We start from the raw sequence: 72,089 nt of genomic DNA on the forward strand, positions 1-72,089 counted from the left end.
TTACAAAAATTGTATTACATGATAATGACTTAATATTTACATAAAAATAGTTTGAAGATTAATTACAGCACTTATCAAAATTTATCTATCACCACTTCGTACCATCACCGGAAGTTAATACGAAATTTTTGTAATACCGTTTATCCAGATACGGTGAACGCTAAGGTCAGGTTATCTTCTTCTTAACTAATTAAGAAAAGGATAATATGATTTTAGCGTTTACCGTATCTGAATTCACGTTATTACAAAAACACCCTAATATCTTCAAGAATAACGTTAACATCCGTACATCAATTTTATTTAATAAAAAGTCATATTTTCACAAATTATTCACACAAACATTATTAAAATAAGACCTCATTATTGAGAGGACAAAATTGAACATGCTACAGATACGAGAAAGTATGTCCCATGTTTACCTTAAGATCGAGATGTCTCGTGCGGTAATAAAGGAACCATATCGAGCGCGACACTCGATTGAACGAGCGTTGTGCACTATTCGCGAATTTATCTCTTCTCTTTCTCTCGTTCTCTCGTGTCCCGAATGCGCGCTCTCGTGGTTTCGCGCGCGACCACCACCGGCGTCGCACCCCAGGGTGAGCACACACGGCTATACGGGTTTATGTACCAGAAGTGATGGGTACATTTGTTCGTTATTTCGTCGTGTTTTTGTTTTTACCGGGACTTTATTTACGACCGGATAGCGGAGCCACAAATATGCGACGAGATCGGCTGACGCGTTTTGTTCGCCGGCGCACGTATGTACGTTTGCACCTACGTTCGTTCGTCCGTCGGTCTGTCCATTCGCTTGCCGGACCCGTTCGTTTATTCGTTTATTCGTTCGTTCAGTAGCATCATTTCGCCGCGCTTTTATATCCACTATAATTTGCGGGGATAGCGGCGACGTTGTCATCCGCCGCGCTTTTACCATGTGTCGCGTCACGCGAACCGCGAGTAATGATAATGAACTTCGAACCACCGGCTGATGGTTGATTTACACTCGTCATTCTTTTTCTTTTTTTTTTTTTTGTTTAATGCTGCTGGATCTCTTTTTGTATCGACATTTTTGGCACAGGGGAAAACGAAAGAGTTGCGACGTCACGTTAAAGTTAGCGCTCCCGTTTGTAATCAATTTTCAATTTGGTCATATTACTCGAGATGATTATTAAATCGGGGTAACAGCGGACGCTTATTAGCAACTTTTAATACCGGTTCGTGAAACCGTGGCTGCACTTCCATTAGTATTATGAGCGACTATCAACAAATATTGATTTCTTTTAGAGAGATAATATTTATTTTTAATTTATTAAAATATTGTAGTGTGTGTGCTTTAAAATGACTTATTCTAAGTAGGAAATACGAATTACATGATGCGATGGAAGAATGCGATTTTCCTGAATAAAATTCATTATCAGATTTGTCGTGAACTTGAAAAACCGAGCCAGCCTTTCTCGTAGCGTGTCTGCCACTCTCACGCACGAGTGCGCACGAAAGAACGCCAATTTTTTGCTCTCGAAACTTTCAGGAACGTAGTCGCCGCGTGGCGTAGCGCGGCGAGGCCGGGGTGGTTTCGCATAATAAATCTAGGAGATATTTGTTAGGGTGGGTAGGAAGCATTTGTCTATGTTAAGGGGGTAGAAAGGGCGCCGACAACACGGACGCCTCCATCTATCAGCGGCTCCAGCAAACACATCAATCCACGACTCACGCCACGATGGACAATTTTAAGGGTGAGATAAAAATAAATGTCGATCGGTCGAACCGATCGCCTTTCCCAAATGCCGTTCATTTTTCACGCGATACCAGAGATCCATGAAAATGTAGGTGAAAATATTGTTGCATATATTTCTATAGTTGATACCAACTAAAAGTAACATAAAATCTATGTTACAATTTCGCATTTAACAATAATGTAATATAATTATAACATAAATGTGCGAAATTATAATATAAATATATTATGTTACTTTTAGATGGTGTCGACTGGAGTGTTCCAAAGAGGTAAAAGATGGATATTCCGAAGAGAGAAAAGAATAAAATGTAAAATAAATTTTTGTAATAAAGTCATAAGTACAGTTATTTAATTCTATGCATATAATTACATTCTATATATAAATATTAGTGTAATTATCAATTTCTTATATAATTTTTTTATATTATTTGTATTTTATATTATTAATTTCTTATTCTAGAAGAGCGAAATTGTGCGAGAAAATGATTAAAAAATGTTCTTTTCGTTTAATTGATAATAATTATGTCGAAACCATAAATGAGAATGAAATTCTTGGAATAGATATTATGGAAATAGTAATAATGCCATTTGGTGCGTATCAAGAGTTAGAGTATAGTTGTAGATTGTAGGCTGCTGGTCGTTTTGACCGCGAAACCGTGGACAATAGGCAATTTCGCATTTCAGGGGATGGTATAGGTAGTCACTATGATCAGCATGTAATTAGGCGGCGGTACGTGGGTAGACACGTGCGGACAATTCATCAGGGGGCTTTTCCCCTCAGCGCTGTTCGACCTATACTATGCCATTTACGGGTGTTACATGCACGCGGCATTTTGCCTAAGTTACCTAATATTAATGCCACGATTTCACAATTGGTAAAGCATTAGTTACACCCTACTGCGTCCATAAGCGGTTCGAAAAGTGCAATAGCATTAAATGACAAACAGGAAAAAAAACCGCGCAAACTAAAAATATTAAGTTTATTATTGCTATCAATATATATATCTATATAGTTATATGAAATAATTGTAGATATATAATTTATAATAAATATAATGTAGAAAATTAAAAAGATAATAAGAAGAAATTATTTCTCGGCTATTTCTAAAATACGATCATATTACTACAGATTTATTCCAACTGTTTTGTTGATTTTATTTTGTTATTTCATTATGTGTTATTAATTTACTTTATATACTTAACAAATGCAATCAGCTCAAATTTTTTAGTTTAATTCCAACTAATAATTTTAAAATGCTGGCATAATAATTTTAAAAGATACATTAATCATGCAGGAACTGCTTATTAGATATGTACTAACAAGACACTCAACATAATTAAAATTTGTCTCAACATCTATGAACTTTCCAAGATGTTACGTGGTAACATTGTAATTGTCTTTATGCTTTTTTAGTGCTCCACGCTGCAATTTCTTAAACTAGGCTATCTCATGCGTAATATCCGGTAAGTAGGTGCACGCATGTTTCTAACTATGTATGTGTGCGTGTAGGTAATCGGTCTCTTGTCTGCCTGCAGTGACGACGGGTTGCTATAGAGACGCGTAGATATCTAGCGCAGAAGCACAATGGCGATAAAAAAGGTAACAAATGAAGAAGGGAAAGAACGTTGGCGCAATGTACTCGAATTTGAAAATAATACATTGTATACATAATAAATAAAATTATGAAGATAGAATTGTCATAAACTATTATTTCTATTATTATTGTAAAAAATTCATATAAAATATCTGTCGCCACGAAATATATAAACGAAGTAAACACAAGTATTATTAGTGTTGGCCTTTAGATGACGAGTATATCTAATCGGCAGGGCAAAAGAGCGCTCATACGTAACCCGAGCAACCTCATGCCTCCGTAAGTAACCTCGACTGTCCCTTCGAAATGGCTCACTCACGCAAAAATACGAGACCCGCTGTCACTTATCGATGGCCTCGTTACGATAGCGTCGTTGGTAACAAGTCATTAGACAAAGTCGGCGCAGCTCGCTTGCTCTTTCAAGCCTCTCTCGTTACTTTCTCCTCTTTCTCATCACCGTCGTCACCCGCTAACTCGTCGTCGTCCCTTTCGTGTTCACGTCGTTGCCTCTTATGCGTGCTAACCCTTTCGCACCGAAGATATTAAAATGCCACGAGTACTCGCGGAATGCCATGAGCTAACTTGCCCTCGAGAGATTAGCTTATGACCTACCGGACATCGCTCATTCTCTTCTCGAAGAAGTTAGAAATATGCCACGGAAGCGAATAATGCGACCATGACGAAAATAAACTGAATGATTTGCAGTTACCTATAGTTTATAGTTTAATAAATAAAAAATATAATTTATAAATATATAAAAAATATATATACAATATATAAAGTATATACAAGAACGTTTAAATGACTGATATCGTATATATAGAAAACTGTATAATTTATTTTTGCAAATATTAATGTCTCTTATATATTTCTATAGTATCGATGTAAGAGTATATGAAAAATTTAAAAATATTTCAAATTTAAACTTGAAAAAATTATGTACTCACTTTTTGCATAAATTCATAGAAGCAGCTGAATTATAATAATGATGTTTATTTATTATTGACGTGTATTTCGCGAAATAATGGTAGACATGAAATTATATATCGCGTTAAATAATACTATCTTAGTGTTGCGCCAATCTAAAGTTGCTACCGTCTAAGAAGATTTTGAAGCTGCGTGCTTCCCACACGGCTTTTCCTGTGGACTACTCGTTTCTCTTTCCTCCGACGGGCGTACTGCCTTGCGGAAAACCAAAATAACTCAATTAAAGAATTTCCATGAATTTAGGGAATACGATCGGATACATATTTATGATCCGATCGTCTCCGCGGAGGAAATTTGAATCGAGCGGAGAGCGCTCGCTTTCCAGCTTTAGTCCGTGAAATAACTGCCGACTTTTATTAGCCGCAGCGATAACAACGGCAATGACAATGACGACGATAAAACTTGGCGAATCTCTCTCTTTGTAAGATTTTTTTATGTAATCGAATTACTCGATAAACCGAGGCTTGAAAAGAATATTGCGCCACGGAATGAATTCGCAATGGGTATACGAGGTTTCCGTGCGATTGCTTTTCGAAAGTTTTAGCGGATCAAAGAACTGCATTTGAAATTGGATACGAAAGTATCAATTCGATTATTTAGCGCGCTTTCGAAACAGTAGTTTAACAGTATCATGTGGTAATAATAACATTGCAGCAAAAGCAACTTGTAAAAATATCAGCATTGCCTTATATATATAGAAAAGATGAAAAATAGGACTATCTTCTTTAGAGTCTTCTTTAAAATATTTATACTTTAGTTCATCTTCTGCTATTTTTCGACGTTATAATAACGAAAACTCGCATGTTACTCGACGGTCAAAAAGTAAGTATGAACATACGATTAATTACTCTGGTCTGCATGCTATGGCAAAGAAATATGAAGAACGCCTTAGAAACGACGGCGCTGAAATTGCGAGAGAGATGACGCTGTGCTCACCGTTCTCCACTTCCCTTAAAGGGTTCCAGTCCCATCCCTCCTCGCGCACTTTCCGGTCTTACCCTTGCTTTCTCCGCCTCCTTTACTCGCTTGCACCGGGTTAGAGGTGGAACGGATATGAAGTACCTCAACGGAACGCGAACAGAGAGAAGGAGAAAGAAAGAGAAAAGAAGGAGCCAAGAATGAAGAGATAAAAAAGAAAGACATTGCGTCGCGCGGGACGAAAACTCCGAGGAAAGGGGAAACGAATAAAGGAACGGGAATGAGGACACGAGAAGAGAAGATTCTCCGTGCGGGGTGGTGACGGTTGGATTTCATTTCGTCTTGTCGCTTTGATGTCCCTGATGCGTGCCGCTGGCCCGCTTCTGCCTTTTTAACAAACTCATCTCCTCGGCGACCCTTAATCTCCGCCCTTCGGCCTGTTCCGGTACCCATCTTTATTTCTCTGCCCCTCTACTGTGCTCGTCTATTTAACCACGCGCAGACGGAAGCGTGTGTGCGTGTGAATGTAAATATATACGGTGAAGAGACCTCTTCGAATTGTCACCGAATATCTGAAAATGGCGACCGTTTTTACACGCTATTCTTATGGCCGTGGGCCACGATAAAAGCGATTTGAGACGTGCTTTATACATCTAACTGTATTCATCCCATCGCAAGTAATACAAGATTTATAAATAGCTTAACCTAATTTTTGGCTACTTCATGCGGAAGATATTTGCAATAGAACTTGAAGAAATAGTCATTAAGAAAATGTATAACAGCGCAACATTCAAGTAAAATACTAAATTTTATAATAAAAAATTCTTACAGAAAAATACTATTGAACTCACGAAAAAAATGATTGGATAAAATTGGAAAACCATTCCAATCTAATATCGTACACTATTCGTTGCAATAGTCTTTCACTAATAGTATTTTTTCACAAGGGATCTACAGGATTGTGTAATATCGTAGAGAATAATGCGCGAGATTAATATGTGTGTGTGTGTGTGTGTGTGTGTGTGTGTGTGTGTGTGTGTGTGTGTGAACAAATATTCAGCAAACCACGAAATAAATTCTTGAAATTTTGGATACTCTCGTTCATTCAAAGAAACCTATTTCTAATTTTTTTCAGCCAAATTTCGTCTGATCGATTCAGTGTCACTCGTTCAAAAGACCGTCATTACGAGACTTTATTATTTCGTAATGGTCAACATCCCTCTGACTGGAGAGTCGTTTGTACAAAGGGGTTGCGTCCCGAGTTCATGAAAATTAAGTGTCCCTTGCTGGATACCTCCCTCCCCAGTGTCATGACACCGATCTTCGTCGCGGCTCGTCGACGACTATTACGCGACGAGAGGGATGAAAGTAAAGTTACGTTTCGATACGGTATGATTATGCCGTGGAACAACATCGTCCATGGATATAAATCATATCGTGGGAGGAGAGGAAGTGTTGTAAAAAGGGGTAAGGCGGAGGGTGCGGCGAACACGTGGGTAGGAAAGTGTGGTGCTATACCAAGGGTTGAAGAAAGAACGGGCAGGGGGGGGGGTCCCGTTTTCTGTGGGAGCAGCCGCGTGTTGCTCGTACTATCAGCGCGTTATTAGCATTGAGGTGAGACCGTTTTCTAGGACCATCGATACGAATGTAGGGGTGATCGGCCAAGGGATTGGGCATAGGCGAGTCGAGGGTGATCGTGAAGGCGAAAGGGGATTGTAGTTTAGCATGGCTGATACGTGGCCGCTTCTGCACGCAACGGGGGGGCCTTGTTAGGGCGAGGAATGATGGCACGCACCCGCGTTCCCCAGGGTCTTTTTCTCGTCCTCCGACAATGGTTATAGCCTCACGGTCGTTACCACGTTACAACCATCTTCTGATTCGATGTTTCGTAACGCTTGCGCCGGAAACGAGCATCCTACATTCTCGTGAAGTGATTATTTTTACACATCTGAAGACATTATTTTTTAACAGACTAGAGAAATTACCCCTTCATAGACGAAATGCGTTTTAATAAAAATTAATGTTCCATTAAACTGGTAAAATGTATGCTGATTTTTTTATGTTCTCATATAATTTTAATCATCTTCTAAATTATTGTCACATAAAAAAAATGATAAAAATGATGATTGGCTAACTTGGCGCTTCTATAAGTCTTTTCAGCTTCTTCCATGTACTCGCGCTCGTAATCGCGGGATAACGTCTGTTTTACAGCGTTAAATTCGAGTCCGCGCGTGGAATAGCAATCGGCACTAAATCGGGGAATGAGGTATAGGCGTCTGCATGCTCCCTAAATCAAAAAATCCAATCCCCTCGAAAACACAGGTCCGACAATACTGGCGAGCAGGCGGGTATTCCGGTATTTCGCGGAGATCCCATGGACCGGCATCAATCCGGGTTATACGTGCTCGTAACGTGTCTACCTACCTACCGTCCGACGGCGTACATCTATATACACTTGATAACCCAAATAACGAGTTTCCAGAGAAGAACAAACAGAAAGCTACCTTACTCTAGGGTACACAAAATGCAGTAGCTATGTGAAGATCTGTAAATGAGATTCGTCAATTTTACCTCGCGATATATATACAAGGAAAGAGCAATTTTGCTGAAGAATCTGAAAATTTAACTGGATACGGATCTGAAAATTATTTTGCTGAACCATCAGAATAATTAGGTAGGGCGACAAAATTGGTTGCTTGGAATATCAAAATATTTTACAATATTGCTCATCATGCTTAAGATTTCTACAAATCTTATTTTGATGGTCTAACAAAATTATTTTCAGATCTGTATCTAGCTAAATTTTTAGAACACAATCAATATTAAAATGCCTATAACGGTCGAAGCTGGATCTTTAATGCTTAAATAATTCAATTTTGAATTACTAAATATACTATATATGTACTTGCATATATACCATATTTGTAGTCTTTCGAACTGCGCGCCGAATTCTTTTTCAGACTATATAAATGCAATTAAATTACTGTAGTAAACTCGCGAAATTTTTGGATTCTTCAGCGCAAAATTGCTCTTTTCGTATAACGGTACTTAACGTACTGTACAATATTGTATTTAAACATATGAATATTGCTAGAAATATTGTTGGCATCATTATAAATTATTATATGTATATATTAAAATTGTACATTACTATTATATAATAAAAAATGTCTATATAGATAATAAAACTTAATTAAGTATCAAATGTAAAAGAGACCGTTATCAACTTATTTCTTTTCTTAAGATAAAGAGGAAATAGAAAATTAATGTTACGGAAAATTGACCAAAAAGAAGTATCGAGGAAGCTTATCAATACTTCCTCGTTCAACAGTTTTATGCGTTTAGACATTGGTCGTCTCGTTGTTACATCTATCCTCGGCCGGATCTTCCAATCTAACGTTACTTTCACATACGCGAATACATTTGTGTTAGATGTAAACTTCTACGTATTCACGCAGATGCGAGATCCGTCGGGATGTGATATCGGCATCTAGCCCGTCCATCTCGCATAGATCTCCGGATCTATGTTTCTCTCCCTCTCTCTCCCTCCCCTCTCTCTCTCTCAGTCGCTCTGCTGGAAGTACGGAGAGATCTATCGGAGGGGATCGTTGCCGGAGAGGATTGTGCGCGAGGAAACGCGACGACGGCAGTGGATTCGGTTGGTACGTAGGCAGGCACAGTAGCGTTCGTGGACGGCCGGGCTCTCTGCCTGTTAGGCCGTTTGGCTGCCTTGCTGCCTGACTGGCGGGATGGCTGGCTATCGAGCGACGCCGATGCAATTCCAATTCCTGGCTGTCAGCGGCAGAGCTGCGGGAGACGCGTCCATTCGTGATCAGCCTCCCGTGAAATCCCGTGCCTCCCCCCTCGACTCACCCCGAAACGAAACCCGGTCTCTCGCTCTCTGCCTCTCCCTCCCTCTCTCTCTCCGTTTCTCTCTCGCCGCCGTTTGCCCTACCTCGTCTCTCTTTTCAACCCCATGTCTTCCTCTTACTCTGATCCCCGTCAACCTCCTCCAACCTCCCGCCCGCCATCCACGTTTCCCGTCGAACATCGAGTTCCCTTTCGCTTCTCCTCCTCTCCCCCTTTCCAGCGTTTCTACCGTGTTAATGCGTCAAATGCGTAGCCCTCTCGCGACTTTGATTTAGCCGATCTTTCAAAGGTACGGATATATATCGACGATGAACTTTGCTCTCTCAAATTAGGCCGCAGGGTTGTTGAATTTGCGATGAGTTTAATAAATTTATGTATAAGTTATACTTTCCGCAGTTTTTAAGAAAGATTAAGTAAATTCTTTGACTTGAATTAACTCTAAATACTATATTTACTGTATATATATATATATATATATATCTCATAGAGTATGGAAGTACACACATAGTGTAAATTTGTATTTTGTATATATAAGTGTGTATATATGCGTGTGTGTGTGTGTATCACTTTGTCATACCATGCTTCTACGTGACAAAAGTTCGAGCGACGGCGACAGAGCAGAAAATTTATCAGCGTAAGTTGGAATTTATCGTCGTGCAACGATGCTCTATATAAACCGACCGAGAGATCGATGGATCGACAGATAGGATGCACCAGGAGAAAAGATATAAATTTTCACTCTCTACATGTGCAGAACGCATGTATACATATGTATGTATTATAGACACATCTTTTTCTCGCATTGTACCTGCATTCGCATTCGCATTGTACATCAATATGTGATTGTATACCTCGTCGTTGGATTCTTCTCGCCAGAGTGTAAGGGCTTGATCTACGAGGAAAAGTAAGACAAGGAATACAGCATCGAGAGAAGAGTCGAGATAGCGGGAGGGACGGGAGGCGAGATAGTGCTGGAAGATGGTGTGGAAGGCGGGGAAAGAGAGAAGCCCCTAACACACAACACAATCCGGCGGCTTCGTCTGCTTCGATGGATTTTAAAAGATCCCTGAGATTATTACTTTTTCGTTTTCTTTCATTTTCATTCTTCTATTATTATTTCAGAGGAGCGGATGGGCGCGCGCTCGCGCGCGCGGGAGTGTACGTTTACCACGTGTGCACGCGTTGTACGTGTCTACGTCTATGCGTGTGTATACCTCTGTGTGTTCGCTCGTTCCAGGTTGAGCTAGGCCGGGCTTGGGTTGGGTTGGATGCGTGGAAACCATGGACGACTTTGGGTAGGCTCGTTGGTTTCCCGCCGCGACTATCGGCGCGTATTGAAGCTCATCGTCACGGAAGTAACGTCGGGACAACGGCAGCGGCCTGAACGGGAGTGACGACAGAGATGAAGAGAACTGGGCGATAAAAAGAGAGCGGGATAGAGTGATAACGGCGAGCAAAAGAGAGAGGCCGAATTGATTGAAGAGGGATGGCTCTAAAGTGAGAGAGACCGCACCGTATGTTCCCACTCTCTGCCATCAATGCTCCCCGCGTTCGCGTGTCTTTACTTCTGTTTTATGTCGACGATCCACAGCTTTTTCCGCCTCCGCGTTGACGAAGGGTCCGCAGGTGAAGGGTATGTGATAATATGTACAAGTCGATCTCAATGGGTAATAGACCAGACAGCTTCGCGCGCGGTAACTCCAAGAGTTAAAAACGGAGTTTGTTACGGAGTTTATCGCGTGACGCATTAATTGGCATGTAATTGCATTTGAAAATGATAACTGCGAATATACATGAGTTTGTAAACGCGACTACGTGACTTTCATTTACGATTCAAGTCTATATGTCGTGAGAAGTATTGATTGCGTATCCGTTGAAAGCGTTTCATCCTTTTTATTAAGAAAATATATTATAGCTATAATAAACGGAAGAGAGAAAGAGAGAGAGAGGCATCTTCTCCGTTATAATGCGAAAGGACACCGCTCAATGAACCCTATCCAATCTCACGCGCGCCGCGATCTCCGTGCCACAATATGGGCCGCAAGACCACAAAAGCAAAAGCCGAATGCTATTATTAACTCCGACCGATTTCTTACAATGGTGGATTTAGTAAGGGTTGTCCCATTACGTACAGTTCATCTCACTTGAGGTGCAGGTAAGTACAGGTGTGGGTATCGGGAAGTTAAATCCGGTGGTGAGGTAAGAAGGGGACGGTTCATTCTGTAACAATCGAGACGCCTTTGTTACAAGCACGTAAATAGTAAGTAGGTGGATCAATATTATCAGCACGCGGCGCGTCTTTTATTATCGCTTGTAGCATCATGGTATTTACCACGCGGAGGCACAGTTAAATTTGCTATGCTATATTTAACGGTGTATTTCAATGTAAAGCGTCATAATCACTGGTTCCGCTACTAATAGTTATATGAATGAGTCGGTTACCGGAAGCACGCGTTAGTGCTTTAAAAAAAAGTAACACGTGCCGAAGTTTTTTTATATAAAAACATCGTTGCATCAACTTACGCTCATTTAATTCTCCCTGTTAGTTTTATTCGTTTAGAATCTTTACAAGTAACAAGTTTAAAATAAGATAATTTTTTACACAAAAAACACTGAAAAAGTCTGATAATAATAGTCGAACCTAGACGATAATCATTAAAAGTTTTCGTGAAATAATTTCAATCAAATGTTTGGTTAATATAATCAAAATCAACTAAATGCTAATTTTAATTTTCTGAATCTCATTTTTCTAATTAGTACCAAACGATTGTTTACTATTATTAACGGTTATTTATTATTATTTTTGGATATACTTATTAAATATTGTATATTATATGCTAAATAAAATACATTTGATAGTTATTACTAGACTTATTTTTCAGTGAAAAGAAGAGAATCGCACGTATGTTAAATATTCAAATACCAATTTTGACTTAAATACGTATTGTTATAACTTTTATATTCGTAATAAAATAAATAATAATAACTCTATCATTTGTATATCATTTGATATCTAATGATGATCGCGAAATCAGAAGACGTAAGGAAGCTAATCGCCCACATCAATTGAAACTAAATTCACAATGGCATTTTTCAATCGAAGCAGCGTATCGTAACAATTCCTCAATATGACCGAAATAAATTCTGAAAAGCTGTGGTTTACGTCGACCAATCTTTCTAAACTAGGAGACTTCTTTTCGTTTCGTATAGCTTCCTGAATGTGGTATTGTCATCGGTGACACTTACACGTCTAAAATCTCAGGAGAAACAAATTGCCGTGAACGATTCTCGATGTACGAGGGTAGTTCGAAAAGTTCTCGGCCAGATACAGAAATAACACCACAAATATCAAACTGCTATAATTTTAGACAAGTTTGATCCTTCACAGTGCTACTGTTTTTAATTTTAGATAGATGTTTATTAGTTTCTTTGTTTTAATCGTGTAACTAGGTTCAGATTCCCATTCGAGTGTCACTCAGATATCACTCCATCCTTGTTGTTTACCGAACATTAAACAAGAATAATATGACACCCGGGGAGCATCCGGGTGGGAATCCGAACACGCCCTAAAGCAACCAACGTTTGGTTCCATCATGGCAATATATTTGCTTAAATTTCTTCAATTACAGAAATGTGAGCGGGTGCATTGTCATGAAAAAGTCAAAAGTTGGCTGTTTTACATGATCGAAATAAAGAAACTAATGAACACATCTGTCCGAAATTTTAACAGTAATCCTGTAAAGGATCAAACTTGTCTAATATTATAGCAGTTTGATATTTATAGCGTTATTTCTGTGTGAGGCCGAGAATTTTTCGAACTACCCTCGTAGAGTCGTGGACAGAACAGTTGCAACACTTTTTTTTCAATGAATTTCGGACTCAATCTTGCTCTTAGAGATGTTGAACATAAATGGTTAGATCCATAAGTAAGCACCAATCGCTCGGTGAACAAGCATTCTACTATAAAACTCATGGTATATCGATTCCGCGTTTTTGTCCTGTGGCGTACCAATGCAAAATCAATGGATATTCTATAAAATTCAATCGAATTTTGATGGCAGTGTGAAAATATTCTATCTAGGAAGTTCTCTAGAAAAATATTCTATCTAGGAAGGAACTAAGCTTAAACTCTTCGATATCGCTGAAAATATCACATGATTGTAAAATTAACATATTATAACAATTTTTTTCAATCAAAATATCAGACATTAAAATATACAACGGTAACAAGTAAACGTATGTAATGTTAATAAAAATTTATAGCAAAGCAAAGTAAAAGAAATCCTACGTACGCTGCACTAGAAATGGTGCCGAAGGGTTAAAAGCAACATATATCTAAAATTCCAGAATTGCTATGAGCAAAATAAAATCATAAAAAAATGTGTTAAGATAAAAAAATTGTTGAACTTCGCATTAAATACTTTATTCACATTTCTTTTATTTCTAAACATTAAAAACATATTATTTACATTTCGTTCAACAGTTCAACTATCTGTCAATTATCAACACATTCAACACGTCTAATACATGTTTCATTTGCCGACAGTCCTATGACAATAACACGATCGCACGCAGGTGTCAGGTCCATATACGCAGGCTATATCCTAAATATTCGTCATGGGTTGTCATTGACCCTCGAGTCTGATACTAGCACCATATCGCTAGCCGAGATACGAACGGTCCTCCGGATGCCTCGATGGCATTCGAAGGTATCCGCTGAAGGGTGTAACGTATCCAAGAAGCAAAATGGCGAATATCGTGCCCGATCGCCACCATTCCTCGCCGCCATCGAGTCCTCTTCTGTGTTCACGCGTACATACATATACGCTCTTTAAGGGAGGGAGGTCAAGCAGGACCACCACCGCGCCGACCGGCTCTCGGGTACGTACGTCCCGCGGAACCTACGATACATCATTTTCGGCTGGGATGATCTTACGGTAGATTTACCATTTGTACAGTTTATGGGCGTTGGTCTGGGCCATAAACTTGGTTGGCAATGACGGCGACCCACGCCACCGCCGCCGACTAAGTTAGGTAAGCCCGGACGGTGGTTCGTGGCGGCGATAGTTTGGAGGCAAAATCTCGGGGAGGCGGTGCGGAAATGTACGAGAAACCTACACGATATGTATGTTCCGCGCTTAGTGGCAGCGAAAGTGCCGTCGACATATTGGCCATCTCTCTGATTCGCTGAAAGAGACATCAATAACAGTTCCTGCTTACTAGAATAGAATTGTTAATAAAAAAAGAAATAAAGACAATAAATGCGATATCCATTAATAAATATCGTTGGGTAATTAAACATTATATAGATAAAGAATTTACGTTAGATTTTAGCGTTATGTTAAGATCTGCATAAATGGAAAAAGTATCAGGGACAGGAATATAAATAAATGAAGTATTATGTCTTATATCTTATTAGTGTATCCATTGTGCATTATGTTTAATTTATATTCCTATCTAATCTTTTTATTTCTCTAATATTTAATATTTATTTCATATTTCTAATATTTCTTCCATTGTTCGCAGGGCTTACGCGTTACAGTCTATGTATGTATAATATTTAATCTAGGAATAGTCACCTCATTTTTTTACGTAAACAGTCACCAGGATATGTTTACATAATTAAAATTATTATTATTAATAATATGTTGTGTATTATTGATTATATACCGATTTATTGGCATCTGAGAGCTTTATGGATATAGATTTACTCACAATTTTCTGAAAAAAAGTAAGTAGAAACCAAACAAATATTAATAAGGATATTAAATGGTTTATTATGATAATATTTTTAAAAAATAATGATTTTTAATTAATATAAACGCTTTTTTATTGTAAGTTTTCGATAGAATATTGTATGTTCATCAAAGATTTATAAAAAATAGTTATTAAAAAAAGTAGGAAGAAAATATATCCAAAAAGAAAGAAAACAATATTTATTTTACAATTCACATTTTTTCGCTGTTGGGATATAAAAACACTCCAGGTGACTATTCCTGGGTTAAGAGTGCAACGTACGCTATTAATTCGTTGAAAACTAGGCTTTTAGATTCCAGTAACATCTTGTTCCAGGATCGTGTTAAAGAGAGAGCACATAAAAACCGGCCACTCGTGCAAACTCGAATTACTACGCATCGCGTGCGAATCGGGATCGCGCCATCGTTGAGCTCGTTACGGGACGCGCAAAATCCTTTTTGCGCCCCGTCGTCCGTTGCGTTTGACCCGTTTCGAGAGATTCCACAATAGGATGAGTGGCGAACACACGGGGTATGCGGGATCGAGATATCGTATGTGTCTACGGTGGCCCCGCCGCCACACACAAGCGGCTCTACGGCAAAGCACCGACACGCAGCGCTGTGGAATCGGCGAATCCCACTCGATCAGAAGCCGAATGGAAATTAAATGCTCAGTCGACCGTTATGCTGATTGATTTGTATTCTGCGATCTGCTGGCATGGTGAGGAAGTGTGCTAAACTGCGGGATTTATGTTCTCTCCTAATTGCGTCGCTCTTCCCCCTCGTCTGCCCATATCTCGTCTACGCTACCCATTCTCCACTCGCTGAGCTAACATCCTTACTAGATTAATCCGACATTTGATGTGAAGCGACATGTTTTTATGATGTAGAGTATCTTGCTTAACAAAGATGTTCAATTAAAGTAATTAAAGTAATGCACGCGCCTTTGAAAGTAACATGTTGAATAAAATTTCTCCGCAATGCCATTTTATGTTAATTAAAATTTTCGTTGCATTCAAGAATATAGACAGATTTTTATCAGTTATTACGCAATATAGACTAATTAAAAATAACTTATTACAAGTTAGACTCTTTTTATTTAAAATATAAAAAATAAATATTTAAAAAAATATGAAAAATTTATAAAACAGAATATTCAATATTTTTTTTAAATATAAATAAAAATGAGTTTTAGCTTTAATTGTCTTTTGATTCATCTGTCAGGAAACACGGTATAAGTGTTTCGGCGCCAAGTATCAAACACATCGGTTCGTTTCCATCTTATGGTTCTCATTCTTCTTTAGCTATTAATCAGAGAAAAGTGCATATATGAGAATATATAGTACGTAAATGTATGTGAATATCCGCAGTGTATTGAGCTGGGATTGTGGATTCGCAAAGCTCAAATGACTGCGAATCCCTACGGGAAACTTCTAAAGCGAGTACAGTGTCGACATCTCTTGAGTCTACTAAGAAATATATATTACTTTATTGATTTATATATGAAAAATCTTTTCAAGAGATTTTTAAAATATGCATACAAATAGCTTTTATTCATTTAATGTAGCATTACTATATGAATTTGTATTAGAAACACAAATATTAATATGTATGTATATCTATATATCTATTTATCTTTTTATATTCATTTATATGAATAAATATATGCTTCACGTTTTTCACAATACTATTAATCCTATCATTAATTGCAAAATAATAAAATTATAATGTACTAATGCGGTAATAATGATTTTTAGTATACTAACAGCGAGTCTGTTACCGATGATCAATAGTCGAATATGCTTTTGCAAATTTATATTATATTGTATCAATCTTATAATACAATTATCCAATGTTGGAGAACCAAGATTTGTATCAAGAAAGTTGCTTTGTTTCCTGTCTTATTAATTCCTGATAAGAGCAATCTCTCAATCACACGATATCGGTATATGATAATTTAACATTCACATTTAACAGTCCTGATAACATTCTATGAGAAGCGTTTCAATAAGTCAAACAGTATTTTAAACTCTATAGATACAAAAGACGTTTATACCAACGCTAGATTATTTATTACATAAAATACTGAACGTTACCGCTTGAGGATATCTCCATTTACCTTCGTTTTACTACTTGCAAGAACAGTTGCATAAAAGTTCCTCCTTTCAACCATAGTAGGCATGAGTGAAGAGAGATTCATCTAAAGTATTCCATAGACAGTAAATATTTTAATAAGTAAATATTAAATTTCTGAATATTGAAAATATATTGGAGATATGGAATGTATAATTTTCAATTGTATTTAGTGTATTTCATTACTTTTAACTTTTTCCGTACTTAAAAAATATGTACATTAAGAATGTACATTTAGAACTGTATATATAATTCATATAACTTAAATAAAAAAAATATCTTAATTTAAGAAATTATTAAATACTTAATTAGAATCAAATATCAAGAAAGTCGATTTACGGATTCGTTATCTGCTACAAATTCGCTCATATATAATGCGGCATATTTGTATAAAGAGGGTACTGAGTAAATCGCAGGGATCAGCGGGTCTTGCATACCAATGAGGCTACTCAGACTTCTCCTTTTACCCTAATCAGAATGCAGCCCTTGACGCGATGCAACCCCTCCATCTCAACTATTTCTGGTGCCACAGGCTTTACTTTGCTTCGAGGGTTGCGGCTCGAAGCTTGCATTGGCTAACTTGGAGGGAGACTGTGATGCAACAGGGGTTGATGAAACGAGGATCTTAGTACATTCAAGACGGTGGTTGGTACGAGGTGTTACATTCCATCCGAGATTTTCAAATTACCGGATTATGCCAGGGAAACTGGCTGGCGTAGCAACTATCTAAGACGCTTAACGTCGTCGACACGGGTCGCATGGTTTTAAGTGACGATCATCTTAACACCTCTCCCTCCCCCCTCTCTCCTCGCGGCTCCTCTTGCCAAGTGGACGAATGAAGTTCGAGATTTAGTAGCTTCTTGTGCCGACAGCATCTGACGAATGATGCTGTTAGTATTAATGATCACTTCCTGAATATCTTCGTTGATGTACGGATTAAATGAAGACACAAGTTAGAAGAAGATACTAACAATAAGTTTAACACATATTATATTTGTATTAAATTTAACATAATTACAAATGTTATTAAAGTACAATCGAGATTAATAATTTTCAAAATAGAAATGCAAATAAAGACACTGTGCCACTATTAACATAAGCTTACGTAAATTTACTTAAAATTTTGTAATAACAGGATAATTTAAATTTGAGCAATTTGTCTCACTGTAATAGCTTGATGTAATTGCAGTACTTCATAAAATTACCATAAATAAATTTACGCGTTTTACAATTTTTTAATTAATATAAATTGCAATTAAATAATTAGAAATAAATAATTTTCTTCGTATTTATGTATTGTACATAAATTTCTTTGTAAAAAATAATTAAGATAAATTTTCATTTTTTTCTGAAGTAAATTATTTTGCAATTAACATAAAATTTAGAGTACGACATTTATGTAAAAAAGTAATTAATTTTTTATTAAGTAGCACAATATTGTCACAAATCGATGTAAGTGAAGGGTATTTTCCACTCTGTATCGATTTCCCATTTGTTCTGGCAAAAACTTTAGCTTATTTACTATTAGAAACTTCGAAATAATAATCATTTAAGTGAAACAAATAATCGTGCAACAATTGTGAAATAATATGTTCAATAGAGCGATTCAACATTCTCTAGATATTTTCAAATTATTCTGAACTATTTAGATATATACGCATTCGTGCATAGATAACATGTTACATCTAAGGTAATAAGTAAAACATGATTAAAACACAGTTTTCTTTCTTGTTACGATTTCAAAAGCGAACATTCATCTCGCTGCATTATAAACTGAAATGTGGCAATGGCACATCTCGGCGTTTTTATTACATTCAATACTGTTCAATACGATCGAGAAATAATTATTACTGGGTTCTCACTTACACCAAAGTCGTTAATATAACATCGCCTGGCGATAACGATTCCGAACTAATTGCTTCTCCCATATTACATTTTATGTCGTTATGTTAAATATTAGTACGGATCAAAACACAGAAATATATGCACAAAGTTAAAACCAATAAAACGCAAATGCGTTTTCCCATCATATTCTCGATATTAAATACAGCTGAATTTAATCCTTTGCAGATCCTATATCAAAGTGAATTCAATATGATGGTTTACGGTAGTCTTTACCACGCCTTTTTTCAAAGGTCCTTCATTCGTTGAAATCAATTTGGAAGATAGAGTTAGATTTTGGTTTTTATATCTGTATCTTATAAATTTAATTCTATCTATAAAATTTTGCGGAGAGAAAGAACAGAGAGAGAGAGAGAGAGAGAGAGAGGGGGGGAAGAAAGAATTTAATTTCAGCTTTAAATAAAACTTTTACAGCGTAGCGCAAGTAGAATCGTAATGTTTTTAAAAGGGCAACGTACTAGAGCCCGTTATGTCAGACAATTCTATCAGCTATCGGCAACTCGATTCCACGGTTTTTATACTCGCGATCGTGGAAAGCGTGAGATCACTCATGCGATACGCACGGCACAGATAATATCGCACCGATCGATAGTTCGGCTTAATGACAAAGTGCAATCGATCAGTTGCCATTGCTGACGAGTCCGATCGACGAAATCGGCGTGACTTCCTTGATGATGAAAAGATGCTTTTACGTAAGACGATAGTGAATGACACAATCACCGGTTCTTTCTAATTTCTGCGATCGATCAATCGTTAACCTGTCTAAAGTCCTGGACAGGCATTCGCACGATACAGTTCTTTTCTTTAGAGACGACTGTCACGGAAGATGTTACGAAATTAACGAGGCGCAAGCCAAATTGCTCGTTTAAACGATTGGCCACAGCGACGACTTGCAAGATCGATACGAATACATGCAATACTTACTGTTTCTGTCAGGAGGATTTTATCTAACAATGAGAAGGTGGGAGTGATATAAAAGATTCAGCGAGATGGATTGAACGAGCAAGGAATCATTGAAACCGACGAGATTAAAGTAATCTTCTGCGAGATGTATTGGAAACTGTTTGTGTTACTGCTCCCGCACCTGCTCATTTGTAATTGCTTGGCCAGATCTATTATTTATGAAAACGTCGAGAACGATGTTGTCGCTGTTGGTTCACTCATTCGTGAGGTACGTCAACCGGCGCCATTAAGTCTCATTGCGGGAGTAAGGGACTTAATAAGCGCTGGTAACGCACCGAAGTCACAAGATACTAAAAAACACATGAAAAATGCATCTGGTATGTTCTTCATAATTAATGTTTCTCTCTCTCTAATAGAATACAAAAAAGTCATAAGCAATCTTAGAAATATAATTTATCATTTAAATATATAATCATAAAGAAATCAACAATAAGTTAAAATGAGTATAATTTATATTTTTTCTCTCTCCTCTCTCTGAGATCTGTCAAATTAATGTTTATTGCCGAGTGCAGAATTTCGGGAAGGCGTTAGATGTCTTGTTGAGCGTAACAAGGGCGGACAACAATGTGGTTTTAGGCAAATCAGACGAAGGCGGTTACTACAGAACCTACGGGAGCGATGCGGAGGGTGAGAAGGGTTACTTGAAGGAAACCTACGGTAAAGGTGATCATGGCTACAAGACTCTCGACACCTTCCACAAACAGGATGGCGACAAATACGAGTTCGAGACCCAAACCACTTATGGCAAAGGCCATGCTGATGATAATCGTAAAAAACATCATGACGAGAAAAAGAATGACCACGAAGGAGCAGGTAAAGAAATTGTAATTGAAATTGACGAATTAACAGATACTAACACGATAATCTGAAAAAAAAAAAAAAAAAAAAAAAAAAAGAAAATACTGATCATATAGATGTAATAGATATAGACGTGCATTTCCCAAGCATCATAGAAAGAATTGATTATATCAGCATTTTTTTTCAATTTAATATTTTAGAGATAGAAAGAAATATGAATCCAACTACTCTTTTCTAAATCGATAATAAGTGACAACTTCATAGGAATGCACAGTCTATACTTCTTTGAATCTAAGTGATAAAAGATTCGTTTTTATTTGCTTTATTTATCTCGCAAAAACTATATATGTTACTAAATATTACTGTTGTTAATTTAACAGTAAAATTAAATTATATATATATATATATATATATATTTGATAAAATTTAACCAAACTATAGAAGCACATAAGTTTATAAAGCACCAAAGCGCTTGAAAATAAATTGCGAATAAAGTGAAACTATTCTTCGTAAGCATTTAACGTTTAATGCGATATGAAAATTATAGGTACTATGATCGATACGGAGTATACCGCTGATGGGGGTGAAGGAAGCGAATACTCGCACTATACCGGAGGCGACGATGGAAATCATTATAGTAGCCATTACACAGAGAAAGAGCCGGAATCGTACAGCCACAAGGAATATTATTCCTCTGGAAATGGTGACGAGGGATCTTACGAAACGCATAGCTCTTACAACTCTGGTGGAGAAGAAGAAAAAGGGGATCATTATTAATTTTATCAGTGTATATCATCATTTTAATGTTAAATGTTCAGTCCTAATTGGAGCGCCTTCTTTTTAATTTCAACCGCAACCTGTTATTATAAATATTAATGTTGTCCACAAATCGTAACCGCAACTTAACCGCGCAACCCGTTATCATAAATATAAAATACGCGCGTCATCATCGAAATTATCAAAAATAATAGTGCATATTTTTTTTTTCGAATATGCGTAAATACATTTTTAATAAAAATGACGTACTCGCCCGCATGCAAACGCACATACACATTTTCGTTACAAGCGAATACATACTTTGCAACTAAATTTGTAATATAAATCGATCCGTAATAGTAATTTATGTTTAATAACCAATAAAATATTATCGTCAATATGTGTGTTAATTTCACTTGATTATTAACTTTGAATTTTTTGTGCCACCTACATAATTGTAATAAGCACTATTTATTCATAATTGATGTAAATATTTGTACACAAATGATTTTTCAACACCTTTAATTAAAGGATGCGAAAATCTTTTGCATCGACGCGTCGCGTTAAAATAATGTGGAATAAAGCACGCTGCCGGCCAAATTGAATGCTATATTAATATTATAACAGCTTTTCCATTATGAAATTTGCCTTTACGCTTTCGCGCTTGGATCGATCGCGAAAGTACGAGCGTACGCTTGAAATTACCGCCCGGCGAAACTTGTTACATTAGCAATGTCCGTGCATGATCGATTATCAACAGCTAATCCATTCTGGGGTACATTTCGCGTTGCATGCAAATAGTTCGTTCTCACGGTATGGATGGATACGTATCTGTTCGTCGAAACATTAATCCATTAAGTGGTTCGTTTCTTCATCAGAACCGTATTCCAGTGTATGTGCAATAGATGCGCAGAAATAAGTATAATATATGCACATTTTGTGCAAAATAAATGTCACTGATGTAATTAGACTTTAAAGAATAGGAATATGATGGAAGAAGAGAATAAGAATTTTTCTTTCTCGCAAAGAAGAAATAAAGTTACTTAATACCATAATAGCTGACACGCCATTTATTTTTCGAGTTAACGCGATTCGGCTTTTATATACACGTCATAGGACATTCACTTAGGATAAAGTATTTAATTCGAATAAATTACGCTGCACTGTAACATTTATTATGTGCACTAGTTACACCAACTAATCAAATTATCGTTTAATCTCTCCGCGTGAATGTACGAATGTAGTTTGGTTTGTTGCAGAGAGTAGTTTCTAATTTCTAATTTAACACCACCCGAGGGCCAGAAGCAATAACTTGTTTTCCGTCTTTGTCAAGCTTTGAATCAGTACGCTTTTGATTGTATAATTTCCGCAAAAAGCAAATAGGTTTTCGAATCTATTTCACCGCCGATTACAGATACAGTTTAATTACGCGTTTAATAGCGGAGGTTTGAAACTGTATTAGATTGTAGATATTGTTATTCAATTGGTAGACAATAGACACGATTAATCGCCAACGAAATACATTTTTAGCTGATAGAAGACAAATACGATAAAAACGTGAGTGTTTGTTAAAAAATACTTTCCGTCACGCAAGAATGTCTCGTATTTTAAATCTGGCTATTGGTGTAGGTAACATTTACGAGCGGTTTGCATTTTGCAATTATTTATAACGAGGAAACTTTCCAGGTGGTTGCCCATCCCCGAGCGGAAAATCAGTTTGTTAATTGTGCGAGATAATTATCGTTAAACGTTGTACATGACAAAGAAATATTTTGTTGTCATCGCTTCATTCAACTATTTTCCGGAGCCTATGCACAATCTAATATATCAAATACGATTTAATCCTACTGTTAATGCATAATTTTTCACTTTTTCACTATCATGTTTCACAAGATTATCGTTAAAAATATAAAAGTGAAAACAATAAAGTCCGTGCGAAATTGTTCTTTATTGTTCGAAAGTGGAATTTTTAAGTCATAACAAAAATCTCACGAAAATATAAAAATTTTCATTGTTTAAAATTCAATATGGATACCTGGGTATGTATAATGCATTGAGAAGGATTTAAAAAAAATTTTGCTGGTTCTATAGTTTCGTCTTTATATCGCATTTTGTGTTAAGTAGAAATGAAGGAGAAAATGTATATTTATTCTATCATTACCGAGTTAAAAAGACATGCCATTATTGAAAGAATAATCGGCTTAATTCATATTCAAAACGGTATATGCAAACAATTAATACATTATTTGATGTTCTGATCAATAGATATTAAGGTATGCACCGTTCCGCTGGTTCATTTTATTTAAATATTTCGTTGCAACATGTTCCGATTATCGCATGCAGTCAAAAAGAGAATATTGCAATGGTGGATCAGCTGAAAATATCAACTGTTTGCTTGCATAAATGAGTTTAAAAGGCGAGCAAAGCGAGGGAACTCAAATTAGAGACTATCACTGTCAGCTCTCTCGCGGCTATCGTCGGAAAAGCTTGTAGCTCGAATAGGGCTCTTGACCGTAGAATGGTAGCTATGTCGGGTGGTCTCTCCGGGTTTAAATTAGAAAACAATTTCATTAGCAGCCCAGAAGCCAGCGCGAGGTCCTTTTGTTCGCGTCGGTGTATAACCCGACGGTTTTATTCAACATGCGAGAATGCGCCGAGAGTGGTAACGCGGAGAACGGAGAAGGAAGAAAGGAAGAAGGAAAGATGGTGCGAGGGTAAGACTTGAATGTGAGAGACAGTTCAGTCGTTGGATTGGGAGAGCCCGGACTAACGGTTCCATCAACTGATTGCGCACCTCACAACTTAGCGACGGGGAATAGACGATGTCTGCGGTATTCGCTATTTCTTTCATTATGAACAAAATCAACAAAAAAACTTATCCAACTTACGTACTTTAATGGCATTATCTCGAACAAGTTTCAAAAGTTTCTCTGCTTCTTGTAATTTTTCCGTCTTTGTTATATTTCTAAAATAAAAAAGTACTACAAATATTAATTTTCTTCTTTTATAATATTAGGACTAATATTAGTATGAATAAGATTATAATCAGAACGCACGTCAGATTTAATGATATGGTTGAGTTTCTAATTATGAAAATTATTCCTGGAAAGTTTTCAAGTCTTGATTGTTAGCACTCCTCGGGAACGGTGCAACCGAGCGAGAGTAAAATGCTTGATGAATCAACGAGTTATGCCGCGATTCGTGAACGTTTCTCTATACGTAAAGATTTCAATGATATTTTAGATTTGAAATGAAGTCGCGCGCTGAGCTCATTGACCAAACAAAGAGGCGAATGATTTGGATGGTCCGACATCGCCTCGGATCTGGTTACAAAGCAATCTTTCCATTTGAATCGAGATCTACGGTGAATGCCACCTAATCTAATCTTCGTTACGATGCTGAGTCGAAATCGAACTTGGCAGAACCCCTAGTCTTCTCTCTGTCTGAGGGATCCTCGAAACTGGGCGGTAACCAATCTTTATCTTGATTATGCAGCGCCAAACCGGCGAAAGCCAATCTCCAATCGAAAGTGGTTGCCAAGTAAGATCGTAAAGAATCAGAATCTATCGAGTAGTATTTCAGACTGCAAAACCGATATTTTGCAGGCCGATACTTTGCAATGGAAATCAACGATACTATCGCGATTTTCAACTTCTTATTACCATAGGGTAACTCCGGCAAATTCGCCGCGCTGAGATTTACGTTGCAGAAGTCAGAAAAAAATATAATAGAAGGAATGGGGGTAATTTTCCTGCAACTACTCTGTTACATATCTTTATGTTATATTAGCATTGTGTTATGATTTCAGCTTCTTACTGTTAATATTAACGAAAATATTGTGAGTTGAATCGATTTGTCACTGTAATAAGTAGCGCCATCATAAGCTATAATCTACATAAAATGATTACTGTAGGGCGTGTAAAACTTGTTTGTGGTTATTTCGTAATACATACGTGTAGAGGAATAAGTAAAGCATGTTTTATAGCAAAATACAAGTGCTTTGCTTTCATATTCTTTAGTTCGTAGTCTTGTATATCCCACCTGTTTGGGATATAAGGCATTTTTAGCGGACGGGATTTATTCCCAAAGCATACAAAGAGCGCAGATTGAATTCGGTGCACTAAATGCAATAAATACATTACATGAAATATGTACCTCACGTCATAACACTTGTAATATATAGTATGTAGGAAGATTGTAATTATTATATTTATTATTTCATATACATATTTAACATTCTTATTCCTTAATAAAACTTTATAAACGCATTTTATAAGTTATTGTGTCATTTTACATCTTATTTATAAGCATTATTTATAAATTTTTCATGAGCCGTACGTACCCCCCTTTTCCCCTATGAGTAGCCATATATCCCACCCCTATAGGATATACAGCAAAAATGCAAAGGTTTCGAACAGTTCATTTCTTAATACGAAAAATAAATATATTTCGGATTTCTAATATTTTTTTCATAGTAGTAGACAGTACAAAGTTTTTACTGATATAGTTCGTTTACTTTAAACATAGTAAATAATACTTAATAAATTAAGTTTTTGATAGGTGCGGTGTATATACCGGAGTTACCCTATACATTATAGTCGCGCTGCTACTTGTCTATTTTGTTCCGACGAAATTCATTAAATTAAAGATTTTTAATGATACCAATGTATCAGTTACAAATTTTAAGATTTTATTTTTTGTTGGATAACATTTACAGACTTTCTGATTTTATTGAATAACTTCAAATCTCGAGTTTTGTCTTTTCATTGACATTAGAATCGGTGGATGATTAAGACCACGTATGCCATTACTTTTCCTTAGTTTTCGATGGTTTTCGAGATCATCTAATAAAACTGTCAGGATTGCCAGAACAAATGGGTCAACAGTTAGCGAAACGATCCGCGCAACGAACGCCACGCGTGATATACGCGTCGCCGATGTCTGTAAAACTTAATAAATTGTTTTTGGTTTATGACGTTATAAATGGCGCTGTGTTTACGAGAGGCGAATTTATGTCACAGGTGATAGAATTAATGGTAAAATTAGACAGCTTATCGATGAGCTAGCGAACGCGACGACGCGCACATGCTGTGATAACAAAACGCTTCTAGGGCATTCAGCGCGACATATGCATATCCTGTATTTATACGTCATGACGTTAATTAAAATGATTGCGCGAGCATCTGGTAGGGTACTTAACTTCAAATATCGATTGAGGTCACATTGCTACGTGAGGTGTTGATCGGGGCACATGCACGTGTCGGACAACGAGATGCCACTTTGATTTAAAATAGATATTTGGCCATTCGCTGGGTTTTTACGTTTCATGTATTAATTAATCGTTATTGTATCAAAAAAGCGAAAAACGGTAACATTTTATTGCTTAGATATACTTTAACATAAATATTAGAATAGAATAGATATAAATTGAATTTATATTTTTACTTACTTAAAAAAAAAGAAATTCTTTATTTTCACAAGGTTTGTTAAATAAATATTTCAACATCAACGATTATTACTTAAACGATGTTGAAATATTTATTTAACAAACCTTGTGTGAAAATAAGAATTTTTTTTTAAATAAGTAAAAATATAAATTCAATTTATACCTATTCTATTCTAATATTTACGTTAAACTATGTTTAAACGCAAACATTGATTGCAAGTGGATAAAGGAACAGATCGATACGAAGACGATAATGCGATTTGTTGCGGTCTAGAAATTTCCGTGGTTATTGTTCCTGCGGCAGACCGATGCTCGCGGAAAAAGTGGTAATGGAAAGTTCTTCCTGACGCGGATACTTTTTGCAGAAAACAATGCGTTCACGCAGTGTATCAAGATATGATTAATCAAATAAAAATTTACATTGTTGTCCGAAACAATCGCTGAAAACTCATAATTTTGCAAATATTACTCGGAGAAACGTTAACGAGTCAATTTGTTATGTCACTTCGCAAGCAAGAAATGAGATCTAACTCAACGAATAATATTTTAACATCCGATTGAACGCTGCAAGATAGCACGACGGAATATTCTAGCAGAATAAATGCAATGTGCGGCGATGCGAGAAAGTGTAAAACCGTGTGCCTCCCCACCGTATCAACGGAGATTGGAACGAAATTTAGGAATACTTGCGGTCGTGCGGATGAAAGTGGACTCGGCGGAAACATACGGTCGCGCCGTGACGGAAGTAGCTGGACCATCGATATTTAAGTGTCAACCGTAGTAACATCGGCCATCAGTTCGATCGAAACCGAGGGCGATCGAGATGGTGCGAGGTACGATGTTATTTCTGTCATTCATTGCAATATGTTCGCTCACATTGCACACGACGTGTCATGCCCGAGATTTGGCCAGTGCGAAATCGCGCATCAGTCGACGCAATGTACAAGAGACCGATGACCATCATGTAGGTCATTTAGAGCCCGCTGCAGAATCGTCCTCGATTGCAAAAATAGGCGAAACCGATCTCGAGACAGCAGCGACTAAACATGATGGTCATCATCACGAGTCCGGAGGTGGTCACAAACATGAATCTCATCATCACGAGGATCACGGTGGAAAAAGTGAAAAGGGATACAAGAGTAATCATCATCATGACAAAGGTGACAGTGGTAAGCACGATGAGGAGCATCACTCTGGTCATCACGAGGAACACGGAGGCAAGAAGAAGGGCCATCATGATGAGCACGAAAAATACGGCGAGCATCACGAAGACGAGAAGGGTCATAAAGGTGGAAAGTTTGGTGAAAAGAAGGGCCATAAGAAGGGTCATAAAACTAAAGGTTATCACAACAAATTTCATAAGGACGAGTACCATAAAGAACATAAGTTTTACGATGATTATCATAAGGGTGGACACCATGAGAAACATGGTGATTTCAACGGTCATCATGAGAAAAAGGAAGGCCACCATAAGAAGGGCGGTCATCATCATTCCGGTTATCACGAAGATCACCATGGCAAGAAGGGCCACCATGATAAAGGTCATCACGACGAGGAACATAAAGGTCATCATGGCAAACACGGCCATGAGGAGCACCATTCCCATCACGATGGGTATGGCAAGAAAGGCGATCATCATTCCGGAAAGAAGTACGGCTACAAGAAGGGGCATTAGAGTTGTACGTTCAAATACGTATCAAAAAGCGATTACTCGTTCTACTGTTACGGCTTATGTACCTGCTCCGGACCAAGTCACGCGACGAAGTCGCGCGATTGTTGTATTTTGTACCATTCTTTATATAGAATAAACGTGCGAATACTAACACGCGCAAAAAATCATTTGGTTGCGAGACTCGTTGACTTTTCTTTCTCCTTTAAGTCTTAATGGAACAAATAAGTTTCTCCTTCTCTTCCCCACCCAGCCCATATTTGTCCCAGCAGCTACATTACAGTCAAGACGGCAACGTGATATTACGCCTTATCGATTCCTCACGATTTATTGCCACCGTTTTTCTCAGCGTCCTTTTATCACTTCCCATCGGCAAACTAAAGTAATTTTGCCATTTCTTCTCGCCTTGTGCCTTCGCTTATTGACGAAGATAACAATTGCACGTGAAATAACACGTCATTGTTCTCAAATCATGTGAATAGAATTTTTACTCACATTATAAATAGTTGCTCGAAAAAATAACCAAGAAATGGCATATTATCGCGTTAATGTTGCGTATTATTATCATCAATTCGGTTAAAAAATTAAATTTAATTGAATATTTGTCTTGAAAATGTTATATGGCCTGTCGACTTTTTCTAAGATATAAAACAACAATTGGTTCAAGAAGGCGTGAATTGATTTACTAAAAAAAATTTATGAATTTGTGTTGGAAACGGTCCACTCACGTTTATGTTAACAGTTTGTGTTGAATCTTTTAACATATTCAAGTGTTAATATAACATAATGTGATTATATTATTTGAAGATTTTTTGAAATTGATATTCAATGTTTTTTAGTGTCAAAATGACAAAATTTATGAGTAAGTGAACAAGTAACATAAAAATAATGTGTTTTAAAACGTAAATTCTAAGCCAAATAAATGAAATATGTGATTAATTTAATACATCATAAATGTTAATTTTCAGAAAAAAAAATGTTCCCACGATTTGTTTATAAACTGTGTCGATGTTATCTTCCTCTGTATTTATTCTTTTACATAATATTTGTGTTACCTTCTAATATATTCATCTTGTGTAAAATTAATTCAAAAATTTGAATGGACCGTTTGGGACATGCGATTTATGTTAAATTCAACACATTTTTTCCAACTGTGAATATACAATAAAGGTATTTTTCAGCAGTAGATCTCTATTGTCGGGCAAGAGTAATATATATTAGTAATATTGTAGTATGAATTTTAATGTCACATATAGCACAGATCATTAATGCACCAATAATTGAGGTTAATCGATTGGCCAGCTGATTGAATTGATTACCGGATATTAATGGGCCGCAGAAACGCGCGTTGCGACGGTTAAATTTGTAGATAAATACCACATACGCCTACATGTTGCAGCATTGTTTCATGTAATGATATGCAACATAATGCTATGCTCATTGTAAAACATCAAAATGAAAATGTGCTTTTATAATATGATATCAATACTACATTGTATTAAAAAACAAAGTTAAGTCGTATTATTCTATAATTATGTTCGAATTTAGTCCAAATTGTTCTTTATATCATTAATTTCTTTCAGAGGTCAAAATAAAACATTTTACAGTCAATTATTTTCCTAAAGAACAATATTGACGTTAGCTTTGCACAATTAATTTTCTATAGACTTATTTAGTTAACTACCTCGATATTCAGTATTTTTACTAAATAAAAATGTCGTTGAAAAAAATAAATTAAAAAATTGATTAAAATTGAATCGAAGGTAAACGGAACTTTTTAATCGAGGTTTCATTGCTTTTATTTGATGTTCCACATAAATAGATTAAAACGTTTACTATCCCTGGTAGTGTAATGCTTTGATTATAAATATATTTGATTATATCTTGATTCTTATTTTTCTTATACTGTCACATTTATTACGATTTGATCAACCGATGCGTGCCATCGAAAACATATGACTACTTAATGTAAATTGCTGATGCCTTCTGCAATGCGTATACATAAGCAGCGCTCATTATTCGTTGATTAATCAACGATGATTTTAGAATGTTATTTAAATCGATCTACGTTATGTATATAATTTATAAGTCTGGCAATTAATTGTTTGTAAATAATAAAAACTAAATCTCCAATAATCATGCGGAATCAGTATTTTTATTAAATAAAAATGTCAATCTGGTATCATTGAAAATAAAAATGTTGAAAAAGATAAACTAAAAAACTGATTCAAATTGAATCGAAAGTAAACAGAATTTTTTAATCGATTTTTCATTGCTTTTATTTGATGCTCCACGAAAATAGATTAGAACACTTACTATCCCTAGTAGTTTGCTTTGATTATGAACATATTTGATTATATCGGTTTTTAGTATAATACAATGAATACGCCAACAAGATGAGCTTAAATCCAAATATTTAATTTAGTAGCTTACGTCAAAGGATTTCTTGCGCAGCCTCATGATGCAATTTTCATTATACGACTGTAGCAGGTACATCATTTATTATTCGAAGGGTTGCTTCAACTTTGTGAAAATTTTATCAAAGGTACGGAAAAGTTTATTTAGCCAGTTTTCAGCAACGTTTTATTAAAGAACTCTTGTCTTCTTGTTGCATTTATTCTTAAAAAATAACTTATTATTCTATTTGTCGCACAGGCAAAACATGCGACATAATAATGTGAATTTTGTTCTGCAAAAAGTAACGATTATTTTTCTTTTTGTTAAAAGCTTCTAGTCTGGCAACAATTGGTGGGAATGCAATGCAAATGCCACGTGTTCCCAAGTCTTCATTAATTTGGTTAAATGGCGCGATTATTTTGGCTTCATGAAAGCATGCGAAATCGCAGTACACCGCGGTGGTGCGTACTTCTTTGAGCTCATGCGTTTCACGTTTTTCTTTTTTTTATTCGTTCCGCACCGGAGCCACTTCAATTACATTAATTAAACCACCCACACGTACACGCATTACAAGCGAAACAATAGCAGACCTTTTCGACGGCCGCCGGAATTGTCACAGGGCGGAGCATTTCAAGTAGATTCGTTGCCGCGCGCATGCAATCTCCGGCGGAGAATGGGCTCGCGCAACCCTGAACACTCACTACATCGTACGTGGCAGTAAAGAAGTGCATAAAGTCCCGTTAATCCGTGCTCGGCGTACCGGAATTCAATTCGGACGAACACCATGGAAGTGGCGATCTCATTTGCTGCAGGGTGGGATCGTTAATCAAATTCGCGGCGCGATGAATACGATAGTAGGCCCCCGTGCGTTTTTGCCCCGCCTGTTTTTACAAACGAACGACGCATATGCAACGCGATGGAAAGTGCAGTAGTCCAGTATCGTTATCTTGCAAAGCAGATTGAGAATGCGTGCGCTAATGAATATTAATTGAAAATTATAAAATGCTTTTTGTGTATACCTTAGGGTAACTCCGGTATATACGCCGCATCTATCAAAAACTTTATTTATTAAGTATTATTTATTATGTTTAAAATAAACGAACTATATCAGTAAAAACTTTGTACTGTCTATTACTATGAAAAAAATATTAGAAATCCGAATTATTTATTTTTCGTTATATTATATATTAAAAAATAAACTTTTTGGAACGAACTAAAGAATATGAAAGCAAAGCACTTGTATTTTACTATACAACATGCTTTACTATTCCTCTACGTATATGTATCACGAAATAACCACTAGGTCTCTTACACGTCCTACAGTAATCATTTTATGTGGATTATAATTTATGATGGCGCTACTTATTATAGTGACAAATCGATTCAACTCACAATATTTTCATTAATATTAAGTAGCCGAAATTATAGCTCCTATACTAATATAACATAAAGACATGTAACAGAGTAGTTGCGAGAAAATTACCCCCACTCCTTCTATTTTTTCTGACTTCTGCAGCGTAAATCCCAGCGCGGTGTATTTGCCGGAGTTACCCTATATACAATTTTCACGGGTATGATAATAGCAATTATAGTTTCCCTTTAATTGAACTCTATTTTTAAAATGGACGTTCTAGATGAATTATAGGATACCCTCATAAGAGTTCGCTGAACTAAATATTAATACGTAATACCACGGGAATACGTTTTATTTACCGCTGCTCGATAATGCGTTATAACCAACGGCAAATTTAATGCTGTTTATTAATATTGGAATTTGATAAATAGCTGGAGCGTAGGAATTTTTATTAAAAGCGAAGATCCCAAGCACGCTGATAATTTACGGTACTCGTAATTTGCCGATCAATAACGCATATATGTCTATTCAATTAAGAAAATACGTTTCTGGTAATTTGATAATTATTGTACAGAATACTTTAATATTAAAGAAATCTGGTAGGTAATAGAAATTTTTAAGCCTCATATAATAATCATGGATTTCTTTAACTATTTGCTCGGCTGAAGTAGAATTCTATAACTATAGATGTATTACGTATACGTATCACATGTGTGAAATTGCGTGCGCAATATAAAAAAGACGTATTAAATATGTTACTTTATTTCAACAACGTATACACAATTAACAATTAACGCAAATATAGAGTACGTATTACTGGATTATTACATAATATGAGAGATAATATGGGTGATAGGAACGAGAACGAGTAACAAAATCCAATTCAAAAGCAGCTGGTGGTATCTCTTGAGTAGTAACAAGTTTTAATGTCCCTTCTTGTATTCCCATTTCTTATGGTCTTCGTGACCACCCTTCTTGCCATGATGATGATGATGGTGATGATGCTCATCATGATCGTGGTGACCCTTGTGTCCCTTATGATCATGATGATGATGGCCTTTCTCATGATGACCCTTCTTACCATGATGACCCTCATCATGATGATGGTCATGATGTCCTTTCTTAAAGTGACCACCCTTCTTATGTCCATGTTCGTGATGATGTCCACCGTGTTCTTCATGGTGACCATGATCGTGATCTTCGTCGAAGAATTCCTTATCCTTCTTGTACTCATCCTTCTTGTTTACCTCGTGATGGCCATGAGTGCTGTGGCCTTTACCATAGTGTCCTTTCTCGTGGAACTGATGACCCTTTTCCCCCTTTTCACCATGATGATGCTCATGATGATGACCATCGTCGTGATGATGATGCTTCTTGTCTCCTCCGTGTTCGTCATGATGTCCATGATGATGCTCTTTGTGATGATGTCCTTTGTCACCTTTTCCGTGATGATGGTGGTGCTTGTAATCCTTGTGACCATGATCGCCATGTTCATGATGATGATCGGAATGATGCTCCTCCCCACCGCCATGTTCATGATGATGACTGGCGGCTACCTGAAGATCATCGTAATGATTTCTGGTAATTTCACGTGCGGTGGTTACGCAATTAGTGGCAATATAAATTGCTACAAGAATTGTTATTAGTGGCAATACACGACGTAGAGGAAACATGATAACAACAATTATATTGTAATAGTCAATCTATTAGTCACATTAATAGATCCAAGCGCTTTCTAGCAATGCAAACTATATGATGTAGCGATTCGTGGGATGTTATTTATATTGCGATTCTGGTGCAGTGGACCATCAAATTTCGTAAAAAAAAGTATATATTTTTATAAATAAAAGATGAGAGGGGGAGTTCCATTTCATTTCCTCCGTTACGGTAAGTTATATGAAGTCTGTTCTATTTTGTAATTTACCACTTGTTTAAAGTTATATAAATGGAATTACGTGATACTGATTAAACTTCCTTTATTGATTTTCAATAGTTCGCTGAACCTACGGTAGAAAGTTATACTGTGTCAATATTGTCTTTTATTGTATAAATTTAAAACCAAATATAAAAAATTAAAATAAATATTTCTATTAAAACAGTTATGAGAGAATTTTTATTCTTATAATTTAATCCAGATTTATACATCTATTGTAGTCAACAGAATATGGGTTATCGTATATCATTTTATATATCTCTATAAATTATTAAAAAATGTTTTAACGATTTTATAGGTTTTAATTTTCGGTGCACGAAAAAACTTGACGTTATATTATTAATATTCCATTAATTCTTTCAAAATATTCACATTTAATTAAATATTCAAATTTAAATTTGATATAAAAAATAGTATATAAATATTTATGTAAAATTTCCATAATATGTTAGACAGTTAAGATCAGATGTTGTGTGCATTAATAAAGTATTTTTTCAGAATGTTTCATTAATCAAATTAAAGTGTCTTAACATTTCATGCTTATCTATATGTTTATCCTGTCCTAGTCATATATTTATTTAAAGAAAAATTTATACGTTCGATAAGCTTGTAATTCTTTAATATGTGCATTAGATGATATTCAATCTTTGAATGTAAAAATGTCAATGAAAGTATTGTATTATAATAAATATGTAGGATATGTAGGTAAATATTTTAGATAAATATAAATAAAATAATAAAATGCAGTTCGTATTCATGACGCTTGTATATTAAGAGCATAATTTCATTTGATAACAACTAAATATAATATCGCGTGTTTTGTGTGATATAAGAAATAGTAAATATATTACTTCAAATAAACATTATAAAATTTCAGTTATGAATATATAGAGGTTATTAGGGGAAATAATACGTTCAGTCATTGTTGGTATAGGCATTTTAATTTTTCAATAACGAAGTAAATCCATTATTATTTGACATCTTAAAAATAATCAACGAAAGAACAATGAACAAATGGTGCAACAATTTATTCTGTTTGTGTCGCACTAAATTGACAAGTTTTATATCGTTAATGATGATGGTGGCCGTGATGGCCGTGATGACCGTGATGACCGTGATGACCGTGATGACCGTGATGACCGTGATGGCCGCCATCGCCACTCGAATAACCATGCTTTTTGCCGCCATGATGTTCATGCTTTTTTCCGTGATCTTCATGATGATGATGGTGTTCTTCGTGACCATGTTTCCCGTGATGACCATGATGATCTTCATCGTAATGCCCTTTATCATGGTGACCCTTCTTACCGTGGTGATCTTCATGATGACCAGAATGATGATGTCCACCTTTCTTGTGGTGACCTTCCTTGCCATGATGATGTTCATGATGATCGCCATGTTTCTCATGATGGCCACCCTTATGGTAATCATCGTAGAATTTGTGTTCCTTGTGGAATTCATCTTTATGGGATTTGTGATGATAGCCATGAGTCTTTTCGCCCTTTTTATGACCCTTTCCATGGCCGAATTTCGCCTCTTTATGGCCGTGTTCGTGCTCGTGATGATGACCATGCTCGTCGTGTTCGTCGTGATGACCTTTCTTATGACCGCCATGCTCGTCATGATGACCCTCATGATGTTCCTTACCATGATCGCCATGTTCTCCCTCTTCGTGATGATGATGTCCCTTATGACCTTTATGACCCTCTTCACCGTGTTCTCCATGGTGATGAGAATGATGCTCATGACCTCCACCATGTTCATGATGATGACCACCATGATGACCACCATGATGACCACCATGATGACCACCATGATGGCCGTGATGGCCGTGATGATGAGTATCAGCCACCTCCAAATCTCCTTTTAAACTTCGGACATCTCGCGCCGAAGATATGGCAATGACCGTGCATATCACAGCCAATCCCAAAAACAAACATGGACCTACGTATTTAGCCATGTTGGAACTTTGTAGAACCAACAAGTGCAATTGACTGCCCAGCAGTCTTTAAAGCAAAGCTTATATACCTGCGGTTCCACCAATGTTTTGTACGTAATCACTTTCGTTCCTTCGCTCTTGTTCGAACACAATATAGTACTCGTATTTCGTAAAACACTTGTTCGCACTGCATATTATTGCTTGAATGCGCTGTTAGTTATACAGAACCATTGTAAATCTTAAGTTACTTAATAAATTTGATATGAAGTAGAAAAGTAAAAAAAGAGAGAGGAAAAGAGAGGAAAAATTAGAAGATATTCAATTATGTCATTGTTACATCATTTATACATTAAAATTATATCAAAACAAAAAATTATGTTAAAACATATTAAACAAATTGCAACATGCGTGTAGTATACGTACATGTAATGTATATATTTGAAAAAATATTATCTTTCACACACACACACACACACATGTTCAGTAAAATTTTGATAAAATATTTTTTCAAAACTTTAAACTTCAAACATAATAATAAAAAACGTTTTGTTGAATGACGTAAAAAATATTATATCAATTAATATTTTACATTTTGTTAAAAATAAATAACGGACATTTACAACCCTCGAAATCCAATTAATTTAAATATAATAGTCCGTTATATATATATATATATATATTATATACAGAGAGAGAGAGAGAGAGAGAGAGAGAGAGAGAGAGAGAGAAAGAGAGTGAGTTAGATACATTTAAAATAATAAAGTTAATATAGAATTTTTTGATAAATAAATAAAAGCTATCTGCCAGTTTAACGATCGACGACCGGAAGAAAGAGATGCACAGCAGGACGATTTACCGTCTTTCATTCATAACCATTCAATTTATTTCCAATATCAATCGAAGCATTATTTTTTTTTAAATTGTACTACTCGCTAACATACAACGATATAGTCATTTATGCTACATTTCTACGTTCGTCTCCAAATATATTAATCGTATAAATTTCCTTCCATCGAATTGAAGTTATTGGAAATTAGCGTATTACCGTTCGGCTAAAAAAGGATAAAAATGCATTATTTAGACTTTATAAATGTAGTTTGGTAAGCATGACAACACGATTTCAATGATATTATGTAACAGTCCGAGCGATTGTCGCGGGCTCACTGAAATCCGCATTACAATTTAAACAGGTTAAGGAGACATTAACTTTCGCAACGATCTAAGATCCAAGAAAGAACTCTGGCTACTCTCATATCGATTATTCTGCGATCGATATATAATCCGAGCGGGGCGACTAGCTAAATCATACCTACCGATCACAGCGACGAAGTCAAATATCTCTCATTGATATTGGATTAAACAAGAACACAAACACGACGACGCGCGATGAACAGATTGGTGGCGATCTGCCTGTTGGCAGCATGTATCGCCTCTCATTGCGTGACCATTGCACGTGAGCTCAGCAGGGCGCATTACGACGATCTGCAGGTAGCCGCTACTCATCACCATCATGAGAGCGGCCATGGAGACGAGCATCATTCCGGTCATCATCACGATCATGGCGGGAAAGGTGACAAAGGCTACAAATCGGAGCATCATGACGAAAAAGGAGAAAAGGGACATCACGATAAAGGAGGCCATTCTGGACATTTTCACGAGGACGGAGGCCATAAGAAGCATCATCATCATGACGATGGCTATTATGGTGAACACCATAAGGGTGAGAAGGGAGAAAAGGGTCACGATTTCCATGAGAAAGGGCATTTCAAGAAGGGCCACAGCACGAAGGGACATCACGAGGTTCACAAACTCGACGAGTTTAAGAAGGATAAGGAATTCTTCGACGAAGATCACGATCATGGTCACCATGAAGAACACGGTGGACATCATCACGAACATGGACATAAGAAAGGTGGTCACTTTAAGAAAGGGCATCATGACCACCATCATCACGAAGATCATTACGGCAAAAAGGGTCATCATGAGAAAGGACATCATCATCATGACCATAAGGGTCACAAAAGTCATGGTGGACACGACGAGCATCATCATCATCATCATCATCATGGCAAGAAAGGTGGCCATGAAGATCACAAACACTGGGGATTCAAGAAAGGGCATTAATACGGATATGCAGAGAATTATAATTTCGCTGCTATTACTCGTTGAGTTGCGTTGATTGATTGTCATCGCTGCATTAATTGTTGTACATGTCGACGAACAGAATAAATCTTTTCCAGTAGATATATTACTCGTCGTTTATATATTATCTCATATTGTATTACGTCAATTCACTATAAAATACGACCTGCATTTATTAAGTCATAATTTTCTTTGCGTATATGTTTTCTGCAAAAAAATGTGCAATAGCCTATATTAATCAAACCCTCATAACACTATAGACGTATACTGGACGTAAAATGAAATTTGAGTTATTTCTGCAACCGTAACGTGTGTCGCGAAATCGGTAACTGTCGTAATAATTCAGTGGTGTTTCATGTTTTGTGCTACATCAGTCACGCTTCTGCGGTGTAACAGCTGTCACAAGAAAATATGGCCGCTCGTTACATGCTATTTCCATAAAACAATAGTACCGGCCAGTTACCGCATTCAGTGGTGCAATTGACACGGTTTTATATTTGTTTTATCAGGTGCTGGTTGGGAGTTATGTATTTTTAATGTCAACAATCTACATTAAAATATTTGAATTGATCTCTGATATTTCTTTTACATACATAATTCTACATATATAACTCGATTATAATTTTCAACGATGATTTTCCGATTCTTTATTGCACACGATAGGTCATTCGTGTCACGGATTAATTTTCATTATTTTTATAAATATACAAAAATTATTAAATAATTCTTACATATACATACTTTAACATGTTTAAAAAAAATATTAAAATAATAATAATAATTAAAATAAAAACATTTCTCTATAAAAAATATTTATAAAGTATGTCAAAAAAGAGAAGAATAGAGGTCATTATTTAGCTAGGTATTTCTAATATTTTAAAAAAGAAAAAAATGCGCAAGACACAAATGATCATGTGTATAAGGGATAATATTAGGATGATACACGGAATGTTTTTACTAAAAAATATTATAATAGTATAGAAGGATTTTGTGTTAAAAAAATATTTAAAAATTCATTTAAAAAATTATTTAAACGCAATTTAATTAGATACATACATACGTAAATCTGAAAATAATTTTGTAGGACCATCAGAATAATTATGTAGGAATCTCAAGTTTGATGAGCAGTGCTGCAAAAAATTTTGATATTCTAGCAATCTTGAACGATTTACATAATTGTTATGTAGTCCAACAAAATTATTTTCTGATCTGTACATAGTTAAATTTTTAGATATTTTAATAAAATTTTAATAAAATTCCACACAGCCATGCCGTTAATTGCATTATTTCTCAAACTTAATATCTTAATCACATTTTCGATAATCATTCTAATCATAATATGATAATATAATTTATAAATAACGTTATATATAGTGCTCGGAAACATCAGACGATTTGACAGTTCGGACAGTTCGAATCTTAAGTTCGAACGTTAAATAGTTCAGGCTGAATATATGTTCGAACTATTTTAACCCACTTCAGAGCTGAAAGTTCGAAATTATTACATTTCGAACTCAAACATCACAAATTGTCCTCAGGATCATTCTGAATGTGTTCAGGATGGCTCAGGATATTTGTAGGACGATATCAATAAATATAGGAATTTTATTTAACTGTTCTTTTGTTTCCATAGGCATACTATATTTGTTTACTGTCCGAATCGTCCGAACTTCAGACATAACGAATTGAAATTTCATACTGATCACTGCTTAACTCGAACTGTTCGAATTGTCCGAAATATTCGAATTAGATGCCCATTTTTTTAAACTTTAAACTATTCAAATAGATCGAATATTCAACATGTCGAATTTTTTGTCTGTTTATGTTCGAATTTTTTGTCTGAGCCCTAGTTATATATAGCATTATTTTTAATATACATAGTGAGAATTTGTTGTATCATAAAAATATGATAATAATTTTTTTCCTTTTTATCGCATGGTATAAATGATAATAAAATAACAGTAAATAAAAAATTACATTTTCCTTAAATTATACATGTTCAACAATATCAATCAACTTTGTCATACCCGTGTTTCTTAGTTAAACGCGTGCTTTCGTCGGAGCTATAATTTCCATCATTATTATAAAAAGAATTTTCATCTTTTTCTTTATCATAGCCTTGATTGCGATTCTGTATATGTCCATTGTCATAAAATCCTTTTTTCTCGTTATTTCTATTACCAAACTTGGATTCATGATGTTCGCCTTTCTTGAATTTGCCCTCCGCAGCATTATGATGCTCGTCAACAACGAAGTGCTTGTCGAAATAACCTTTCTTGTGGCTCTCATCATAGAAATCGGTATGGTTTTTATATTCATCCTTGTGGTAGATTTTATGAAAGCCGCTGGTCTTTTGCCCCTTTTTGTGGTATGACGTCTGTCCATAACTACTACCCTTCTCATTACTTTCAGTTTCATCGTAGCGGCCATAATTTCCAGCTACGTCACTGTGATCTTTTTTGTGCCCCGTTTCTGTATCGTAATGTTCTGAAAGATTCAACAAAAAGTAATGTTTCACCCGGAATAAATACATTTTATGCAAAAATATACATGTTTAAAAGCGGACTGAGAAAATCAATGTCTGTAGAAAAAAATAAGCAAAAATCCACCTTGTTGCCTGCTTTTATCATGCTGTTCGCGTTCACCCACGTCAAATTCCACTCGTTTGTTGTACCCTTTGTCGCCCTTTTCTCCATGAGCGGAATTCTGCGCGGCCGAATACTTTTCACCGTGTTCAAACGAAACGTCGATATCTGAACGAGAGTTGTCGAGGCCGTGAATAGGATGGGTTGCTATAAAATCAACTGCTTTTTCGCGATTCTCAGGCACATGCCCTTTTTTCTCTTTTTTATCGCCGTCGTCGTCCTCATCGCTGTCATAATCGTCCTCATTCTCCTCGTCGTCGCTTCTCTTGTCGATATTTTTATCCGTTTCGCGCGATTTAAATGTGTCAGGCACATAGTATGGCGCACGTGCAGTCAGTTGAGGCAGCTCAAGCGGTTGCGCATATTTCGCTAATTGGCCCACGCCATAATTAATGAATCCATCGCGCGGGTAAGACTGGCGCGTTACGTACGGTGCAATTTCGTGCTTCGCAGTCGCATACGCGAGCAGAACGGGTTCGTGCGACGACGCAGTTTCAGAAACGGTGGGCGCAACAGGTGTAGGACTGCCGACGATGTAATGCACTGCCGCCGGTGCATGGTAGTAACGTCCGCTTCCGTGATTGGTATACCGCATGTGCAAGACCGGAAGACCCCCTTGCTGATTGTACGAGTATCCGCTTGCCGAGGTCTCCAGATCGGTCATTCTCATCTTAGAGATCATGTGTGCTGTCCTCGCCGATGACGCACCATCGCCGTGTGTATTAGCTAACAGCAGGGCCAACACTAAACTCGCAATCATGCTAACCAAATCCCGCATCCCGGTAACCATGCCGGATAACAATCGTTACGTCTCGTGACCGAATTGTCCGGTACTGTTATATCCGTTCGTCAACGTTATCGCTTTATATACGCATGCCAGAAGGACACGTTTATCCTTCCGTCGTGTAAGTGACACGCTATTTAGCGACGTCGAGAGTTTCATGGTCGCGTCGGTGCTTCAAATGCGAGGAGCGCGTTATTAACGGTTTTTCTTTCACCACAACATTAGTCAATGATGGAATTGCATAATAATTCGAAGAGTTACTCATCGATCGATCGAATCTACAGAAAAAATATTCGAATCTAACATAAGTCATTTCATTTTTTTTCGGCTTAAAAAATAAAATTCCCAAGCTAACAAGCATTCGATTCCTTTCGTATAAATTGCAGGAATGTCTATATTTCGCAACATTCCTGCAGAGTTCGCTTTGCATCACTGATCGAGTACCGTAAACCGTTGATCTTGAATTGACTATACGCTACGATAGATACGCTAAGGCCATGTGAAATCGATGATCGGTCTTCGGTTCGGCTGAACGATTGTCGAGCGATATAAAAGAGCTGGTATTACTGCACGATTGTTACAGTACATGCCGACGCGTTACCACATCAGAAGTCACTGTCTCGTGCCTAGTCTATCTATTTCTACTAAGATATATAAATATAATTTCGAGCAAATTCGTGGATTAGATTGGACTACCCGGGCTTTTAAGCAACGGGAATATTCACGAAACAAATGAAGATCTATGCAGCATGGTACGCCGCTTGCGCTATGCTCTATGTTTGCGCGCATCCGTCGAGAGACCGATCTGACGAAATGTACATTAGCAGCTCGAGATCATTCAATCCAAAATCAACAGCTAATGGCTATAGTTTCGAGAAGCAGCTATCTGCGACTAAATTGTTCGAGATCCTCGAAGAAAGTGAAGAGTTCGAGGAGAGGAGACCGTCGACAATGAGAGCGATCGTTACGAAGGCAAAGAGCAGTCCGGTCTTGTTACCCTTGATTATAGAACCTGAAGCGGAAATGTTGCCGGTCGGTTATAAGGGCGTGAAGCCACCTGGAGTCACCCATATGGAACTTGCGTTTGCGAAACCGCAAACCAGTCCGAGTCGCAAAAGTGCAACCTTACGAGCCTCGGTGACGAACAACGGGAACTCTGGTAAATCCAACAGATTTAATCAAGATAACGATGCGCATTACGCTGCGTCGAAGTATGAGACGCAAGTTGTGAAAAATGATCACGGTACCGACAGCCTTGCCATCTTCGAGGTAGGTTCGAAGGGCGACACGAGAAAGGAGAACGAAAAGGTTGAGTACTCCGAAGTCTCTGGTGAGAGTAAAAGCCATTCCGAAAACGAGGATCGCGCGAAGAATCATAAAGAAGAAGTTGTGAAAAAGAAAGGAACTACCTACGAGACAAGAGACGGCCGCGAGAAAGCTCATAACACCGCCGGATATCGCAACGTTTACCACAAAGATGAGTTCAAGAAGGACGCTGATTTCTACAACAACGGGAGTCGGGGTGGACATTTCGAGAATCATGGTCGATACGGCGAAAAACATGCTGCTGCTGAAGGCAAATATGCGAAAGGTAGAAATAACGGTTCCAGATTCGTCGAGGTGGAAGCCAACCAGCAGAGAAACGAAAAAAAGATGAGACAACCGAGAAGCCCAAGATCACCCTAAGACAGATTACTCGGGAACTTGGATGGATTCATAAAACAGGCAGGCTTAACGAGGGGGAGTTGAAAGTTCGTTTTCAGCAACGACGGCCTATGTTAACATGTATGACGCTTGCGTGAGTCGCAATAGTACAGTATTATAGTCGCTAATTCAGAGATAAATACAAAAAGGTTCGAACAAATGTGCAATATACATATTCAAGCATTTATTGTATATTCAAACATTTATCGTATCCCACCTCATTTGATACACGCGTTGCGCATTTAGTGAAATATAAAATTATTAAGCGCGAATCTTTTTTCTCTTGTTCTCACATTTTATATTTAGATTGATTTTTTACATTGTTTTTACATTTAGTTGGTTAATGTTTTGCTAATAAATCCATTAAAGGTAAACATATTATTTATTGTAATATTATTGTAATTTTGTAATTTCTTTTCCTACAAAGATTTGTTGGAAGGTCTAAAATTTTACTGGATATAGATTTGAAAATAATTTTGTTGGAAATTCAAACTAATTGCTAAAAGATAAAAATTTTGTAGAGCATTGATCATCATTTTTTTAGTTTCTAACATAAATATTTTGATGAACCCAACAAAATTATTTTCAGATCTGTATCGAATAAAATTTTAGATTTTTCAATAAAATTATTCTTTCCGTGTATCTATCAGCTGACAATATTCTTATTACTTCAACAATTTTCTACTTCCGCATGAAAATTGGCAGTCATAATTGAAGTCTCGGCAATAAATTTAATTTCTCACTTTCTCCAATTCATCAGAATGCAGTGAGTCTAGTTTTATTTATGCAACTGGCAAATAATCGAATATACGACCCAGCAGTAATCGCATTCGGCCGGCGGGCGGTTAATGGATATTAAACAATGTCCGCATTGTTGTACCGATAAATTGCAATCTTTCACGAATAATCCTGCCGCGAAATGAGAATCAAGGCACATAATTGATGCATATACGAGTCTCCCCGCGTTCTCATTGCGGACTCGCCACCGGAGCCCACGAGAGCATTCCACTTGGGTAACGTATACCTATCGGCCTCCTACCAACTTCACTGTAGTCTGACTATGCTATATGTATGTATAAAGCCTGCATCCCCTTCGTGGCTCAGTGAGCTCGGGTTCCCCGCATTCATCAACAATAAGCCGCGGCACCTACCGTTCTCGCATACGTATCTGCGAGTACCACCTTATATATGTACGTGTGTATATTCGCACGTAGCTACCATCCTGACGTAAACACATCGTCGATGCGTGTATACGTGCACGCACGCGATGGTTGTATTATATATGCATCTGTCGGTCTATGTACACGGTGCATATAAAGGTGCATGTATATCGGAAGCGGTGGAACGCGGCGTGAATACATAAATCAGATGCCGCTCTGCAGGCTGCCACCCATATCACTTCGTACAACGGCCATGAATGAATAGAGCCGTGTTTGAGTTATCGTCCGACCTGGTCTTCTAGAAACTGCGGAACGTCGGCGTTAAGTTTTACCGTCCGGAATGCTCCTTAATAGAAGTGAAGCGCGCTCTCCTTTACGAATTTGCATAGAATTCAACGTGGAATTCAAGAAAAGTAACAACGAACGTTATCTAAATTGTTTTATTTCGTTCAATCAATGTTTTCGCGAAACCTCAACACGTACGTAACGAACCATCAGATCTCGGGTAATTTACGTCAAAGAAGTAGATCTGACAGTTTGCCTCGACGGCGACGTTTTATTCCGAGAAGAAATGCAATTTATCTTCTGATAATCTCCAATCCTTCGAAAGCGGACGTTCGCTTCGTATCTTGCTCTCCTTCCTTTTTATTTGACCGTCGCACGTCCGATGCGCTCGTGTGATTCTCTAAGAACGCCTGATTTCGGGGATCTGATCGTCTTTCCGCGATAGTTTATTGTCACCGTTTATCTTCACTAGAAAAAAAAAACTCTAGCAATGAAACAGCAAGAAAGTCTACCAAAAACTACATTTGGGAGGCATTTGTTTCGCAATTTGTGAATAACATGAAGTACGCGATTATCGTAAAAAAATGACAGAAAAGTAGAGAGTATATCGTAGAGAAGTACAGGAGAAACGTGAATAATATATTTAATTTTCCATCAAGCATGTGTATGTAGTTTCATGAGTTACAATTTATTATTAATATGCTAAAAAGAGCCAAGTAAGACTTTAGTTTTTATATCGCTATAATACCTCGCGTATTACATCTCGTAAACGTATACATAAATAAACGAACCTAAAAATAATAAAAATGGAAAACTACACGTAAAATGTCAATCGACGTCAATGCAGTAGATCTATTGTGGAATGCATATAGGGACGCTCCGAAGTGTATGCATATTTTAATAAAGAATTGCAAAACCGAGTAGATATATATTTTCAAAGAGGTCACCGTGGCAGAAATATGATATCGATTTTGACAAGATTTATTTGCCCAGTTGCAAGATGTGTGAAATACGAATCGCATCTTGGCGTATTTAGAAATCGAGACTATCATTTGCGCATCACAATGAAAAATTATTCCGTAAGTTCCTTATGTGAGATTTATGTTTTATAAAAATATTACAGAAATGAAAATACACACATAATGTAGATTTTAACAAATATTTTCTTAATCTGTAAAGTAAATTAAATTCTAAGTATTACTTTTAAATTTTTCGCAAGATATATATATACTCGTAGAAAAAAATCTCACTATAAATTCAAATTCTTGATATTTATATTCACATTTATTATAAAAAAAATTTATATTATACATATATATATGTGTTGTATAAAAAATATGTTGTATAATAATATATGTAATAGAATCAACCAGTTTACAAGACACGATTAGCTTTGCCAGAGGACTATGACAATGTAATGACTTTCATGTGTGACGCATTCTACAAGGACGATCCAACCATGGTAAACATCGGTTTGAACGAAGAGGAGCCAGCTCCATCATTACTACAAATTATGTACGATGAAATCCGAGAGGGTATGACGTTAATTGCTGAAGGAGAAGACGAATGTATCGTAGGTGCTGTGGTGAACGCAGGCTCTTGTCCTTGGGATCCCGACAAGTTCGTCGAGTTCGCTAGGTGCTGTGAATGCGGGCCGACCCGCGACGTGATCGAGTTCGAGGCTTACGTGACCGGCAAGCCGAATCTCTGGGAGCGCTATTGCGTTCTCAAGATCTTCGAGTGCAGCTATCTCGCGGTCAGGCCGGACTTCCGGAACCAGGGTATTGCTAGAAAGCTCGTGCTAGATAGCTGGTATCTCGCGCGCGATTGCGGCTATCGATTGTTCCGTGTTGACTGCAACAATAGGTGAGTCCAGCTGGCTGACCGTGGAATTCTGGTTAAGCTACAAACTCGTAAGGAATGCGAGTCGTTTCGGCGCGGTTCGCTCGCTTCGACAGGATCTTGAGTAATTTTCGCGACGGGCCGCATCAACGAGAAAGATCGTCGGACTCTATCCGTTGTACATCACATGTTCAGCGTAACTGTTACCTTGTAATTCAAACTGAAGACAGCTGACATATGGCTTCGTGTCGTATTAAAAGAATAACGATCGCGTTAATTAGGATTAGCACGCGATGATTTGATGCGTCTCTTAGCGTATGAGCGTGTTACTTGATACGAAACATTATCTATCGTGTCCTTGTATCTCATATATTACGCGAATAGGATCGCAATGTACAAAATTTAATCGACAGATTTACATAGATAAATCTGTAGTCTGATATCTAATATGAGCATATCCGTTACAGATATATCGCACGAGTCGCGGATGGTTTCGGTTGGAAACGAGTATGCACAATACCTTTTCATAAATATGTAAGAGAAGATGGCGGACTTGTTTTTAAACATATTAAGGAACCACATACCGAAGTGCAGATTTACATCGATCGAGTTAAATTTTGCAAGGATTATTGTCCACCTTATAAAACATGTGATAAAATTACTTCAGCACCAAAAATATCTAGAAAGGACAATTAATGTTGCTTTGACAATTACCTAAGGCTAAGTTGCTTTATCAATAAAACGTTAATAAATATTTCATAAAAGTGTCATACTACATAGTATCTTTATACCACAACCTAGCGTTTTGTTACTATGTGCTCTAATCGTATTGTGAAGATAATTTATAAGGAAATTTGTACATTTTAAATATATGAGTACTTTTTTTCATACGATTCCAAATTGCTAGTAAGTAAATATTTATAATCCAGTCATTATGTGCATATTTTCTATTCTTGCGATATCGAAATAAAGAAAAAATTATAATAAAAACTGTAATAATAAGGACAGTGTATACTTGTGCCTTCGGTAGTCTGAAACAAAGTTCACTTTTTGTTCACTTTGATGACATACATCGATTTCACAAGTACTAATCCCGACAGTTGAGCTTATTGGAATAGTCTGTCAGAGCCGAGAACAGTGATTGATGAGTTCAACGGCAGCTTATCCCGCGAGGAAACTCCTTTGAGTACGATTGAATAATACATAGCGGCGCGCAAATGAAATTCCCGATATTTGACTTCTAAGCTCTATCTCTCGAACGAAAGCCCGGCGGCTAAACTTCTGCTGCCTGCGAAATTACGATTGCTCGGAGTTGCGAGTGTACCGAACTCGGTTCCCAAATTTAAGCGGAAAGAGACGGATTCTCTTTTGCGTCTGGAACGTCTATCGGGTCTTCCCGAAGGGGGCATCATAGAATCGGTAATTGCCTGCTAAACAGGCTAGACCATTCACCGATCAACTACCGTCATAAAACATTAATGATCCGTCGAACGAATTCTACTGTGTATACGCAATATAAAGCTGAAACATTGTTTGAGAATGATAAAGGCTAAATTATAGGCTTGAGATAATCTATTGTCAATTACGTTAACTCATTTACAAAATTTAACAATTTAAGACGGATATTAACTGTTTATTATGATCTGTAGTTACTGAAACTATAATGTAAAATAAGTAGACCATTATCTTCAAACTTCGAGCAATAATACTAAAGCAATAAAAAAAAGAGAATGAACGTTTAGTTGGTGCAACATTAATAAATTTTAACCTACGATAACAAATTACATAAAATTTTGCATAAATTTCCATCATAAATCTAGAAAATTATTATAAATTATTGTATTTATTACAATTTATTGATTTAACATTGTTAACATTACGAAAATTAGGTTGGTAATCTAATGCGAGATCTACAATAAAAGTCGTAGCGATCGTAGAGTCTTAAGTCGTAGAAAATTAACCAATCACAGTCGAATATGAGAAGAATAATCGACTATGATTGATCAATTTTCTACGACTTAAGACCCTACGACCGCTACGACTTCTATAGTAGACCTCGCATAAAGAAAATGTAACGTACAGTTCATGATATAATCCGCATTTGCGATAGCTTATTAAGAAAAGTTGCTTGTATAATAACATATATATTTGCATTTAAAATTATAAATAGTATTTTCGTTTAAAATTATTTCGCTAATTTTCAACTTAAACAGAATACGTTTCTAAAAGCTTTCAAATGTACATATTTGCAACACATCATTATTAAAACGATTTAAATATACTGTCAATACACAAAATGCTTACAATATACTCGTAATTTTAGTAAAAATAATTTTGTGTTAAAAATTCATGAAAATTGCATGCATTACTCTCGTACAGAAAAATTTATTTTCTATGCGTACGATAAGATCACTGCAATAATTCGTTTCTAATTGAGATTGAATTCCGAATAATCGTTTGCTGCGCATTAATCGTTATATAATCAAATCTTCCACGATTGTATCGTAAATTGCTTTCAACATTAAATGGAGATAAAATGGATAAATTGCTTATAAAAAGAGATACGCCGGAGGTTATTCTCGTTTTAGACTTCCTGTTAGACTTGTTTCTCATGCAACATTTCAATTTTTATGTCAGAATTTATATAAAAATTTAAATGTAAAAGATCTGAATACCAATGTGCTATTGTATAAGATGTTTATTTCAAATATATTCTTTTCTAAGCGCATATGCATATGCGTGAACAAAAGTTTCGTTTATGTATACAATTTATTTTTACTGAAATAAATACGATTTATGTAATAATAAAATAAATACGATTTTATGTACATGAATATAAGCTTTTCAAATTAGCCTGTATTCCATTGCATGTCAGCATGTTGATTTATATATTCGCATTAACACGCGCCCTTGTCAGGGGCTAAGAAAATGGATAGGACGTGGCCAAGACGAATTAGGATTCAAGTAGAAACTGTTCGGATCTCTCAAAAACGATCTCGGGCCGATTCCGAAGCCGTAATGATTAATGGAGTTAGGGAGCTACGAGCAGTTCCGTAATACCGTGGCAACTATCGAGTTGAAATTACAGTTGAGAAACTGCACGGGGCGAGTTAGGGGAGCCGTCGTTGTCTCGATCTGGAAAGGATCCCGTCGTCTCTGTTTGGTTCCGCAGCCATCCGATCACGTACCAGGCTCGATTTGATTTTGATTCGACGTACACTAGAAACGCATTTAATACACGTGCTTGCGTGCTAGGCGCGCGTGCATCGACTAAAAATGAACGTTTTCCGTTGGCCGATACGGCGATAAGCTCTTACTTGTGTTGCCATGCCATTATACATATACGCGTGCGAGACAGAACTGGAACAATTCAAAATATATATCTGGTCATGTCCGAGCAATTCAATTGCAATTACTATTATAATATCTATTACAATTACTAGTATCTATTAGATAAAGATTGCAATTATTCTGTATAACTTTTTTTAATTGCCACTTTAACGAAGCAATTTAATAAAACAATATTTTTTATAATTACCATTTAACAAAACAATATTTTTCCTAATTTAATTAAAACTTGAATATTCGTCGACAATGGTACAGCAGAAATAATTTCGCGCACATATAATCGAAGTCAACGTTCTCACCTAGGCTCTCGGACAGTTTGAACGAGCTTAATCTGCATAATTTCAATTCTCAGCGCAGTACATACATCCGTATACCTACATGGAACTATGCGTTTGCGCATCGTAAATACTATTCTGAGTGAGTCCGCTAATATGGGCAATTGTTTGCCAAATTGAAATAGTTCAATATGAGACTTCCGGCCTTGAATCTTCCGCGATTGTAATCATGCGTGTAGACGTTAATCATGGCTTCTATCAACGAATTCAATCATTTCCGCCACGTCTGAAATATCTTCATATCTTGATACTCTCAAGTACGAATAGAGCTCTCAGAATAGGATTTAATCATGTTAATTGACGTATTTCTAATCGAGTTCGTGGAAATGTACTCGCAACGATCGTTTTCAATATATCGTGTTAATCCACACGATCTCTCGCATTATATTTTTCGTTTTATAGACAATTTCAAATATTTCATAATTTTACGAGGTGTTATATATAGAAGCGTTATATACGGACGAAAAACGCATTTCGTGTACGAGCTAACAGTTATTACTGGTCATATGTATATTTCATGATAATTTCAATGGAATACAGAGCAGTGGCTTTTACCTAGACATATTAATGAGCTGTTACATATTAATGAATTAAAAGTATGTGTATAATAATGATTAGTTTGTTTACGACTTAAATTAGTCAGTAAATTAGTTCCGTATATTATTATACACTCAACGTGTATAATTTTAGTGGCAGTATTAATAGCGTAAGCGCGATTCCGCATTATCCTTAATTCAAAAATACGGACCACATTAAAATCTATCGATTTTGAAGTCGCACAACTTTGATCTTCTAAAGATGCTACGATATATTATATGAGAAGTGAAAACGAAGCAAAACGGCAAAATATTTTCTCTTTTCTCAAATTGTATTTTTAATTTCAATATTTTTACTATCAAACTTTGGTGAATATTATAAATAAGTGCTTATAATTTGACAAACAGATCTCGGCGATCCACGAACGAATCAGTGTTTTCTTTCGCACATACGTTGAAATATACATGTACGATGCACCGTGTTCGCCATGTTTCCAGGTGCAACAGACAATATTAATCGGTAAAAGAATTGGATTTCGCTGTCTCGCAGTTCGCTACTCTTATTTCGTTTGCTCTTTTTCGTTGTGATATATTAAAGTCCAGATGTGAAAAATGTAAGCAGCCTGGATTCAAAGACGGAACTTACTGGATTGAATGGATCGGAATTGAAATTCATTATATAAAACCGATGTATAATATTTCAATAAATTAAATAAGCTTCATGATCAAATACGTAATCGACATAAATAATCGTACATTTCTATCTATTACAGAAAAGTAAATGCCAGAAGATTTTACAATCGTTAGCTTATTCATATATATTAATGTTTGTTTAAAAATGATAACTGCATGAATTATAACTTGCCGTTATTATGTGTTTGTCATTGATTCGATCGTAATAAATAATAAAAAATAAAAATACATTGATTCGATCGTAAGAAAATAACTAAAAATAAAAATATGTTTGCGTCACAAGAATTTCATGTTAAGTCACGAATCTTTATATATGTTTTTATCGTGCAATATACGTATATTTCTAGTATAAGAATAGCTGCAATAATGATTGTATCACATTTAAAATATTAGCAAAAATAAGACATTTGAAATTAACAATTTTTGTCATGTATTTTTGTTGTATGATGTTAAAATTACCATTGCAATAATGTTACTTTAATATCAGAAAAGAATCAAGAGTTTAACTCTACTAATTATTTACACAACATAAAGGGATAATGCATAAAATCTTTTTGTTACAGAAATTCATTAAAAAAGAAAGAAATATAAAGTATTTATATATTATATATCGTCCTAAAATTCCATTATATGTAATTGTGGAATTATATAATTAGTGTAATGAATAATATAGATAAAAATAGACGTAACATAGATATAGATGCAACTATACAAGTATATTCTTCATATCAGAAAGGCTTATAAAACCGGAAAGTTTCAGAATGTTCAGTATCGAAGTAGTTTTCCTTGAAATAATTTGTCTAGAAGTAAGCTTGATTTTAATATCTTTTATCGGATTCAATATACAAACACATTTGAATATTACTCACCGAGTATTATTCATATGCGATAAAATCATAAATTAAGATGGAACTATAAAAAAAACTCTACCTCGATGGAATCTATATAATGCTATTGATTCGTTCTATAGAGTCAGTCTAAAAGTGTCTCTTCAGTCGAAATCGTGTAATGCATTGCACTGTGGTGATTCAGTATTCGTAATCCCTGCAGAGGATTAATTAAAATAATATATATATTTTATTAACAACGTAAGTACGTGCAATCTCGTTCAATCGAATGTTTTATAGAATATTAATAATTAAATTTATATTTTTATATAAAGAAAAAATATGTTATTTTAAGCGGGCATGATGTGTAAACGATATATAAAAAAACATTAATTATTTTAATATTAATACTTGTATTAATTTTTATATTTAACCATATAAAAATTGATTTGATATTATCTCGAAAGATTATGACAGAAAACAGGAAAATATAATTTATCATGTTACTGAATATAATATCTGTTTCGTAATTTTCTGATTCTGTAAAATAAAGTTATTATGTTTTTTCGATATTTACATATAGTATGTATTGTTTCCTTACTGCAAAAGTGACACAATTAAAAAAAATTAATAAAAAATTAAGTTTTTTTTGTTTTTTTTCCAGAAAAGGGAAGAAACTATTTTTCAACTTAGCGGAAAATTATTGATTAATCAAATAGTATTGAAAAAAGATATATTCTTAGAAATATGATCAAATGTCATTTTCATCGTTTTCACAATGTTTAAAAAAATCATCCTTTTTGAGTTGTAATTATTTTGATATTCTACAAAATTATAACAAATCGGAATAATTCATTAAAAGTGATATAGCTTGAAATATCATCAACAGTTTACATTTACCTTGATTCTCCCTTGATATCTTGACTTATCCTCAGCTAAAATAATTAAATCTAAATTAAAACAACTTCTTCTTCAAACTTTCACCAAAAACTGCCTTGACTGTCTTTAAATATTCTTTATAAAAGACTCCTTTTTATTTACAAAAACGACATAACTCAAAATGTATCACTCTTGTAGAAGATATTATGACCTCTTTGAAAACCTTTAAGAACGAGTGCCTTTAAACACAAGTGCTAGACGGATTTGTAAAATTAAGTTAGTTTACTTTTGATAATTAATAGAGTAACCTTTATTTAATTTATTCTCAGTAATAACTCGAAAATCACATTTTTTGTGAGTGTGTCACTTTTGAAGTAAGGAACGATGCTGATATATAGTGATCAGAAGTTAAGTATATATAATTATCAGTCTTCTTGTTTTACTCACAGAATGAGACTAATTACTGTTATCTTCCCAATTACCATCCTATGGATTCTGGTTACAAGTAACCTAACATGCAGCAAAAGGCTATTGATTATTACCCCAACTCCATCCTACAGTCATCAGATAGTATTTCGGGTATTATGTCTTGCTTTGAATAAGCGAGGACACGAAATAGTGACATTGACTCCTAATATCTTAAACGATACTACCATAACTAATTATACAGAAATAGACTTCGGTTTTATATACGAAAAAATTGATGACACTGACATGAGTCAGACCCGTTGGAATCTCACACAATTGGCGGGATTAAAAACAAGGTTATTAACATTAGGTCATAATATCGCTGAGGATGCCCTTAGCCATCCAGATCTCACAAAGTATTATGCGAATAGAACTGATATGCAATTTGATGCAGTAATAGCGGAGATGATTATGACTCCTGCGATCTACATGTTAGCGCACAGATTTAGTGCACCTTTAATAGGTAAGATTAAATATAATTAATTATAATTATATAATTATTAACTAATGATATTATGTGTTATGGAAAAAAGGAATTGCGAATACGGAAACGCGAACGATCTTATTACAATATATTATATTTATTAGGATAGTAATAACTCACTTCTTGTGATAGTCTAATGATACATGCTTACTAATGTTGTGTTACAACACGTGACTATAGAATGCACACGCTGTAAAATAAAAATATCGTTACATATTTTTAATGTTTTGGATGTAGAGAAGAATAAGAAAATTGCAAATACCTAAAAAAAAAAGTGAAATAAAGTTGATAATTATTTATTAATAAAAGTTCTTATTTAAAGGATATATTGGACTTAAACTACAATAATTAATACATACTATAATTTATAAGTATATAAATACAATATCCAATTCGGAATTTGTTCCGCGTGGCGGATTAAACAAAATAAACAAAAATTTGTTTAAAATTACAGTTTATATTAATAATATGTTAATAATATATGAATGTTAATTATTGAAATTTAAAGCTAAATAAATGGAATATATTTTTTGAATAAAGATTTTTATAATGGATAAATAATCGGTTTTATTTAACTTTTCAAAACGGTGTTACTCAACGAGTTTTATAACTACAGGTATCATGTCTATGGACTTACAAAATTGCCATCGTTTCAGTCTTGGCAGTCCCGTGCTGCCATCGCATTCCTCGAATTGGGAGCTCGAAAATCTCACAGGATTAAATTTACCATTTTGGAGGAGATTGATGAATTTCATCAATACTTGGTGGAGTATACATTCATGGTTTAATAGTTTCGCGATCAAACAGCAAAAGATCGCCGAAAAGTATTTCGGTAACAATGTACCACATATCACTGACGTTGCGAAGAATATGAGTCTCGTCTTGATCAATCAAGAACCACTGCTTGCATACGCGAGACCCGAAATACCTAATATCGTTCATTTTAGCGGGCTGCACATCACAAAGACACCGCCGTCGTTACCAAAAGTAGGATATTTCGTAATAATTATCGATTAGTATAAAAATTTTATTTCTTATTACTAATTCTCGCGCGCTTTAATGCAATAAACAATTAAAAAAATATAAATGATACTTTTATAAATTAATATTTTCATAAAGTTTTTCATCTACAGAATTTAAAAGCATTTTTGGATAGCGCGACAAATGGCTTTATTTATTTGAGTCTGGGATCAAATACGAAAAGCAAATTATTACCGAAGGAAATATTGGAGATCTTTGCGAACACTTTTGCCAATTTATCGTATAAAGTACTGTGGAAATTCGAGAACGATAGCTTCCATGTTCCTCCTAATGTTTTTATTTCGAAATGGACCCCGCAGCAGGGTGTGCTGGGTAAATTGAAGCAGACAAGCTCGTATTTTATAAAAATTAATACTGAGATTATTAATTGTTTCTTCTACCCTTATTTTAGCTCATCCGAACATCAAGCTCTTCATTTATCAAGGCGGGCTGCAGAGCACCGAAGAAGCGGTTCATTACGCCGTCCCGCTCATAGGAATACCGTTTGTCTTCGATCAGGTGTACCAAGTTATGAAAATGGTTTCTCTGAGAGTTGCAAGATACCTAGACATAGTCCGGCTTACGAGGTCAGAATTGCACGATGCTATAATAGAAGTCATCGATGATAAAGGGTAATTACAATGTCAATTATTAGTATGCGCGCGCATACGAACATGTATGATAATGATCTCCATGTGGATAGAAAACAACAATCGTGATATTCACATATAATAACTAATATGTACACATATTTGGCGCTCTGTTTGCAGATACAAAGATAGGATGTTGGCGCTGCGTGCTCTCACAAAGGACAAGCCCTACGATAGCTTAGAGAATGTTATATGGTGGATCGAGTTCGTAATGCGTCACAATGGCGCACCTCATTTACGTTTCAATGGAGTCGATATCGCGTGGTATCAGCAATTCGATTTAGATGTCATTGTATTCCTGACGATAACATTATTCTTAGTTTTATGCGCTATTTTAGCTATTGTAGGATGTGTTATGAAGCAGTTCTATTATAAGCATTATAATGATATAAGCAATCGATACATATGGCTTAAAAATAAGATAAAATCGGAGTAATCAAGTTGTAAAGCGAAAAAACATTCAAGTCGCATTGTGTACTTTTCAATTTTTCTGTGTACGAACTTGAGAGTAATTTGGTTTAACAATAGAATTGTTTTGAAATAGAGTCGCTCAAACTATGAAATAGTCATGGACTTCTTTTATCCCTCGGGCATTTGCATGTGAATTTTACAGTGCTCATTTATACGAAAAATAGAGAAGCAAGTCGGAGAAAGTGAGAGGGTAAATTTCGGCAAGAGGAGAATACTGTGAATATAAAACTAGCGGTCGAGTGAAATGGGTTTTGTAAACGTACGAAATTGCATCCCAAGGCCCATTATGTTCATTTGCGCGTAGGTACTTTTGTAGACTACGAGGTATAGAAAATAAAGGAACTAATAAAAGCCTAAAAAAAGAAAAACCAAAGAAGCTAATTAGAAGTCTGTTCGCATTGTTTGAAATTCCCCAAAATTTTTAAACTTAAAAAGAGATAAATATATATATATATATAAAATATATGAATACAATTAATGTTATAACATCTAATTTTGACCGATCATTGGCGCTCTCTAACGTAAATACGTTGTATATTTACACGGTTGGATCTTAATTCTTATTTGATAAATATATCTCTTTTTAAGAGATATATTTTGGCCTAATAAGAAATAAAATTACATATTTGGGTGTTGAAGAGAGAAAAAACGAAGATGCTAAGTGCAAAAAGTAGAAGCGAACAGACCTATTGTCATACCATAAGGTGAGGGGAGACGCTATTAGCGCTATTTGTGTCATTCTATCCTTGTTTCTAATAAATGATGAAGATAGATCCTAATAGCACACTTTATTCGAGGGACATTCTGGCGAACGTTCTTAGGACATAGGAATGTCCTCTGAATGTTCTTTGGAACGTCCCTTGGATATCTGTGCTATTAGGGGAGTGATACAAATAGCGCTAATAGCGTCTCTCCGAACTCACTCCTAGCCGTACATCTGATACATCCTCCCGATACGTTCCCCGTGACCTTGTAGAAATTCAAAACTTAATTAGTTTCGGAAATGGCGCTAAGTGTCAAATGTTATTGTTATTATAACATAACCGATACGTTTCGAATATCCGGTTAATGAGACTCCCTTTGCCATCGGTCCGCGCGTCCATTTGGCAGATGGACCTAATTCAAAGTGCAAGGATCCATTAACACGTATATTCGCCCCAAGGAATGTATAGCGTGATAATGTATACGATGCTAACATCGCGCACGTACACAGAGCCAAACGCCAAGCACACGTATTCTATGAACATTGCAGCAACAATTAGGAAACCCCTTTGCCATTGGGTGGAATACATATCTACGGCTATTTCAAGTGCCTGTGTGAAACCTATGTGAATGGTGAACACGTACACAGGTACACATGGCACCGATGACTATGGTATTCATCGCCATTGTAACATATAGTCGTGCATACGCTATTCATATCGCGAAAGCGAAACATTGACTAATCAGGATATCGATTCGAAATTTAAAATATAATTGAAAAAACTTTCAATGTTTTAATCCATCATAATTTATATATCAATTTATGTATTAATTGCAATATAAAGTTCTTCCTATTCTTTTTCTTCTTGCTCTTACATTAGGCCTTCGGTCTGTGTTACACATACACACAAAATATAAAGTTATATCGTAAAAATTTGCTCATTCTTCAATTTTCAACTCTGACTGAATTGTATATAGAAGTTTTTAACGGCAAGAAAAAATAATTAAAGAGATAGCCGATTAACGCTCAGAATAGTTTTTATGGTATACGAATTTTCAGCCGATCTGGCGCGATTAGCGCGGAAATGAGGGACTCGGAGGCCAAAAATGGCACGGGTTACATAGTCTGACGTAAATAACATTGAAGTCTATTTAAACTTTTTCAATTATTTTGATATCTTTTACCGGCAGCGATCCTGAGACCGACATCGGCCGCGTTATCGAAGCCGGAGGAGAAGGAAAGTCTTGTCTTCTCCGTTCATCTCGCGCACATCCTGACAACCGTCGCGCTCGCTTCCACTCTTGGTGGACGTTTCATAAATAAGCCTTTGTGCGACCCATCTGGAAATTGAATTGGAAAGTTCGCCTCGTCCATATCGTGGGAAAGCTGAAAACGACACAGCGGCGCAGATCGGCGCACACGACTAGCGGCAACGTCAATTTTCTGGACGATTTTTCCCTCCGCTTCGCGCCGGTCCATCGTCGTGGCGCGCTTCGTTTATTCGTATTCAACCGGTTGAAATCTCATTTATTACCCGTACCGTATGCAATTTTGCCCCCCGATGCTTTGCCGCGCCGCACCGCCGAGCCACCGGTAGCAGTCGGTCGGCTTTTGCAACCGCGACGCGTCGTACGACGACAAAACCATTCGCGCGCGAGGCAACGTAATTTCTGGCGCGTTCGCGAATAATGCCTGCTCGCTTCAATTCACCGCAGTAATATACGGAGTGATCCGGCCATTATCATCAACGCGCCTCGGTGTTTATTGTATTTGTCGTCAATGCTGCATCGCGCGCCACGACGATAATGCGATTCGTGATGTGGACGCAATGCCGACGAAAGCAACATCTCGCAGCGCGATATGCGCCTTGTTTGCGTTACACTTGTCGACTGTTAATGTAAATCTGATTTTCACCATGCATTCAATCGTTAGATGCATTACGATTTCGCTATAGAACGACATTCTATGTCGATAGTAAGCAGAAATTTAAATCGATGATTCGAGCAAACTTCACTATTTATTTCGCGATGCACGGATTCCATAATTAAAGCTTAGTAAAAATTCATTATCTCAAGAATAAAATAGAAAAAGATTAATTATTCATCGCGCAGCAGCGGAGTTATATATATATATACATATATATATAGGGTGTCCCATTTTAAATAATGCATTAAGATTTCTCGAAATCTATGGTAGATACGGGAAAATGTTTCAAACAAAAGTTATATGATTCGAAGGAGGACATAAGAAGGTATCATTGATTTGACCTTGGGTGGCGTCGCCAAGGCTAGGTCAAGATCACGTCGATTTTTTTAAATGGAACCCTCTATTTTTCATTAAATTTTCTTATAGCTTACCTCGAGAGTTTTTCAAAACACTATTATACAAACCACAGTTTTCAAGAAATCTTAATGCATTATTTAAAATGCCCCATTATTTAAGATACCCTGTTTATATAATACGTACGATGTTGACCTATAAAAAAAATGATACAAATAATACAAATACCGGAAATAGACTTAAGATATGTATATTTCTTTTTGAAATTAAATATATATATATATTTTTATTATTATTAACAGTAGCATCTCGAAAAGCGGAAAGAATGACATAACTTTTTATTACAGAAAAGAGAATCACGCTTTATCGACGTAACTACAAAATTATCTCAAAGTTTCGGTACTAATACGGTCTCCGCAAACCGCTTTCTTATTAGTCTATTTTATTCCGTTCCACCTACAACGGCGAAGATTAAATGGATTCGCGTGGCAATTTGTGGATCGATAGATTTTAACGCACTTGGCAGACCTCACCGAGTGGCATTGGACTGTTTCCAACCGGAACGTTCTGGAAATGTAGTTAGCTCGGTACGTAATTGGTATTCTTGACGCAAAAATTCATTTACGAAATCACTGAGTATAAAAGGAGAAACGGGAGATATCTCAAATAAAAAAAACACGAGTATTTAATTTCGTAAACTCTAAATAAAAATCTTGATACAATTTAGTCCAGTCATTTCCTGCTTTTATTTGCATTCGTCTCCGATTAATATTTTACGTGTAATAATTAAAAGATGTATTTCGCTATTAAATCCTGGAAAGGAGGACAAACAATTGAGACACACACACAGCGACTAACAAAGATTAATTTTATAAAATGATGTGTCGCGATGGAAATGCTGTCAAAGAGTGTAAAAACAAGGATAACAGATATAAGCATCTCTACTATAATCAAAGCAAATTTTACAAAATAATCTAGCAACCTACACTTGATATCTCATTGGATGAGATACTTATGTTCTATGCATGTGCTTTTCTATCCATTTATATACTTTTAGCTTTATGAGCTGTTTTGAAGTTAAAAATCTCTTCCTGTCTCTCCTCCTTGATTTGTTTAAATCTACTCGCTAGAGGAATGTAAATCTCTATCATGCAAATATAATTACGACCTGGTTCAGAATTTACCTTCACCGCACTAACGCAAGAGCAAATATTTACGAGCAGGTCGCTCGAAGAAATCATCGGCCGTGAAGGAAGTGCTCCTTCTTCTCTGCCGTGCACTTTTGTCAAAAGTTACTTACATAGTTCATTATTTTTAATGAAAAATATTCTATTACGTTTTCACTCTCTCTCTCTTTCTCTCTTTCTCTTATACCGAAAATGTTACTCCCATTTCTTCTTCATTTTAATTCTCTTCACTCTTCCTCTCCAATTAATTCTTCTTTGTGTTATACTATTTCTTCATTATAAAGGAAATGGAAGCGAATGATATCTATAAAATACGCATTCTAAGCATTCTATTCTCGCTTGCATCTTTCCATTTTCATTCGTACCTTCACAAATTGAAGACGCGTAATACTTCGCATACGCACACGGCTTCTGACAGAGTGCCTTGTCTACTATCTGTAATTATACTGAACTTCGTGCCGTGACTGCGGGAACCTCCTATTCTGAGAACGAATTAAAATAAATCTCAGAGATAGCGGCTGCTGGTCTGGTGAAAAAGATCTTGTTGGTCAACATAATAAGAGCTATTTATAGAATACTTTGTGAGTATCCCAAAAAATGCGAGGATGGAATTCATAACAATACAAATTATAAAAATTCAAATATTGCAGTCAGATGCTCTGCTGTATTTTAAAACATTTAATTTTCTGATACATCTATTTTAAAAAATATTACCCGAACGCTTCTTTCTTTTCAGTATAAATTTATAAAATTAACATATTTATATTTAATTTATATGTACATTAACAATTATTATAAACATTAAAAATAAATTTAAAAAAGAATTTCTATTTATTTCTTATTTTTCTCCTTTTTCTGCAATTTTTAATTGTTTATCAGTTTATCAGAAATACTGCTGTGCTGTATTTTCTACGTATATTTTATCCCACATTACAACTAATGTCGTTTCCCCAATAATTACACCCGATTAGCACGCTTTACTTTTATTAACATTGGTAAAAATTCAACGATGTATTCGTTAGTTTAAATCTCAAAATTAAAGTCAAATCCGGCTTTCAGGATGAAGAGCGGATATACTTCGTTTTAGTTTGACTTATTACTGTTTCACGCCGAGTTTGTAGTACCGAACGAGAAATAAAAATCCGGCTTAGCGTTCCAAGCGGACTATTGGTTGCCTGGAGACAAATTTTTGCGCGATATTGGAATTCTTTTTCTTTCTTCCCCGTTCGGCTAATGCGATCTCGATAAAGAGAACAGAGGCAACGTTCGATCAAAGAGGTAGGGACGTGTCCCTTTGCCGGGTAGAAGGATGGGGTGCGCAATCAGGAATCCTTTCACTGCAACTTACAGAGATATAGCCGACTCTCGTGTTGTATGCAAATCCATCTGTACTTGATTATTTCGATTCATCGTCGATGGACTCATCGACTGATCGAGCCGATCTAACGAGAACAGAGGGAGATGGAAAGAGAATACTACCACGAATGTTAAAGTTTGCAAAGCGATTGTCAGTAGGATTTGGACTTTTCAATGTACTCTAATGGAAACTTTCTGTCGAAGAGCTTACACATCATATGTAAATAGACATGCATCTATGTCTACGTAATTGCATCAAATGAGAAATGTGTTTTAATATTTCTAATGTTTTTCTACGTCATAAATTTATTAATATATACTTACACGCTATCAAAACTTTTTTTCAATTTTAAATTTTCAATTAACGTACATGGAAAGAACGATTTTACTGAAGTATCTAAAAATTTAACTAGATACAGATTTGAAAATAATTTTACTGGGCTATTAAAATAATTATATAGAATGCTCAAACTGGTGTTAGAATGTCAACATTTTTTTGTGTGCAGCATTGCTCATCATAATTGAGTTTTTTACATAATTATTTTGAACAATAATAAACGATTTATTAAGGCCGTATATGTAACACGTATGAATTTAATGTCTATTACGGTCGAAGCTGGATCTTAGATGCTTTTAAATAATTGCTATGTGAATTTATATACTATATGTAGTTATTTGAACTGCGCGCCGAAAATTATTTTTTGGACTTATAAATGCAATTAAACTACGATAGTAATATCACAAATTAAATTGATAAGCACAATTTAATTTGATGCTCAATTCTATTAGAAAGATGTTAATGTACTGAAAAACTGTAAATAATTATTTTGTTCAACGAAATAATTTTCAGATCTGTATTTAGTTAAACTTTTAGATACTTCAGTATCATTCTTTTCATTTAAAATTCAAAATTCGTTAGTATGGCGGTTACCTTTTATACTATGTGATATACATTTAGATTTCGTCAATAGAAGTTGTAGATTGCAAATTGGAAATATAGGAAGGAAACGGAAGGATAGCAATAAGTGCAATAAGAGTACACGTGACTTGAATTCGGATTTTTGTAATTGGACAAGCGTTTCAATCCAATGGTACAATATCGTGGATGCGACTTTTCGTTTACGTCGTGTGCATGCGACGACCGATTTCACCGGAATCAGTATGTGATTCTGCATGGTTGTCCTTTATTGGCGGCTGCGGGCCGCGGCTTTCGTCTACGAGAATCGCGCACACTCGTATCAACACTCGCTCGTTGTTGTGTACCGTGGGAAATTGAAAATACTCCAAATTCCGTTGATGCGGCGAAACGTGATAACGTGTCTCCTGAATGCGAGAGTGATCCGCTTTCAGTGGCGGCGGACTGCTAAAGTAACGGCGAAACGACGAAACGGCGCAATTGCGCGCAAGCCCCCGTCCTAGCATTTCCGTTGTATTTTTTGGTCATGGTCCGTAATGCGTCGCATCTTTTATCGCTTTGCTGAGTCGTCTGACGCGTGAATTTGTTGCATTTTAAATAAAAGTCAGTGCGCTTGCGAATAATGTGATCCGTTACATTCATTGCCGAAGAAGGAATGCGCATCGATCAGTGCTAAAACGCCGAAACTTGTGTAAGAGCTTAGAAGCGCTAGTATATATAGGCGAGATATATCGCATAGCGCGCACGTTTCTCGATTGGACGTTTAGACACGTTGAGTGGCAGGAACCCGACTGAGGAAAGATCGACGGAAGGGAAGGATAGGGTGAGAAATAGGCAAGAAGTAATTCGGAGACGGGGGTAACCTGGAGCCACTGAACTTTCTCGATTAAAAGTTAATTACCTTTCGGCTAAGACCGCAGAATTTCAATCGACGGACGAATAATTGTTCCACCGTGGATGAAAGCTACCACAGTGGGGCAATTAACAGAATAAACATTTAATCTCGTCTCGCTCTGAATTTCTTGATGATGCTAATGTCAACGATAAATCGCACAGCGAACTGTCGAGGATTGCGGCTCTGTCGCAATGTAAACTTGTACGGAATATATCCAACGCAGATTTCGCGAGTTAATACGTCCTTGAGCGTAACGTGTAAATTCGTAATTTTTCATAACTCTTTCTTGCATTTTTGACAGAATTAAATATGAAATCAATAATCTATATGTATATTCTCATGATAAATATACCAACGTTATAGCGTGTTGTCTCTTCTCTCCTAATGTTAGGATCTGCTAAAACGCACTTCTCCCGTGAAATCGCTCTTTGCTTCAAGAAACGGCCAGGATAAAGAGCCAACCTAAGAGTTTTGGGGAAAAAGCTCCTCTTATTCGTGTGCAAACGCTTTTTATCCTTCGTCCGTATAAAGAAGCAACCGAAAACGACACAAAAGAAGTGGATCTGAAAGGACCTTTCAGGAAAAGCTCGGCGGCGAGCAAAAAGAACGATAGGTGTCGGGCAGAATAGTGCGAATAAGGCAAACGAATTTCGTAAGATATAAGGGGAAATTAGCAGATACTGCTAGGATACGTTAAATTGAATAGGAATACCTTAGATGGAGCGTGGAGTTCACGGAGGAGACATAATTCACTCGCAACTCCGGCTGGAACTCATAGCCCGTACCATTTCCCCATCTCCTACACATTCCCCCTCCTCCTTCCTTTCCGCTACCCCGCAGAGCACCCGCAGCAGCCCTTTACGAACGGGGCCGAGACGTTGAAACCCGTACTAGATTCAGGGCGGAAATTCGCTACGTGCATGCGATGATGTTGGTGAGATTATTTAATTAACAACTGTGACGAGGTCCGCACATCTTAATTACGACGCGGTCAATTATACAATCGTCAAAGCGGAATTGCGGTTGAATTACTTCGTCGAATGTATTCGCGCCCTCGAAAATCCTTGCTCGTACTATTCTCATTCGATCCTTCCCGCGGTAACCCGTATCTCCAGCTTTTTTTGTTACGAAAATAAATCTCAAAAAAAACGAGTCTCTTTTTTTTTAATTTCATCTTCTGGAATTTTTTTCCCCTGCAGTTTCGTACAACGTTAGGTGATTTTCATCGAGCATAACAAAAAGGAGATTGTAGATCGCAAAATCACAAGGTGCCACAGCCACGAGGTACGTGGGTAGGATTCGCAGAAGTTTCCAGGAATCGTCTGCTTTTGCTGTCAGTTGCATCGCGCGTCGGCGATGTTGAACGAATATTTGCTAAGGCTGGTAACTGAAATTCGTTCCGCGCTTTCCGGGTGAACGATTTAAGAAGGGATGGTGTAATTCCGCGGAAAGTGCACGTTCGGAATATCGGTATGGAACGAAATGTTCCGTGCGATGTTTTGGGTCGATGATGAATCGGCGTTTGCGGTTGTGCAGGGATCGAACGTGTAAACCGTCTGCACGCTTTTATATGTTTGTTGTAAACGAGCAAAATTAATGGTACGCCGGTGGTCGGTGTCAAAATGCGCGATGTCAATAAGCCATAACGCGTATTTATACTTTTAATGAATGGAATATGAAAACATAATTTTTCAAACACCCATTCAGAGATAAAATATTCTCGTATTGCAAACATTTGCACTGAAATATAAATAAAAAATATAAAATAGATATTTGCACCAGCAAGATGCAATTTTTTTCGAATCTAAAAACGATGAGTTTATACAGTAATGTAGTTGCCTCTCTAATATTAATAATATATTTTCAAACAACACGTATTCACAGCAATAATTATATTAACTTGTATTATTACAAGGTAGACTATAGTTTCCGCCGCTTCATCAAGCAAAGAGGGTTGTTATTCTTGGGAGTAAAGAAAATATCAAAGCGCAAGCGAAAGCAAAACGCGTTTATATGCGTAGTTGAAATAAGCGAAGCGTAAGCATAGAAAAACGAATCTTGGGAAAAGAGACGCGAACGCGGGAAGATTTAAGTAGGATTCTTATGTCAATCGGATTCCACCGGAAGTAACAAAGAAAAAAGGTCGAAAGAGGGATCAAACGCGTCAGAGAGACTGAAGAGTTGCAGAGCATTAAGGGAAGAACAAACAAATCGATGTGCAAGCATTTCATCTTCACCCTCTCTTTTATCGACGCCCGCTCGATTTTACAACGTGCATGACTTTTACTTGCTGTCGAGAAGATTTAAGGCGAACTTGCAACGCGTTTCTCGTCCGTCCCATCAATCTGTATGAACCAATCGATATTTTTCACACACGTCGTAGTTATCGTATTATAAATCGCTGGATTTCGATGCTCGTTAATTCGACAAGTATAATCTCGCAATCAGACCCGTCATCTTCATAATCTCGACAAATTTTTATTTGCTTATAATGACTATTTATATGCAAATTAACTTAATAAAAATTTATTTTACTTTATGATATGATTTATGACAAATTGAGTTGCCTCCATTGCGACATTTTATAAAATGAGCACGAAAAAGTAAACGAGCTTAACTGCTGAAACGTTTTCGAGATTAGTTCGGTAGCGAGCAAAACGAATTTTATTCTGAAACCCAGTGTCATCATACCAAAAGATGAATCTATTTTTTTTACATTGGATTTATCTGATTTTTTACATGGCTCTAGTCTATTTTTTTTACATAAATAAGCATAGTACAAAACTACCATGTTTTGTTAGATCAATATAGTAAACAAATAACAGTACACGTTGCTTGTTCATTTTTTGCTATTCTTTCGTAAACAATAAAATTTATTCCTAGATACAATGTACGCCTTTCTATTTGCTAGCCATACTGGCCAAATAAATTGTTTTGTCCTACGTTTTTCCTACCAAAATTTGTGAATGCATTCGTTCCTCGCAAACTCGTAGGAGCGATAAATCAGCCAATTTAGTAATCGCGAGATAAAGATATTAAAATCGCATACTCGCCGACTACGTCTCGCAAGAGAAATGACAGACGAGAATACGAGAAAAATGGTGAACGAGGAACAAAACGGTTATAATAGAAGATGGAAAGAGTAGAAGAGGGCGAAATCCAGTGGGACTGTTCAGTGGTACTATGTTTTCACAATTATTCTCGGCAGTTAGTGGAGGTACAGGCGGATAAGAATGAGAGTTCTCTCGCAAGGGCGAGAGTGAGGAGAACGGAAGAATTCGAAGTCTCCCACCGAGATAGGGGTTGGAGGCGGCAGTAAAACTCTCGGTGAGCACTTTTGTTAATTAAATGCCGTTGTTCGATTCAACCGGGTTCTTTTGATCGAGTTATCGTTTAAACAGCGTTCACTTAACAAAGAGCCCGATTAAGCGGGTTGAACGTAAAAAGCAACCCATGCCGCGCAAACGTATCAAATCGCCGCCATCATCTTTTGCTAATTAGAGCCAATTTCCACTTCCGCGCTATAACCCCATATTCATTTGTATACTCGTTACCTGCTTTTTGTATAAATAAGACAGATATGTTGTCCGTTTGAGAACTCATATGTTGCGGCATTTCGTGAAGGTAAGTCGGCACGTTGAACAGCGCTATTACTGCGACGAGTATTACCAAAGACGATAGAATATAGACTGTGCTATCTGTTTCTAAATAGTGTATCAAATAGTAATCAACAAATATGAGAGAGAAGGAGCATGAAAACGACCTCTCCCTTTTTTTTCCAAAGGTGATCCTACACAGTCAATAATACTGATCAGTAATATTAAATCAAGTAATACTGACAGTATGTGTCAATATTTTTAGTATTTTTACAACATTACACGATTAGTATTATTGACAATATATTTTATTTTAGTTTTACGTGCATTATCTATTGCACTGTGACATAATGTGATATGGATCCTATAATAAAGCGATACTAATACTGAAGAATCCCTATCACTGTGTGTCAATATTCTATGCCAATTTATCAATATTAACCATCAGGGTTGTTAAAAGTTATTTTTTCGTTACTGTATCGTTACTTTTTATAATAAACAATTTGATAATGACCTTGCAATTTTTTATGACGGTAACGCTAACTAACTAAATGCTAAGGTTATGCTGAGGCTGGAAAAGTCACTTTGAAAAGTAATCTGTCATCATTACACGTTACTCACTGAAAAAACTAAAAGTAACGAGTATATATAACGAAGTAACGAAATAGTAACAAAATAGTAACTTTCAAATTTCGTTATTCGTTACCAGAAATTGTAACTTAATTACCATTACTGTTACTCATTAGGAAAGGTAATTACGTAAAAAAGAAAGTAACGAAAAAGGTCACTTTTTTATGTAACTTATACAACCCTGTTAACCATACATGATGAATAATATTGTCAGTATTTTTTTAATACTGACAGTATTATTTACCGTATAGGGTAGATATTGTAAGATTGATTCAATAAAAAAAGATAGAAACTAGCCTTTGCATCCTATCTCTCTCATTGGGGCAGTCCACGTTCTATGCTTTGCGCTGAAAAAAATATAGTTAATTTTAATAAATATTTAGTTAAATACTGCTAACTAAATATTTATTAAATATAAAGATATATTTATTTGATACAAGAAACATTAATTTGATTTAACAATCATTTTTTTACTGAACAAATATTTATTTACTGTAAGTAAATGTTTAGTTGGCAGTATTGAATTAAATATTTATTAAAATTGACCATATTTTTTTTCAGTATTATACTTAGGTATTCAAGTGACGTATTTTACGATGCATAACACTCAAGCGGCATTTGTTTCAACGGCGTGACGTCCATCGATTTGTCGATCGTTGTCGAACGTGTTGTCGCCGCGAAAGTCATTTCGAAGAGCTTTAGCTTTATAATACAGGTATAAAAGTGTGCGCGCGCGTGATACAAAGTAAATGGTTCGTTTCGCATAAACAGAGCGAGCGAGCGCGGATTGATATCACGCGAGAATAGCAAGCGAGCAAAAAGTTTCGATCGCGTTGTTTTCGAAGCGTTTATACATACATGTTCCCGTGTATGCTCGTCGGAGCGATCATGCGTGCCGTCAAAAGAGTTAACTTAGACGTAGCCACGCACGCCGTCACCGGCGGCACGTTAATAAATCGGTCGATTTTTTTGCAGCCCTTTCTTTATGGACGGCCATCCCTCTCTCTTTCGCGATCGTTCACGCCGTCCTGTGTCGCTTCACGGAAGTCTTTTTCAACGAAATAAAAAAGCTCGATACGTTACCATCGGTTACCGCGATATTGCTGCTCGCCGAAGCATCATAAAGCTATTCCCGACCGATTACTGTTCCATCGTGTTGCACGGCTTTTTACGGACGCATTAAGAGGCTTTCTCCATTGCCGCCGTTCGTCCCTTTGCATCGCTGTCACCATTTCGCAAGCGATAACGGAGTGCAATCTCGGCCGACACTTTCTCGCGCGGGTTTCGTGCGTCGAGGGAAATATGATAATCCTTAGGCAACGTCGGCATAAATCGCGTCGTGCCAGCCTGGATTTTATGAACGATCTGGTGACTTTCTTCTACGTTAGTTCTGAGGAAATAGATGAGACGCTGCTGTTCTTTTACCTATTAACTTTTAACTGTGTGCACATTATAATACCTTCTGTAGTTACTTTACGCAGTGTCTACAGAGCAGTGAGCTTTAAGCTGTAAAAAATTGGCCAATTATAATCGATCATTCTCCTCACACTCAACTATAATTAGTAAATGTCTTACCAATTTAAGGCTTACTTCTCGATTGTAGAAGACGCGTAACCTAATTGGGAATGTCAAGATCATTTCACAAGATCATATAAAGAACAATTTCACTTACGAATGTGAACTATATATGTTTTATCGTTTTTCTGTTCGTCTTGTGCGTAAATTTATAAAACTTAATATGCACCAAGTAGAAAAGAATTATTATAATTTAAAAAATATATTTTTGCCAGTTCATTGAAAATTTTTTCTTAGCTAATTATTATTAGCTCTTTGATGCCACATTATACTGTTTTGTCACGGACGCAATACGCTGTGTACACTTGTTAAAAAAAAGTAGCAAATTTCAAACAAGTGCATTAAAAACATTTAATGTTGTCAATGAAAATGAAGTTACAAGTAACTTAAATTTAATGTTTACATGCATTAAATTTCACGCAAATTCGCATAAAATTTTATGAAAAGTACACTAAATTTCATGTACACAACTATACTTCTTGGTTACAGGTACATTAAATTTAATGTTATGTCATTAAATTAAATTTAACTTATGTAACTTAAAAGTACATTAAATTTTATGACACTTTTAACAGTGTATGGAGTGCCCAATCCAATTTTGATTGTTTGTAACTTTCATAAAAATAAACATACTGTAACAATTTTTTTTCAATCAAAACGCCAGACATTAAAGAATACAACGTTTTCCGGAAAACATATAAGTATATCTTATTTGTTATAAATAACAAAGTAAATAGGAGTTTTAAAAAATCATCTTTTGAAAAAAAAAGTTGGGTAGGCCTTACCGAAAGTGATATTAAAGAGTTAAATATACGAAAAAAAACTAATGTAAGAAAATACATAATTAAAATAATTCTTCAATGTGCAATTTTCTTTACAGATTAATTCTATGTCTAATATTTTATTGAAAATATCATATATGTTTTTTTTCGTCAATGTTTCAGTTAGATTTCTTCATCATACGGTTGGTTGATCGTCATAAAACAATCTCCTTCTCTGATTCACACAGAAGGAGTCGACATCGTAAAGTTGTTTTATGCCTACGAGAGTCGCGCGCCTACCACCGAATGCAAAATCCATTTCCGTCTAACCAGGAAACTTTTAACAAGCCGCATTCAAAGTATGCGTGTTCCGTGTTAAAGTTATCCGGTACACCGACAAGAGCGATATATCGCACGTAGGTAAAACACGGCGGTAATTATGCCGTGCCGAGATTTGCGATTTAGGAAAATTGTGGTTATAGTTTTTAACGATCTTAAAGGAAAATTAATTTAATGAAACGTCATCATTTGCCACAGATATATATCAAGAAGTAATATCGCTTTGATCATCATTCGTACATTATTTTATCCAAATTTAACATCTCAAAAGACAGTTCTACAAATTATGCATAAAAAGAAAAATCATATTTCGAAATTTTATTGAGAAAAGGCAACTTTTGTTACGAATACCAGAGACAGCCTACATTATAGAGTACGCCACAATTATCAAGTCTATTCTCACCGTGTCGCATATTGTTCCCGTTGAGCGGCAAGCTTATTTAAACATACCCCGTTGATAAAGTTGTATTATACAGCGAGCGAAGCCAGCCAACCATTATTGGCTGTGTTCAGCAGAAAAAGCAGCTTTGCAACTATTGTAAGATTCTTCAATGTAATTAGTTTAGATCCAGGAATTAGGGGCAAGAATCAATCATATTCAAGAATAATAAAATAATTATATAAACAAAATAATTATAAACAAAATTAGGTTGCTTTTTCTGCTGCATGCAGTCAATAATGGTTAACCTGTCTATATAGGTCATTTTGAAAAGATATGTCAGAGAATAGTAATATATATCCCGTAAGTTTTTACCAACCGCTTTTGTGTAGATAGAGCGGACTGAACTGAGTCGAAAAGTCCTTTATCATTTTGCAATTTTCGCAATAATTAACGAGGTATTAATTACTAAATATTGCCGAACATTGGTTTTCAATAATTTTTTACTCAAATACTACCAACTTTACAGTAAAACAGCAAGAGACAAAAATTGCTTATTTTCTTCTCATAAAGTTCTGAGAACTTTTTCAAAATTTTTTTAGAATTTTTTATACCGTATTTTCTCATGTTGGTAAAAATAAGAAAATATAATACTAAAAAGTTGATAAAAAATTCTGAAAAAATTCTTAGAGTTCTATGAGAAGAAAATAAGCAATTTTTGTCTCTTGCTGTTTTACTGTAAAGTTGGTAGTATTTGAGTAAAAAATTATTGAAAACCAATGTTCGGCAATATTTAGTAATTAATACCTCGTTAATTATTGCGAAAATTGCAAAATGATAAAGGACTTTTCGACTCAGTTTAATCCGCTCCATCTACACAAAAGCGGTTGATAAAAACTTACGAGACACTCTGTATATATATTTTTTTCGATTATCATTTTAACATTATCTTATCCAAAATTTAACATATAATCTCAAAAAATAATGATGAGTTACGCATAAAAAGAAAAATTATATTTCTATAATTATATAAAGATTTTACTACATAAAGAAGAACAAGATTCTTTTGTTA

General features: G+C 36.0%; 6 protein-coding genes across 6 annotated transcripts; 4 read left to right on the forward strand and 2 right to left on the reverse strand.

Moving 5' to 3' along the window:
* The first annotated feature begins 19,893 nt into the window (after positions 1-19,893).
* On the forward strand, positions 19,894-21,527 carry LOC108727712 (spore wall protein 2). Its single transcript, XM_018455921.1, has 3 exons — positions 19,894-20,152; positions 20,412-20,648; positions 21,181-21,527. Exons 1-3 carry the CDS (start codon positions 19,921-19,923, stop codon positions 21,408-21,410), a joined length of 699 nt encoding a protein of 232 aa, XP_018311423.1. The 5' UTR covers positions 19,894-19,920; the 3' UTR covers positions 21,411-21,527.
* A 6,116-nt stretch (positions 21,528-27,643) lies between these two features.
* On the forward strand, positions 27,644-28,659 carry LOC108727724 (histidine-rich glycoprotein). Its single transcript, XM_018455945.1, has one exon. The coding sequence runs from the start codon at positions 27,659-27,661 to the stop codon at positions 28,508-28,510; it is 852 nt and encodes a 283-aa protein (XP_018311447.1). The 5' UTR covers positions 27,644-27,658; the 3' UTR covers positions 28,511-28,659.
* Positions 28,660-33,089: 4,430 nt separating this feature from the next.
* Positions 33,090-36,164, reverse strand: LOC108727723 (histidine-rich glycoprotein). Its single transcript, XM_018455944.1, has 2 exons — positions 35,282-36,164; positions 33,090-33,799 (listed from the first exon to the last, which is right to left on the reverse strand). Exons 1-2 carry the CDS (start codon positions 36,146-36,148, stop codon positions 33,179-33,181), a joined length of 1,488 nt encoding a protein of 495 aa, XP_018311446.1. The 5' UTR covers positions 36,149-36,164; the 3' UTR covers positions 33,090-33,178.
* A 1,277-nt stretch (positions 36,165-37,441) lies between these two features.
* Positions 37,442-38,782, forward strand: LOC108727726 (histidine-rich glycoprotein). The gene has a single exon (XM_018455946.1). The coding sequence runs from the start codon at positions 37,514-37,516 to the stop codon at positions 38,249-38,251; it is 738 nt and encodes a 245-aa protein (XP_018311448.1). The 5' UTR covers positions 37,442-37,513; the 3' UTR covers positions 38,252-38,782.
* Positions 38,783-40,277: 1,495 nt separating this feature from the next.
* LOC108727676 (protein PFC0760c) lies at positions 40,278-41,704 on the reverse strand. Its single transcript, XM_018455877.1, has 2 exons — positions 40,879-41,704; positions 40,278-40,756 (listed from the first exon to the last, which is right to left on the reverse strand). Exons 1-2 carry the CDS (start codon positions 41,702-41,704, stop codon positions 40,278-40,280), a joined length of 1,305 nt encoding a protein of 434 aa, XP_018311379.1.
* Positions 41,705-42,586: 882 nt separating this feature from the next.
* On the forward strand, positions 42,587-56,773 carry LOC108727727 (uncharacterized). Its single transcript, XM_018455947.1, has 8 exons — positions 42,587-43,312; positions 46,211-46,713; positions 47,157-47,363; positions 53,814-54,238; positions 54,876-55,246; positions 55,393-55,612; positions 55,692-55,911; positions 56,050-56,773. Exons 1-8 carry the CDS (start codon positions 42,650-42,652, stop codon positions 56,363-56,365), a joined length of 2,925 nt encoding a protein of 974 aa, XP_018311449.1. The 5' UTR covers positions 42,587-42,649; the 3' UTR covers positions 56,366-56,773.
* Positions 56,774-72,089: the final 15,316 nt, after the last annotated feature.

The sequence above is a fragment of the Mycetomoellerius zeteki genome, unplaced genomic scaffold (genome assembly GCF_001594055.1).
Source record: "Mycetomoellerius zeteki isolate Tzet28-1 unplaced genomic scaffold, Tzet1.0 scaffold52, whole genome shotgun sequence".
NCBI classification, from domain to species: Eukaryota; Metazoa; Arthropoda; class Insecta; order Hymenoptera; family Formicidae; genus Mycetomoellerius; species Mycetomoellerius zeteki.

What these genes read in the sequence shown, in the direction of transcription:
- LOC108727724 (XM_018455945.1), top strand. Translation starts at nt 27,659, where the DNA reads ATGGTGCGAGGTACGATGTTATTTCTGTCATTCATTGCAATATGTTCG.
- LOC108727727 (XM_018455947.1), top strand. Translation starts at nt 42,650, where the DNA reads ATGAGAGCGATCGTTACGAAGGCAAAGAGCAGTCCGGTCTTGTTACCC. An exon ending in AAAATTACTTCAGCACCAAA is followed by an intron (nt 47,364 to 53,813) that starts AATATCTAGAAA and finishes TCTGGTTACAAG; the next exon opens with TAACCTAACATGCAGCAAAA. An exon ending in GAAGTCATCGATGATAAAGG is followed by an intron (nt 55,912 to 56,049) that starts GTAATTACAATG and finishes CTCTGTTTGCAG; the next exon opens with ATACAAAGATAGGATGTTGG.
- LOC108727726 (XM_018455946.1), top strand. Translation starts at nt 37,514, where the DNA reads ATGAACAGATTGGTGGCGATCTGCCTGTTGGCAGCATGTATCGCCTCT.
- LOC108727676 (XM_018455877.1), bottom strand. Translation starts at nt 41,704, where the DNA reads ATGGTTACCGGGATGCGGGATTTGGTTAGCATGATTGCGAGTTTAGTG. An exon ending in TGATAAAAGCAGGCAACAAG is followed by an intron (nt 40,757 to 40,878) that starts GTGGATTTTTGC and finishes TGAATCTTTCAG; the next exon opens with AACATTACGATACAGAAACG.
- LOC108727712 (XM_018455921.1), top strand. Translation starts at nt 19,921, where the DNA reads ATGTATTGGAAACTGTTTGTGTTACTGCTCCCGCACCTGCTCATTTGT. An exon ending in ACACATGAAAAATGCATCTG is followed by an intron (nt 20,153 to 20,411) that starts GTATGTTCTTCA and finishes ATGTGGTTTTAG; the next exon opens with GCAAATCAGACGAAGGCGGT. An exon ending in GAATGACCACGAAGGAGCAG is followed by an intron (nt 20,649 to 21,180) that starts GTAAAGAAATTG and finishes TGAAAATTATAG; the next exon opens with GTACTATGATCGATACGGAG.
- LOC108727723 (XM_018455944.1), bottom strand. Translation starts at nt 36,148, where the DNA reads ATGGCTAAATACGTAGGTCCATGTTTGTTTTTGGGATTGGCTGTGATA. An exon ending in GTCATCACGGTCATCACGGC is followed by an intron (nt 33,800 to 35,281) that starts CATCACGGCCAC and finishes GTAGCCGCCAGT; the next exon opens with CATCATCATGAACATGGCGG.